This window comes from Magnolia sinica, chromosome 3, assembly GCF_029962835.1.
Source record: "Magnolia sinica isolate HGM2019 chromosome 3, MsV1, whole genome shotgun sequence".
Classification (NCBI taxonomy): domain Eukaryota; kingdom Viridiplantae; phylum Streptophyta; class Magnoliopsida; order Magnoliales; family Magnoliaceae; genus Magnolia; species Magnolia sinica.
The window spans coordinates 89,356,460-89,428,548 of NC_080575.1; the positions used below are offsets into that span (position 1 = coordinate 89,356,460).

The 72,089-nt window shown below is 40.9% G+C and overlaps 2 protein-coding genes across 6 annotated transcripts in view; one reads left to right on the top strand and one right to left on the bottom strand.

Moving 5' to 3' along the window:
- Positions 1-7,015, top strand: part of LOC131238968 (probable peroxidase 61) — an 8,633-nt gene extending 1,618 nt beyond the window's left edge. Inside the window, exons 2-4 of the mRNA XM_058236542.1 lie at positions 354-533; positions 3,634-3,793; positions 6,439-7,015. Of these exons, the coding sequence (XP_058092525.1) occupies positions 354-533; positions 3,634-3,793; positions 6,439-6,896 (798 nt within the window). The 3' untranslated portion in view covers positions 6,897-7,015. The remainder of the gene's footprint in view (positions 1-353; positions 534-3,633; positions 3,794-6,438) is intronic.
- A 5,051-nt stretch (positions 7,016-12,066) lies between these two features.
- On the bottom strand, positions 12,067-56,686 carry LOC131240186 (uncharacterized). Of its 5 annotated transcripts, XM_058238291.1 has the most exons (13): positions 56,533-56,686; positions 56,244-56,407; positions 40,166-40,264; positions 38,924-39,027; positions 21,391-22,139; positions 21,181-21,303; positions 19,809-19,897; positions 19,490-19,690; positions 17,703-18,104; positions 16,934-17,017; positions 16,455-16,585; positions 16,287-16,328; positions 12,067-12,413 (listed from the first exon to the last, which is right to left on the bottom strand). In XM_058238291.1, the coding sequence occupies exons 2-11, from the start codon at positions 56,364-56,366 to the stop codon at positions 16,544-16,546; spliced, it is 2,016 nt and encodes a 671-aa protein (XP_058094274.1). In that variant the 5' UTR covers positions 56,367-56,407; positions 56,533-56,686; the 3' UTR covers positions 12,067-12,413; positions 16,287-16,328; positions 16,455-16,543. The 5 variants fall into 5 exon arrangements, with proteins under 5 accessions (XP_058094274.1, XP_058094273.1, XP_058094278.1 ...); XM_058238290.1 differs by having other exon boundaries at positions 16,287-16,585; XM_058238295.1 differs by lacking the exons at positions 40,166-40,264; positions 56,244-56,407; positions 56,533-56,686 and adding an exon at positions 22,381-22,472 and having other exon boundaries at positions 16,287-16,585.
- Positions 56,687-72,089: the final 15,403 nt, after the last annotated feature.

Below are 72,089 nucleotides of genomic sequence, written 5' to 3' on the forward strand. Positions count from 1 at the left end.
GTTGGATTCTGGCCCACTGTGTTTGGACGGTGGGGGATAGATCTGTACCAAGTCCTTCGTGAATTTGGGTTAACAAAGTGGGGCCCACTTTTTTATTACAACCACTTAAGAATGGGGAGTTATCTGCTATTCTTGCAAAGTACGACGCATGCGTATCATCCACCACACTTTGACAGAGTATTAACGTTTTTCTCTTCCACTCCCATGTAAAGGGTAGACTGATGCTCTTCTCGCATATGAGCATGTACACTCCCACGTAAATGAGTGTGCATGCATTCATGCAAGTGCAACGCCACGAATTTACATCTAAATGTCCTCATCATGCTAACATTCTATGTATGGTATTAATCTAGGGCTGCGATGCATCGATACTGCTTGATGGACCTGATTCGGAGAAAAAAGCACCGCAGAATCTGGGCCTCAGGGCGTTCGTCCTGATCGACAAGATCAAGGAGGTTTTAGAAAAGAGGTGCCCACGAACGGTCTCCTGCGCTGACATCCTCAACCTCGCCACACGTGACGCGGCTCACCTGGTAATATAGACAAACAAGCATATATGCGTACCTACTGTTTAAATTATCGAATTATCTTTGATATTATCTTTATCTCCAGCACAGTGATATGGATAACACCGGTAGCAATATTGATAATGCAGGTAGTATTGGAAATTCTAAGTATTAGCAATACATAGTTAGGTGTTACCAACGTATCAATATCACTAATGTAATCATCACTATTTTTAACTATATAAATTCTAAGTGTCGCTTGTATTGCTAATGCATCAATATCGTCAATATTTTCAACTATGTAAATTCTTGGTAATGCTTATATCATAAGTGTATCGACGATATTTCAATAATATCCCAACCTATTGATATTATCAATTTTTTTAATTAGATTAAATTATATTTCAATTTTTTTCATAGGCATATGGTTGTATGCAATGTTCGAAATATCAGTATCGTGTTATGTATTGCACCTTTGGGATACAGATATGTATTGGTTATCACATGGGATATATCGGTTGTATTGCGTAATGTATCGTTGTTATTAGAAACATAGGAGAAATTTGTCGATTTTTTCAATGAAACTTCAATGATTGTTAAAAAATACATCAACGCATACTTATAAATTAAAATATTGCAAAAAATAGGTGTACATAATAGCTTTTTTTTTATATAAGGTCATAATCTATGCATTGTCTAACTGAATTGATGCAAGTATATTCACAGTTCATTCATATAATTTATAAATATAAGAAAATGTGTGGAAACACAACCAATACATTTAAAAGCAAAAGAAAAATCACTAAATTAAGTTACATACATGTTTGATTTTATGTTTGAACATAAAGATTGCAACCCATTTACGACCAAGTGAGAAATTTTAATTTTTTCAACTTTCCACAATTCAGTCCTTCTCCTCCAAATCTCAAAATTGAAGTTTCTAATCCATGTATTTGTAACAATTTAATGCTAAATTTAACATGATTTATTGAAAAAAAATCTCGAAAATAAAAAATGCTCACCGAATCGAACATGTAAGATATATCGCACTACTTGCAAGTTTCATATCGCACATGTGGGATATAAGATATATCGTAGGATATATCGGCCAATATCATCGATATTTAAAACACCGGTTGTATGTAGTGTTCAATTTATCATTGATAATATTAATAATATCTCAATATTATCGATATCACAACATGTGTGATATTGAAACCATGATATTTTGTTTCCTTTCTAATTGTTGATGATTTCTTGATAAAATATCATGTGTTGTTAATATTTTGTAATATCGATGGAAGTTTGGATGGAAAGTTGGATGGTTAGATTGATTTCTTACAACAGCACATGCTTTTAAGGCTTCATTAAATAGAACTTGTTATGTATGAATTCTTTTTGTAATTTTTTTATTTCTAAATATACAAATCCGTACATTTTAAGATCTCTAAAAATTTCGCTGAAAATTCTACCAGTTTTTCTATATTTCTCCACATTTTCATTTATTAACGATATTATCGGCAATATCAATATTGTTTCCATATCCCTTCCAGTGAAACTTGTAGCGATACCGATACTTCAAACACTGTGCATATCATTGTATGTGTGGAAAGAGCATCTAAAATGCACCATGGAGGGTGCTCAGGGTGTCAATGCATGGGTCAGGTTTGGGCTGTGCCAAGCTCTGTTCAAGTCTAGCTCACATTATTTATTGTAAGTAGAGGTGGGCATCGAGCCAAGTCGAGTAGAGGTGGGCTAAGCTCGGCACGGCTTGTCCATGATGTACTCGAGTTCGAGCTCGAGCTTGGCCTCGAGCTCAACATTAAATCTTGGCTTATTTGCCAAAGCTGTCGAGTCGAGCTAGTGGTTCAAGTCGAGTCGAGCTCGAGCTTGTTGGGTGAGAGAATAATGGATTCTGTTCTTGATCCTCCTCCATTGATGAAAAATTTAAAAATCTTAAGAGAATCAAAGCAAAATCCGATGAAAAAACCAAACAAAGCTTCGAATCGGATGAGGAAACTTGTAAGAACTGATCTGTTCTTGATCTTCTTCCACCAGCAGAAATTCAAGTATTAGAAAAGAAACAAAGCAGAACACAGATCAAAAATCCAAGTAAAGAGTTCTAGCTGTTCTTGATCTTCTTCCACCAGCAGAAATCCAAGTACTAGAAAAGAAACAAAGCAGAACACAAATCAGAAATCCAAGTAAAGAGCTCTAGCCAATCAGATCATTGAATTTCCTTGAAGCTCAAACAAACTTGAGAAGAACCCATCTTGGATTTCTTGGGTTTCTCGCCCAAGAAGTAGACCTCAGGAGATTGAAATCATACTATTGTGGAGCTGAAATGAAAACTGGTGGTGGCAGTCTAGGCAGGCGTGCGGCTGGCAGTGGGTAGAGAAAGAGAAGAAAGGGAAAGGGAAAGGGGGTGCGTGCGGTCGGGTAGAGACTCTAGGGTTTTTTTTTTTTTTTTTAATTTTAAAGTTAAAAGTTAAAACTTATATTAATATAATATATATATATATATATTAATATATTTAATATTTAATATTTAATATATTTATTAATCGAGCCGAGTCGAGCTTGAGTTTGAGCTTTGAGTCGAGTTGAGTCGAGTTGAAATGCCCCTTGGTCAAACTTGGCTTGAACTCAACTCAAGCTTCAAATAATTAGCTTGGCTCGGCTTGAATCGGCCATTCAAGCTGAGTCAATCTGAGCTGACTCGAGCCGAGTCTAGCAAGTTTTTCGAGCTAGCTTGACTCATGAACAGCCCTATTTGTAAGTGTAAAGCCGACCCGGGCCTTCCACAGGCCAAAATAGTCGAGCATGAAAATGGCCAGAATTTTGCATGGGCCTGAGCCCGAGCTTGATAACTAAAATAAGAGGGAAGAGAGAAAGTTCATTGGAACGGGATTTTTTCACTTCCTCTTATTCTTCAAGGCCCACTGCAACCCAACCCAACCAGACCCAAACTCGGGTTGAGTCACAAGTTGCAATCTAGGTCCAAATTCTTACCCCGTGATCAAATGAGTTGGATCCGGGCCTCTGCACCCGACCCGGCCTAAAAATGTATTCATTTCTGGGTTAAAATTACTGAAGGACTCCTGACCTTTTTTGGGCGTTTTCTCAGGCAGGTGCACCAGCCTATCCAGTTTTTACAGGGAGAAGGGACGGCTTCAAATCAAGTGCTAAATCCGTGGATCTTCCAGACCCGAATATATCATTGCAGGAAGGACTTGCTTACTTCAAATCCAAGGGTCTTGATGTGCTGGACCTCGGAACCCTCTTGGGTAAGTATCGGATCGATGACGTTAATTCCTCTACAGGCACACGTGCGTATCATCTGGGCCCAATCACTCCCTTGGCCAATCGGGAACCTTCCCTGGCCCATAAGTGAGGCCAATCCACTCATCCGACGGGCCACATTGAGTATGAAGGAGATGGACGGTTAAAAAGAAATCACTCTGGCCTAAATTCAACATACGCATGTGGCCCACCTGACAAGCGAACCGGCATAGGGAACGTTCACATTGAGAGCCCCCACCTGGTACACGGCTCGGATTTCACATACGTGTGCAACATTGGCACGTGCGTTCTGACGCGTGCGTTGGCATGGGGAATGATTACGCGGTTGGGTACTCCACCACAACAACTGTGTTCACTCGGTACACTTGGACATCGGATCAACCGATCTGGACCGTACATCAGTTATAGTATACATTTTCACGGCTACCAAGAAAAAATTGCACGAATCGGATGATCAAATCCATTCATGAGACGTAGCCGTGGATGTGGTGAGTAGGATGACCCGATGAAAGTGACATAAGCGGGTAATGATGCTCTGTTGAATCTGTAAGTATCAAATAATCTCGACCATTCATTTTATAGGCCCTTGATGGGATGTTGGATTATTCCGATGGATGCAATTTTTTCACGGTGGGCCATGAAATGTATGATGGACCAAGTGGACCATCTGGATCTTATGATTGGTTGCACAGGTGATGCCATTGAACTTAAACTTCACCACCGTTCAACTCAACAATACTCACACTGATACTGGTGCTTCCGCAACCTTTGTAGAATAAGCTTATTCTACAATGTTGTATGTAGGTCCCACATCCACATTCAGGTGGGTCACACCACAAGGTACGGTTGAGATGGCTATTCCCACAATTAAAACTTTCAAGATTGTGTGTGGGGCCCACTGTGATTTGAATATCCCATCCAATTCATTCTTAAGATGCATCCCTCGATTAGAAAAAATCGTACCATTTCAAAACTGCTGAGGGCCACTCTAAGTGATTTTAGAGGTTTAAGGTTTATTTTTACAAGGTGTGGCCCACCATAACGTTGGATCGGCTTGAATTTTGAGATTCAAATAGACCATGATGGGGCACACATGATGGACGGAGTGGATGTTATGAAAAAATAAATATGGGCCCACACACAACATTGTAGAATAAGTTTATGCTACAAACATAGTACAGGTGGTAGATCGGGTGAAAGATATCTCGTTTCAACACATGTCTCGGTATTGATTCCGGGGTGACTGCCAGTGAAGTATGAACTGACATTGGGTGTACTGACAAGCTATAGAGAGAGAGAGACATGCTCACATGCGCACCTACGCATGTGTGCTCCTTTGCACACGTGTCAGAGTTGTCTAATCTGAACGGTCCATGTGATGCGGAATCCCATGAAACCTAATGTGACAAATTTGCACCTTGATCTAAAAGTCTGGTGGGCCATAGAAAAGAGAAATGCAAATTAAGGGAGAAAACTGTTTTCATTTTTTATGGCCCATCAAAGTTTTAAATCAAAGTAAAACTTGGCCCCAAGGGGTTTCACCAGGTGTTGCTTCATATTAACGGTTCAGATTTTGGATCCACATCAAGTAGGATGGGTTCTCAAAAAAGTTGGCACCAGTTCTGCGCGAACTGGTGCGCAGGTGAGCATTTTCATATATATATATATATATATATATGTGTGTGTGTGGAAGTGCTCACATGGGAATCAGTTTGTACAGACTACATACGAACTTTTTTGAGAACTCGCCATATCTGATGAGTCTCGAAAATCCGAACGGTCCACATGAAGTAGAATCTCATGAAACCTCCTGGTATCATTTTTTACTTTGAACCAAAGCTTCGGTGGGCCATGAAAAATGCAAACAGTTTATTCTCTTGATTTGAATTTCTCTTTGTTATGGCCCACCAAAATCTTAGATCAGGGTGAAAACTCACTCTCTGAGGTTTCATGGGATTCCGCATCTTATGGACTGTTTGGATTTGAGACCCATGACACGTGTACAAAGGTGCGCACGTGTGTAGGTGCGTAGGATATATATATATAGTCATGCTCCCCTACGCACCTACGCACTTGTGCACCTTTGCACACGTGTCATGGGTGTCTAATTTGAACGGTCCATGTGATGCAGAATCCCCTGAAACTTTATGTGATAAATTTTCACCCTGATCTAAAATTCTAGTGGGCCATAGCAAAGAGAAATGCAATTCAAGGGAGGAAACTGTTTTCATTTTTCATGGGCCATCAAAGTTTTAGATCAAAGTAAAAGTTGGGCCTGTGGGGTTTCATGAGGTGCTGCTTCACATGAACGGTTCAGATTTTGGATCCACATCACATAGGATGGGTTCTCAAAAAAGTTCCTACGTAGTATGTATAGTATGTACGAACTGGTTCGCAGGTGAGCGTTTCCGCGTGTGTGTATATATATATATATATATATATATATATATATATATACACGGTACAAGAACCGGCCTCTACTTCCCAAATTCCGCTAGCAAGTCTTTTTCATATCCTAAATAAGCTTTAAAATTACCAAAATATCCGTATCTTCATATCTTCACAATGACCAAATTACCCCTCTTCCCATGCATGCACATATTCACGTACGTATCTTGTACCCCAACAGGTGCTCACACCGTCGGCTCTACGCATTGCCGCTACATCCGCGACCGGCTATACAATTACAAAGGTACCGGTAAGACCGACCCGAACATGAACTCGACGTTGGTGGCCGAGCTAAAGAAGGCATGCCCACAGAAGAAGACCGGCAAATCTGACCCGACCGTCTTCTTGAACCCCGAATCCGGTAATAGCTATAAATTCCGAAACACCTATTACTCGAGGGTGCTAACGAAGGAGGCCATACTCCAAATAGACCAGCAGCTCATCTTGGGCAGCGACACGTTAAAAATCACTCAGGAATTCGCAGCTGGTGCTCCTGGCATGCCTGGCTTTGAAGATTTCCGGCGGTCGTTCGCTCTGTCGATGAGTCGGATGGGGAATCTGGGCGTCTTGACTGGAAAACTGGGAGAAATAAGGCAGAACTGCCGGTTCACGAACAAGGACAATCCGCACTTGAAGTAGTGTGGAGGAGAATATGCATGATGATGGTAGGGGCATTTTGGTCATTGTAAAGATGAAAGGCATTCATGCATGGCTCTTTGTTTTCTTCGGGTGTGGAGATAGTTATTTGAATAAAGATATACAATTTATAATGAATTTATTACATGTTTTTATTTTTTTCTTTGGGGATCAGATGGTCACTATTAAACTGTCCATTATATAAAGATGAGAAATGTATTTGTCCGATCAGATAATAACTTCCAATCTTTTATGTGTGAGCAACATCCAAGACGTTTAGTAGGTTGGCACAATCAATGGGGTTGAAAATCAGGTACATATACTCAATGAGCGGACCACGAGCTGTATTATTTTATTTATCAATGGCTAAATATTGTTTTTAATGGCTTGCCTAAATAGTGGATGGGTATTTTTGTTGTTGTTCAATCAAATATGAGGTCATGCATATTAACGAAGTTCTCGTATTCAGTTAAATGCGTGCAATTAGATAGTGCCGGCGTGTCAAAGTTATACTGAACTCAAGTTTGATTGAACACTTGCGATCTATGTGTTAAATCAGTCGTATGATCAGACCTATAAAAGTTAACCTGACTACGTGAGATAGCTTGCCGAATGTATTTGGACACATGTCTTTATAAGCTTGTCGAGCATGCTGCTTCAACCATATGTGTGTCTCGTCTGTAAGCGTGCGGCTCTAAGCCATTCTACTTTTAGTAAGTGACATGTGATCGAAGGATTTAAAGCGAAAGATATCTTTGATGCATAAGTAGGATTTCATCCATCATTTGTAACTAGTACTAACATGTGGCGAAAGTTCATTTGTCCACATGAACGCACCAGGACAAGCATAAACAGGAATTGCACAAGGTGATTAGAAGTGCCGAACCTATTGAGGCTCGCTTTCCCGATTGCCTTTTTAAGCGCTGCGCTCTGCGCTCGGGCATCTCTCTCTGGGAAGCCCTACGCTTCGCTTTTCAGAAGGTCGTTCATTAGTCAGTTTTCAATAGTGCTTTCTTCCTTGCTTTTAGTCGGAAGGCGGGGAAGGCTAGTCCTACTAAAGCTGCCTTTGCCAATCAAAGTTGTTGCACCCCTACTAATCAAATGCCCCTATCCTAAGGTGGGTTGGGTACCAGTGCTCAAAGACGATAGTCTAAAGACAAAACAGCCTACCACAAAACTCAAGTGGGCCACAACATGAGGAAGAATGGGGAGCAATTGGGTGAGAGACACCCACCATACAAATTTCTATATTGTATAGGGCAAACGTACTGTTCATATGGCATCTAATCCAATCATCATACTGCAGGCCCCACCAAGATGTAGGGACACGCCATAAGTTGGCCCATTTAATAGCTCATGTGGGCTACAAAATGTTGAGATAGAGAATTTGGGTGTGATTTTACACTATTTCCTATGGCGAGCCCCACCTGGGTTTTGGATTGGGCTGATTTTTTAAATGTAGGGTGAAGATGAGATGGTGCTGCATGGCCTGGATTCACACACAGACCAATGTGCTCCTGAGAAGCTCAAACAACCGTGTGAGAACTCATGTTCCAAAGCAAGTGATCAGACCCATGTGTACGTATGTATACTTATGTGCACTCGGATCAGGTGGTGTTGCTCACACCAACCCCAACGGTGGTGTGGTGATTTTATGGGCGTTGTGGGCCCACCCTGATATGTGTTTTTATATTCAAGCCGTCCATTCATTTTGCTGGTTCATTTTTGAGAATAAACTCAAAAAAAAAATAAAAAAAATGAAGCATATCTAAAGCTCAAGTGGACCACACCTAAGGAAGTTGTGGTGATTGAATGCCCACCATTAAAATCTTCTTGGTGTTGTTGTTCAATCTACACATGGTCACACATGTAATGATTGGTTTGATTTCAATTGAACTTGTATAAATATATTAAATATTGGGCAGGCCAGAGTCATATTCGACTCAAATTACATGGATTAGAATCATATAGGTGAACATTAACTAAACTATTTAGCCACTAATTGTTAAAACAATTGGGCAATATATGATGGAGAGGGTTAGTCTTTCTTATGTATCCTTTTGCCTTGAAAATAAGGACTTTTCTTATAGCAGCGATAGTTTAGGTTATGTTAGCTCAATAAAATTGATAAAAAATAGAAAAGCTAATAAAAGGCTTGATGATCTAATTAATCTAAATATGAATATAGTATGATCGGCAAAAGGAAAGTAACTAGGCAGAAGAGATTAATGTGGCGGTATGTGTTGGCGAAATGGTTGTGGTCTTGATAGTACACTCCAGACTTGAATGGCAGTGAGACAATCGTGGTGTATGGTTCACAGGTCATGGCCAGAAAATTATCAAGCAAGAACTCAACAATTTGGTGAATCCAAAGACAAGTTCATTGATATTTATAATATTAAACTAGCCAGCGCTTACTGCGGCGGTGCATTGGACAATAATAAAAATTAAGCTAAAAAACTAGAGACTTCAAACTTGTTGCAGCATGGTGCTTGACAAAAGTAGAGGAAACTATGATTAAAACTAACAGAGATATGCATCCTATCCCTAGATTGAATGAGCATCATAGAGATTAAAGTTTTATATGTAATTATATTGGCACGAGGCTTGGTGATCTTTTTTTTGCGCTACTTTTATAGACTTAAGAGGCAATGGTTGGGAGATCTCGTGCAACCTTCCTTGATACTCCACATAAGTGTAACCTATAGCATTCGGCTACGTGTACAAAATAGATCACATGATTGTGTAGCTCTCATCTTACTATTTTGGTCTTGTAGTGTACATTGAAAGCTTTACTGGAGAGTCTTTACATTGTTGAACTCTTGCTTCAATAGAGAGTTGCTTTTGTGGAGATTTGCATTTAATGCTTCTACTAAATATTTGCTCTTGCTGGAGATTTATATTTAATGCTTTCTAATACAAACACATCTCGACTTCAACAATCATCTTCATCACGTGGTGTATATAACTGCCACGCGGCATTTTCTGGCCATCTAATATAATCCCGATAAGCTAGGTGTAAACACTTGGGAGCCACAAAATTTTTTGATCAACATGGTATTTATGTTTTCCTGTCATCCGAGTCTCTATGATATTATCAACAGGTTGGATGCAAATAAACATTACAGTGGGCTGTAAGAAGGTTGCCACCGTAGGTGTCATTATCCCCACTATTTCATATAGTGTGGTCCACTTAAGCTTTAAATTTTCTTCTTAGTTGGGCCCATTTCCTAAAATGAGCTCTGGAAAAACAGATGGATAATGTGTGTGCGCGCGCGCGCGCATGTGTGTGTGTGTGTGTGTGTGTGTGAGAGAGAGAGAGAGAGAGAGAGAGAGAGAGAGGGATAGGCATGAAGAATCATCAAAGATTTCCCTTGTATTATGCATATTGGGGGTGTGACACTTGCAACACACATGGAGAGAGAAAATGAATAGATTTAGTGGGGTTTGAAAGAGAAGAAGAGAGAAGCGGAGAGAAAGGTGGGGGCTTAAGCAGGTATGTTCTACATGGAGAGAGGGAAACGGGGGGTGACCCATCCTAATTGTCTTTTTGTGGCCTGCTTCTCCCCGATCAGCCTAATTTTTTCGGTCAACGTTGTAATCTAAGCCAACACAATAGATGTACGCACACACTCACACAGTCATCAGGTGGGCACCATAGCGCCTTTGTCATATGGTCTCCATAATTAAATGTTTCATGTGAGCTACAAGCAAAGAAGAGAAGTCAAGTGCAGGGTACACATTAAAAGAAATGAAAGAAAGCAGGTGCAATCTATGCCATTCCTTGTGCCGTGAAATCTCAACTCTTCCCTGCCAAGTGCCTACATCTTTATGACAAATTTACCTTCTCTTAACCAACGTTGTGAATACCGATTATAAGGGTAAAACTGTCCAAAGCTATTGTCATTATATATTGTAGAGATGTAACTCTAAAAATTCATGTTCTCCATTGAAATATACCAGTGCTTTCGGGTCCTTACTCATGCCTCGGTGGTAGAATCACAAGAGTTTCAACACGAGGTCATGTGTTCGAGTACCCATTCTGGTGAAATCCCACTATGGCGTGAGTGTGTGACTGCATGTGTAAAAAAATTATATATATATATATATATATATAAATATATATATATAGTGGTGGTTTAAATCATCAATAGATGGGCCTCTCAGGTACAGCTTGTTGGTCGGGCAAATGCTCCATTGAACATTGTCTATTTCCCCCTCAGATAAATGAGAACATAGCCCACCCCAGCAACAAGGAGGTGATGATGACAACAATGATGAACTGCAGATTTATTTATTGAGATGGACATACATCAAGAAGGGATCACACCCCAAAGCATAGACCCTAGAAGCAACGTAAGGAGATGGAGTGAAGCAAGATCTTGAATCCTATAAAACATGAAATGATGTTTGTTGGAGAAAGATGTGAAGAAGTTCCACAAATACTCCTAAGAGCTGTAACTTTCTGCTTGGGTCATGCCGCCTGGTTGGTTTGCAAAAAGCAATCCAAGAAATACTTCATCCTATCTAAAGAACAAACCCAACCCAAAGGACCCATTTTACCACAACTGGATCTATCAAGATTCAGTCTCTGAGATGCAGGTGGTGGACCACTTCAACTTCATCTTCTCTCCTGCTTCCTGTTTCAATGGCTGGTTACCAATCCCTATATACAACACTATGAATGCTTGCAACTCGTTTGACGTGCCTTCTTTGTTCTTTTAACAGTCAAGAACAACTTCATTCAGAAAAGCAGCAAAAGTTCATGCGAAGAAAAAAAAAATCTAAAAAAGAGGTGTACCAACAACAGGAGACCCTCTCTTCAGTTACTTGATCAAAAGCTCAGACGAGACTAGGAGTCCATTTGGACCCTTTTTGAGGCCCAAACTCCTTTTTGAGCCAAATTGCAGTTCGTTTGATGCGTTTAAATGCCATTTGCAAACCATGGCTTACTCCCCCACTTGACAAAATAGACCCCAAAGACTCATTGAAAACCAATCAACAAGTAGACCGAAAAAGGAGGCTTGAAAACCCCTATAGGGAAAACCCCCCGTTGTGGAAGTGCGTCCAAACAGGCCCTAAAGAATTCACACCTAATTTTGTTCATTCTGTCTTGATCCTTGCAAATAATTTGCATGGTTAAGGAAGTGACTCAAGAAAGAACACATACAAATGGAAGAAATATACCTCAGCCAACCATATCTAACACAGGAGACTACATTTGGACAGTCTTGAGTTGTTCTTTTCTTTTCCTTTCTTTTCCTCCAATAAATAGATTCCAATGTTCACAGATACAGAGGAAAGCAAGCCAATTGATCCAGCACTCTTTTTTCTGGATACAGCAATTTTCGAAGCTAAAAAAAATGGTAATGTATGGGTCTCACTCGCTTACCGACCAGTAGTGTCCATGAGACAGCAGCAGCCAGATGATGCTTCAAGTCTGATCTCCAGGCAGCTAACAGAAAACTACCACTCCATTTTTATACAATTCAGCAAGCTTGAAGCAATTGTTTGAAGAACCTGTGCAAAATATAGTAAAACAGAATTTGAACCCAGTAGTCTGCCATCTAAACTTGGAACATACTGCATTTTAAATTAAGGTTTGCTTGAATACATCCTGATGAATTACAATAAGATGTCAGGACTGGAGCAGTTGGATTTGAGACTTTTTCAATGTACCACTTTTATGATAGGGCTTCCCCTTGCATGGGGGATGCCCAAAAAAGCTCTCGGATTGAATATTTCAACCCACTGATTATGCAAAGGTTATGGTGTGACCGTTCATGTTGAAAGCAAGCAAAAGAGCCAAGTTATCAAAGGATTGAAATGATCCAATTGAGAGCTTCCAGTTGTCGTCTTTTCACCAAAGGAAGTGACACTTGTCATATAAACGATTTGGATCATTGGAAGATTACCCATATTCAAAGGCCGCATATTGCAATACATCGGGATGTATTCAAGCAAACCTCCCTAAAAAAAGGACATTTGAACAGGATGCATCTATTGGAAAAGGGAAAGTTACAGAATGACTTGGAAGAACCTAACGACAGTTCATTTCATTAAAATTATTTATAAATAAATAAAGATGGCAAACATTCTGCTAATTTCTTGAGTGATTTGAAATAATTTCAAAACATGTTTTATCTCAGAAATCAAGTTTCTTCAGGTCTCTGAGTTTGACACAATCAAGCCAATAAAAGACTTGAGGATGTTATAAAATATCAGACTGCCTAATTTAATCTTTTTTTATAAAATATGAGAATGGGCATGGCTGCTTAAGAATGATGAAATCGAGCTCAGTTAGTCACTGGGCTTTTGAACATTTGATCAGAGTACATTATTCATGAAAGAAACACAGAATGCATCCATAAGGTATAACTAAGTTTTTAAGAGGTGAGAACACTTCAAGGGCTCGAAGAAATTTCAGCAGCTCCCAGGAGGCTTTTCAAGGAAATTACTTTACTGCCAATAGTTGTACAACCTATGTATTTCTGATAGTCTACAACCTATGTATTTGGACATGGACGTGTAATAGTAAGAGGTGAACGAGTATCCGATCATTACAGGTGGCAACCATCAGGCTTGGATTTCATTTAGACCTGACTTTTTGAACTGCATGGCCCAGGCCTATTCAAAATTCAAACTTATGAGTTTGCAGGGAGCAGGTCTGGCCCATTGCCAGCCCAAGATACCACAACGGGTTAAAAGCCCAACAGTGAGCTTCACTGAGCCTGTATGTCACGCCACGCACACATGTAGCCCACAATATAATAATTTGCCTATGCTACACACTACATAGACTACACAACACGCTACGTAGCTTACATTACAAGTTATTTTTCAGAACAACATTAAGATCAATTAATGTTTTCAATAATTGGTCACATTTTTCTATTTTCAATAAAAATTAGTTAATCCTTTCGATGCTTGTAGTAAAATAATATAAGTAACAATATTAAATCAATGTCGTTGCTCTTTCTTTACCTTGATATTTAATCATTGCCCTTCCTATTACTTTAGGTTACATTTGGTTGCACCAAATATCATGAAATTTTGTTAAATTTAGTATTAATCAGTCTAATTTGGTGCAGAATATCATGAATTGGTGCAAATAAGTGCAACCTTAATTAAAAATCTAGGAGTAGCATGTAGCTTACACTACACACTAGGTAGCTTACTCCTCACACTTCAGAGAGGCGAATGCTACACTTCATGCTATTCACTATTTAAAAGACTGCTTCATTGTTCCAATCAGTGTTCCAAATATCAAAATTTGCCAAAAATTACTTCATTGTCCATAATATCTGATATTATTGATAATATCGCTGATATTATCAATATTACCATATCAGAGATATTAAAGCTGCTGGATGTTTAAAATTTTCCAAATATCACCGATATTTTTATAATATTAGTGATATATGGCGATATTAGCAATGTTGAGAAGAATCCCTTGTAAAAGTTCCCATATCTAATATTAGTGATATATGGCAATATTAGTGATATATTACCATATCTAATATTAGTGATATATGGCGATAGTATCGGTGATAGCATCGATAATATCACCAATAACAGGGAAACATCCATAAATAGGCGAAATTTTTCAGAAAATAGGAAAAAAAAATTTCCAAAAATCTCCATTTTTGGGTGTTTTGAAATTATTATTTTTTCTATAGGTGATTTCAATCACTCTTATTTTTTATTTTCATAGTTTGGATTTGGGGAGAAATCTCAAGTCAAACAAAGATGGGCTAGAACTCAAAGATTACAAAAAATCCATAAAAACTTTTTTATTCAAACGTTAGCATGGATTGCAATGGAAATCCATGTCTATACATAATTCGCATGCATTGACATGGATTTGTGTCAAAAATATTAATATTTAAATGAAAAATGAGAGAAATTGGCGACATCCTAATTTTCCCATTTTCTATTGGAAAATATGTGTTTTTCACTGTCAGTTAATATGGAAATTTTATATATTAATGACTGTTGGCCGATCTATTGATTGGCAACAATTTTTATATATTTATGTTACACTGATTTTTTCAATAACATATGGTTAGGCCCCTATAAAATGGAAATTTATTATTTATAGTTATTTGTTGCAACATTTTGATTCCTACATGTGTAAACATGCATCTTTTAACATCTCCTGAAGTTTCACTAAAGAATTCCACCTTTTCCCCAACGTTTCCCAAATGTTTCCCTCAAACGATGATATTTTTCTGAGTATCAGCAATAATGTCAGCGATACCGTTACATGTTTCTATATCTCTAGTCTTCAATACATGTAACAATATCAATACTCTAAACACTAGTTCCAATTTTTGGGCCAGGTCATCTATATGGTGGGGCCTAACTGACGGATGGTTCAAATGCATGTAACTGCATGAAGAGGTGCACGTGGGCTAGTGGAAATCTACACTTTATTATGTGCGTGATGAGTTTCAAAGATGTATTTTTATACTAGGGATTAGAATTCTCAAAAATCAAGCCGATCCAGTCATCGAATGGGCCACACCATATAAAACAATGTACACATGTGGCCTGCCTTCTGATTGTTTTGTGTCATCTAATCATCATCGTCTAGTGCATCTCTTGGACAAGTTCGATGTCATATGCACATCAAGTTGGCACCACAATGCTTGGCCCCGATTTTATTGGGAAAAAAGGACAAAGGACATCTTGGTCATTTCACCCTCCATGTTGGACTTTAGAAAGTAAAGGCCTGCTTTGAGAAAATAAAAAAATCTTAGGCAGATATATAATACACTAAAACAATAAAAGGTAGAAGCCAACTTTTATGGCCAGGCTTGGGCCTGCAAAATCGGAACTTTGAATAGGCCCAGCCCGATGGGCCAGCCCAAAACAGTTCAAAATCCAGGCCAAGACCAACCCCAGGCCTGGCTCGTCGACAGCCCTACCAACTTTTTCCTAATAACCACGTCTTCGTAGAGAGGAAACTTTTCAAAATTTTAAAAATAATAATAATAAAAAGAAGAAAAAGGAAAAAGAAAAAATGAGTGCCCTAGAAGCATATACCATGACCATGACTTCTGAAGAGATTGTGAGAGTAACCACATTTTTAAGCAACAGTACGATTCCCTGGACAAAACATCTTTTATTAACCTCAAGAAAATTTGCAATCACCACGTTAAATTGATATTCCTTTTCAGGTTTTAGTACATGATATGGTAACCATTCCCTTGAAACCAGTTTTGACTTTTGAGGGAAAAAAACAAATTGAATTTGCATTTGAAACTTTCTGCAAGCTCATGTATAGTTAGAAGATTTCAAGAAAAACCAAGTGCGATCCTTAACTTTCCCTCATATCTGGTTATCTGACTCTAATATGCAGCTGAAGCACTAATAAATGGAGCAACTTACCTTACACAAGTGCTGAAAGAATGGAATGGAAGCTGCAGATAACTGGATTTTCGAACAGGCTAAGAATCAGTTCCTGTTCTAAACTCCCTCCAAATAAAAGTCAGAAACGACAGAATTGATTGTATCGACCCGAAAATTTGTATTATCAATGCCCGATAAATGCGCCACCTTCACAAATGAGTGAAATCCAAGGAACTGTCTGAACTTTATCCCATGACAGCAATGAGGAATTGTGAATCTCTACATCTTTGTGGTAGTCACTGCTCTGAGCTCCCTCCACTCGTGTGCTGCTTGATGAGCTGGTCCAAAAATGATAGGATTTCAAAACAGGCTTCTCCAGAAAAAGTCACAGAACATTAAACAGACATACAGCAATAGGGGAACAAAATAGTCAGACTGGCAACAAGCAAGACATCATAAAAATAGCATGATTGGTGCATGAAAATGCACCCCAGGCAGCAAGTCAGCAGTTTTGTTTTCTTTTGGGCCAGTGAGCTGCATCTGTGACATGTCTAACACTATTGTGTCTGACTATATCACTCTCCAGAGAATAAGATCCATCTCAAAATGATAGAAGGGAAAATGCATAATATGCAGTAAAAATGACAGGAGCCATTCTGGAATGATTAGGAAGCCATGCACTCCACCTTGTAGTAGTATTTCTTCCGGAGTTTGATAGCCATCCTTATGCACCTTTTCACCTTTATTTTTAGTATCTTATCATTGAACATCTGCAAAAGGTTATGAAAATGGAAGCAGCATGTTATCTCCAAGACAACCATAAAAGACTTGAATTTATGCAAGAGAACTGTTCTTCTCAGATGTCAAAACTAATGTAGATTCCAGACTTCAATTTCCTATGCCAAGGGAGCTCCTGGCAGCTGATGTTTGATGTAAAAGGAGAAGCATTGGATAAGGACTATAACCAAATCCAACAAGATAGCCTCCTAATTTCATTTCAACTGAACATGATGCATGACACATGCAAGCTAGCCTCTAATTTTGTTCAACAGAAGATCTCTGAGGGATGCATGACGAGGATACTCCATGGAAATGCTAGCAACCAAATTTAACCTAACCTGCACATATGATGTATATTTCCCAGATGTAAAACCCCAATTCAAAAGACATGATCCTCGAATCCATGCAATAAAAAAGGGACATTGTGCCAAGAGACGGAGCTCTCTAAAGAAAATAATTATTTCCAAGAAGTTGAAAAAGGGCTTCATGCACATGTCGAACTTATGCCATGCAGAATAAAAATTGATAAAAGCTGAAATTTGACCTTCCAGAAAATCTTATCCTTAAAAAAAAAAAAAAAAAAAAAAAAAAAAAAAAAAAACAACAACAACACTCCTATTTGGTAAATTTTCTCAGAGGCTATGAGTCACAGACAGACCAGGGAAATGAAGCTACCTTTATCAGATCATCAATTGAGTGGGTTTTTTTCATAACTTTTTGGCGGTGGATGATGATAACTGCTGCTACACAGAAGACAGGTAATTCATCATCCCCATTTCTCGTTGATGAAGTAATGGTACAAATCTGCATGTGGTCATGTCTTGTGCGGAAACTAACCCCAGTCAAGCCACAAAAGGGATATCTTAAACCCGATCTCATTCCATTATTATCAGATGCAGAATTTTCTACACTGCCATGTGCTGATTGTGAGCCCTTCAAATCTCTTTTACCATTCTCCAGGCTTTCGACTATTGGTCCTGCATCTGAATCCCTTGGAAGCTGTAAAACCAATGGTTCAAGACAATTCTCCTCTAATTCCCGGGCAACAGCTTCATCAAAATCAGCAGCCCACATCATCTGAAGAGAAGAACAGAGAGTTATAAACAATAACATGCCACCTTTGACAGAAGAATGACACGAAACAGCAGAATCTACTTCGTTGTTTAAAACCCATGGCAGTTCATTTCCTGTTTTCTGAAAAAGATAAGAAACTTAAGCGAGAATTTATCAGTGGCAAAAACAACATAACAAAGTATTTGGGCTTTGGAAATATGCCATTCAGAAATTCTCATCAACTTTCATGTCTTCCATGGGCAGCTTGGTGTTAACATTGTTGGCCAAATTACACCATAGAACCTCCCTAAGTACGAAGTCCCAATTGGTTAAATCCATGTTCAAATAATGAGCTAATAAACCACAAGGTCCCATGGCTTTGCTCCAGGACATGGTTCAAATTTTCATTTGTCATGATACTTGTCAATGCATATCACCAATAGTATGAAAGTTTATTCCCAGTGCTACATAGGACTTGTGTGGTTACAGGCAATACCATGGGCATATCATCAGATGTTTCTTGATGCGCAGTCTAAAGCAATGTTCCAAATATCACCAATGCGATATCACCAGTCTCACTGACCCGTGTGATGTATCATGTATGTATGTAGTGAGGACAGAGATGACAACTTCAAGCCACCTTGTAACTCAATGTGGGTTTGAGGCAAAGGTATGTTTTTTCATTCTCTTTAATTTGTGGATTTATTGCTTAGGTTTTATCAATTGCTTTGTATGGTATTTGAATTATATGAACTCATTTTGGTTATAATTGCACTGCTTTTTAACAACAACGCATGGTTTAGGCCCCTACAAAATGGAAACCCATTGTGTATAGTTGTTTCTTGCAATATTTTGATTCTTATGTGTAAACAAGTGGCTTCTAACATCTTTTGAAGTTTCACTGAAAAAATCCACCTTTTTCCAAATATTGCCGACATTTTTTCCAAATATCGATGATATCAATACATGTTTTCTGTATTCCCGGTCATCAGTACATGTAATGATACTGGTACTTTGAACATTGTTCTCAAGAACCATCAGATGCTCTGGTCTCAAGATGCCAAACAATGCTCCAGAGCCCCTTTACCAAATTTTAAAGTTTCTTTCAGGGGTCATTTATAAGAAGACTGAAACTGTTCCTAAATCATTTGTAAGAAGACTCAAACTTAAAAACTTTACAATAAATTATGAGAGGCAGTTTAGCATATGCACAAATTATAGTTTGCAGTGACATTGTCCCCAATTAGCTGATGAAATAGGGACCGTGCACACAAGACCAGGTCCCATCACTTGTTAGGTGACGACCTTACCTTCTTATATCAGGGGCAGTATGAGGGCTACAATTCTTGTGCACTACCAATTTGTTTCTATTGTATTATACCTTCCAACGATAACTAAGGAATACAAACCTCCCACATACAAAGGGCCTCATCAAAGGACAACTCCCGACGGAAAAGCACCAGCAGCATTCGGAAAGCAAAATGCAGACTTTCAGCACCTATAAGTGACAAATGCCTGAACATTTCAGCATCTGTTAGTTCCAATATCTTCCATAATGCTTGCAACTGCTTCATTACTCCTGTTGGCCCTTCCATCTGGAAATTATCACGCTGGAAAATATGTCAAAGAATATGTCACTATGAGGCAGAAAACACAGTCACCCAGTCCTGGATAACTGAGTGTACAAAACAAATCAATGTAATGTGTTTCAAGCAAGTGTGGGAGTACCATTCTCCGTAGAAGCATCTCAAAGCACCAAAATGCATCTGCGTTATCCTCATAGAGGACAACAAAAGGAGACAGCAAATCACTCATACCTAAAATGAAATTTCCAATTATAAAACAGCTTAAAAGGCACTAAAAGCTGATATCACATAGGAGCGAAACCTTAGGGGTATTATGTTAGAAAATGTATAGTTTGCTGAATTGCAGGGTTTTGATCCAAACTGTAGATCTGTTGGCACCAGCCATGTCTATGTGATGTCCCAGAAATCTTCTAGATTGAAAGATTTTAACTGTTTCATATGGTGTCACATAATATGAGAGAAACAAAGCAACAGGCCACATTAAGTGGATAAAAGTCAAATGCTGAAGTGTTAGGATCTTCCAGTCTAGGAGATTTACTAGAAATCCCCATTGAAAAAATAAGCCACATATAACAGATAGTTCAGATCACCAAACTTGAGCCCACGTGTATTGAATTATGTGCGTCAGCAAATGTCAGCAAACTATACATTTGCAAATAAGCAGGACCCTTTAACTCCTCGAAACTTAAATTGCACACAGCACACCAATTTCCTTATCTGGTGCACACAAAACTTATCAAGGATGTGAAAACAGAGGTCTCCTGATCCAGGTTGTTCAATGGATGGGTCCCACAGTGAACCGGCCAGAGTAGAAAATTCTCACTGATGAGAATCTTAGTTGCCAGAACAATGACCTACAATGGCCAGTCGGAAAGAATAGCCAGTGGCCAGCATTAAGTGAAAATGGTCTGCCAATTAGATAGATGAGGTTTATCTAGTCCATGCAAGTTGCAGATGGTGACTCATCCACTGTGGGACCCTCCTGATGAATGATCAGGATTCAGTACCAGGAATCATTATGCCACAAGCCCACTTGAGTGCAGTGAACCAGAATGTGGAATTGGGGTGCTGTGCTCCCACTAGAATTCCCCTTTCATAAATTGATTGCATCCAGCCCTACGAAGAACTCAATGAGCAACCAATAATACAGACACAGACACAGACACAGACACAGACACACAGACACACACACACACACACACACACAGAGTATGTATGTATATACATCATGGTGTTCCGTAAAGGTGATGGTGGCAACCATCACACGTTATGGGGTCGTAAAGACCATTACAGAAAAAATGACCTGTAAAGACCGTTACAGCCCCCGTAACGGCCCATCCCATTACAGGTTTTCAAGTTTTTTTTTTTTTTTTTTTTCAATAAAAAAGAGACCATAACGGCCGTTACACTCAATATCGTAAAGGTAACGGTTATGGCCATAACATCCATCATTACCATTACGAAATACCTTGATATACATACATGATGTTGAACAGCGAAGACAAAGGAACAACCTTGGCAGTATCCAGTAGCAGGATCAACCCATGCATAAACAGCAAGAATATCTGACATTCGAGCCATGTTTTTAGCATCCTCGTAAAATTCAAGATGGCTGTCCGTTCTCACCACATCAACAACTGAAATGGCATACATAGTGTCATGGTGGAAAACTAATAAAATAAACAGATTAAACCATCAGATAATTTTCGCATTTATTTAGTTACCAATTCTGTGAAGTGTCCAAAGCCATTCAGAAACTCTTTCTTCACTGGCCCTCACTCCATTAGATGTAGTTGCATTTATCATGGCTGCTTCAGGAACATCTGATATTCTCAGTCTGTTTACTATTTCAGTTTTGAATTCCAAGTCTGCTTGTCCTTGGACATCTGAACTAAACATCTCAATCTCACTGTTTCTTGAATGCAAGACACTACCTAAAGGTAAAGCCTTCGATTCCATAATTAGATCTACATTATTATTAATTTGAAAACTATGCATGGATTCATCCTTTAATCTAAATGATTGGTCTGCAGATAGCCCATCATCATGTGCCCCGCATCCTATCTCATCTTCATCATTCTTTTGGAACAAATCCGTGACAGGTAGAGGGGGGAAATCAAAATAGTTCTCAGTTACATATTCTTTAGAAGATGGCACTGCACATGAAGAATCATAGGCTGCACTATCAGTGCTTCCCCTAACACTGACAAGGTCGACTGAATCACTTGAACTTTCTCTTTGCCATGCATATGATGTATTCGTACAACCATTATTCAAATCATGGTCTGCCTCTAATGTGTTAGCGCCATCTTGAGAAGCTTGTCCACTTTTGACGTCTGCTTCCCCGTTGCCATTATCTCTAGACATGGTTCTCACATCCATCACTTTGGAGCCAACAACATAGGCAAGGGTACCAGTGCCAACGCTTGAATGCATCATCTGACACTGCTTGATTAAATCCTCGTACCGCTTCCTGCATAAAAAGATCTCATAAGGCTCTTCTCAGCTATCAATTGGAAAAAACTAGAAAATAATATAATGTTTATCAGGAAACCATATGGCCCACAATAAGTTGTTCTGGCAGAAAGGATCTGAAAGTTATAGCAGTGTCAATTTGTAGAAAAACCGAGGATATAGGTGACAGCTATACGTCTAAGATTCTGCAACCTTTCACTGTGTGTGTGTGAATAAAATCCAAAAAAAAAAAGGATTACCAGTGTAATCAGCAGCCAAGCATCAACCAAGGGTTGTGTATGAACTGTGGGACAGGAAAATAGTTGGACAAGCAGTAATGGATCTTCCAAATCTGATTCAGAAGTGGCACCACAAAACTCAAGAAACTCTTTCCAGGAATCAAAGATAGTATAGAGACTAAATAATATTTGAAGAAAGAATTGAAGAGTAATCACACCAAAACAATCGTCCAAGGCGGGGCAGTCAATAAGCTAGGCATGGGCCAAGCAAAATAGAAATTTTGAATAGGCCCGGCGCAAACAGTTCAAAATCCAGGCCGAAGCCAATCCCATGCCCCACCTGTTGACAGCCCTAGGTCAAGGTGGCATCGCTCGTTGAAGAGTCTCACTTCAACGGTCCAATCACAGGATGTGAACATCCTTCAAAAAAAATCACGGGATGTAAAAAGTAACAGAAGCTTTTTCTCATCAATAATTGTTGACCCATTTCACAATTGCATTAACATATAATATGCATCTCTATTATATATCGCAAGCAGCCAAGGGAAATATTTTCCACTCAATTAGTTTTTCAAGCAGCTAAGAGCCTATTTGGTGGTGGCCACTTAAAAGTGAGTACATCTCAAATGGGGAACACCAAATATAACCCGAAAAGAGAAATTGATTACAAACATCAATGGACTTTGAACAGGAAGCCCAATGCACTACTTCCTACTTCTCAGCATCTCTAGCACCGTCCCACTTAAATTTTGGAAACAACGGTTGGTCCTCTCCCCCCAAAGAGCCCATAACACTGCCATAGGAACCAGCTGCCACACCAACCTTTCTTATCAACCCTGCCCCCATGCCAAGCCCAAAGAAGATATTCAATTGACCCTAGATTACCCATGGAGTTTTGAATGCCTCAAGGAAGTTGTCCTGCACTTTTTTAGCGAAGTTGCAGTGAATGAAGAGGTAGTTAACTATCTCCACACTATTCATGCACATCAATCACACGTTGGGTAGCACCATCAATCTCATTTGGAGATCATCCACTGTAAGCACCCTTTTCCTACCTGCCAATACAAATGCCGCCACCTTGAAGGAGCCCTATAGAACCAAGTATAGGAAGTTTGGTCACTAGCCTCTCCCATCAGAGCACCTCTGAGCATCTTGTAGAAGGAACGAACCAAGAAGCTTCCTGACTTTTCGCTACTCCACACCATTGCATCCCTTTCCCCGACTGAGGGCTGACAACTGTGAAGACAATCCAATAGCCTTTCAAATTCCTCCACCTCATCTAACAAGTTTCTGTAGCAAGGGGGAGACCACATCACTACATTACCACAAATAGAAAAGCATTGAGCCACCGAAATGTTCTTTTCCATTGCAAGCTGAGCAATTACTAAGAATTCCAGTAGGAGAGGTCTTTCACAAATCCACTAATCCTCCCATAATCGAATCTGCTGGCCATCACTGAGAGAGAAAGAAACCTCCATTCCCACCAAGGGGGGACCTTGGAAACCACTCTTCACATAATCGAAGTCTTGTAAAGAGAAGAAAGGGTCTTTAACCCACCATCACCCTTCTCGGACCCCAAACTAGCAGGCAATGACCTCCCTCTACAAGTTCTCTTCTTCCACGCCAAACCTCCACACCCATTTCCTAGCAACGCCTTGTTCATAATGTCCAAGTCTCTTTATACCCGCAACTCTTTCTTTGTTCTTTTTCTTTTCTTTTTTTTCTTTTTTTGAGAAATACCTGCATCTCGTTTGGCTAAAGGCTTGCATACGTCTTCCCATTCCAGGAGATGAAATTTATGGTTCTTCGGCTCCCCTCCACAAAACATTCCTTCTCAATCTCCCCAACCGTTCCAACAATAGATTTTGGGCACCAGAAGAGAGATGAAATAGAGTTGCGATTTAGATAAGGATTAATAAGAGTTAACCACCCATTCAAAGAGAGGAACTGACTCTTCCAGTCGGATAGCTTCCTCTCAAACATTTCAATCACTATATCCATGAGATGCTTCGCCAGTTCCCAATGCATAGAGGGAGGCCAAGATATGTTGATGGAAAAGATCCTGTGCCACACCCAAACACTTCTACCAACCATGTTACCTCTTCCTCGGACAAACAAGCACCTAGTATCTCGCTCTTGAGAATAGTTACTTCCAAACCCGACACAACTTCACCATTTTACTTAAGTCATCTACCATGACTTCATCGACCTCACAGAATAAAATGGTATCATCCGCAAACTGCAAGTGGGAGATTTGCATCTCCACCTCCACACACTAAACCCGCTGAATAAACTGGTCACTTCACCCTTTTTCCAACATCTTGCTAAAAGCCTTTGCAGTCACACGGAACAAAAGGGGGGAGAAAGGGTCACTTTCCCTGATATTGTGCGATGCTTTGAAAAGAAACTTTTGGAGACTCGTTAACCATAACAGAGAATCTTGCCAACCCGACGCACTCTTGCATGCATCTCCTCTACTTCTACCCACAACCCAAGCTTCCCAACATATAGTAAAGAAAATCCCGGTCCACATGATCATAAGACTTCCCCATGTCCACTTTGCATATTGTGCCCTTCTTGCCATCCTTATGCCGAAAATCTATACACTCATGAGCTATGAGTGCACTATCCAGAATTTGTTAAACCATGGAACTTGGAGATCACATTTGGAAGAACCCCCTAGAAGTTGGAAGACAAGATTTTAGCTAAAATCTTGAGAATATTTACGTTCAAACCCGACAAATGCAAAACACTTCAAACACTTCACTATCTTCCTCATGTCATCTACCATGGCTTCATCAGTCTCATAGGATAAAATGGTATCTCCGCAAATTGCAAGTGAGAAATTCACATCCCCACCATCACGCTAAACCCGCTAAATAAACTAGCCGCTTCACCCTTTTCCAACATATTGTTGGAAGCCTCCGCAATCATTAGGAACAAAAGGGGGGAGAGAGGATCGCCTTGCCTGGTGTCATATGATGCTTTGCAAAAAAAAAAAAAAAAAAACTATTGGAGACTTGTTAACCATAACGGTGAATCTTGCTGACCCAACACACTCTTGGATCCATCCCCTCTACTTCTACGTTATGGTAACCCAACCTTCCTAACATAATAGTCGAGAAAATTCTAGTCTGCATGATCATAAGCATTCTCCACGTCCAACTTGCATATTATGCCCTTCTTGCCTTATGGTGCATTATCGAAAATTTGTTTGCCCGCTATGAATGCACTTTGGGACTTGAAGCCCCTTGCTATGAATGTACTTTGGGACTTCAAGATGATCCATCCCCCATACACGCACCCCCCCCCCCCCTACCAAAAAAAAAAAAAATGGAGAGACTTATAGGCCTAAAATCTTTCAAGCTATCTCCTTCAACTTTAGGAATAATAGTAATAAAAGATGCTCCTAGCTTCGCCAACAACCATCCTCTATCGAAGAATTCAAACACGAAATCGACCAAGCCGCACTTCACAACTTCCCAAAACTTGGAAAAAGACATAGGGAAGCCATCAAAGCCCGAGGTCTTATCCCTCCTCAACGAGTCCACCACACCTTTGATCTCCTCCACTATAAACAGCTTCTCCAGGGTTATCACTTCCTTCATAGAAATGAGATTAAAAACCAAGTTGTCCAGGAGAGGCCACTTCCAACCTTCACTATAAAGTAAGTCTTGGTAAAATCTCACAATATGATCATAAGCTAGGGATTTCTCCTCAACTCTCCTCCATCGACCACCACACTATGGATCCAATTGTTCCTCGCTCAAGCATTGGTGACACTGTGGAAAAAGCACGTATTCCGGTTCCTCGCTCCAGTCAGAGGACTTTATTGAACAAAGTAATGAACAACTAATATGCAAACTAAAGAAATCCATATATGGACTTAAACAAGCTTTCAGACAGTGGTATCTCAAGTTTAACCACATAATTGTTGCCTTCGATTTTCAAGAAAAAACTGCAGATAGGTGTATTTATTTGAAGGTCAGTGGAAGTAAGTTTATCTTTCTAGTCCTATATGTAGATGATATTTTGCTTGCTAGTAATGATTTGGGCATGTTGTGTGAAACTAAAGATTCTCTTCAACAATTTTGAAATGAAAGATATAGGTGCAACCACTTTCGTAATCGGCATTGAGATATATCGAGATAGATCGCGCCAACTACTTGGACTATCTCAGAGAGCCTACATTGATAAGATTCTTGAAAGGTACAATATGAAGAACTGTAGGGCCGGTGATGCACCTATTGTTAAAGGAGACAAATTCAACGAGGATCAATGCCCAAAGAACGATGTAGAGAGAGCACAAATGAAAGACAAACCATATGTTTTTGTGGTCGGAAGCCTTATGTATGTGCAAATTTCCACTCGGGCCGAAATCAGCTTTGTTGTAGGAACGTTGGGCAGAGATCAAAGTGACCATATATTGGATCACTGGAAAGTTGCTAAGAAAGTCATGTGCTACCTACAAGGAACCAAGGATTACATGCTCACATATACAAGATCCGATCATTTAGAAGTGATTGGATATTCTAACTTTGATTATGTCGGATGCACTGATAGCAGAAAGTTGACATCTGGTTATGTCTTCCTACTTGGTGGCGGGGCCATTTCGTGGAAAGTGTTAAACAGATTTGCGTCTCTACTTCTACAATGGAAGTGGAGTTTGTGGCGTGCTTTGAGGCCACTACCCAAGCAATATGGTTACAGAACTTCATCTCAAGGCTTCAGTTTGTCGACTCTTAGGGTCCTTACTCTTGCTCCGATGGTAGACTCACAGGAGTTTCAACACTTAGTCAAGGGTTCGAGTACCCATAGGTGGTGAAATACCACTACGACGTGAGTGTGGGGGGTATGTGTGCATGTGTTAAAAAAAATAATAAATAAATAAATAAAAGGCTTTAGTTTGTCGACACCAATTCGAAATCGATGAGAATTTATTGTGATAATGCCGCAAAAGTATGTTACTCTAACAATGACAAGCATTCTAATCAAGCGAAGCATATTGGGGTTAAATACAATTTTGTCAAAGAAAATGTTCATAATCGTCTATTGTCTATTGAACATATAAGGACAAACCAAATGATTGCAGATCCAATGCCCAAAGGTTTAACACCAAATACCTATAAGGGCTATGTAGCTAAAATGGACCTAGTTAAGATATGTACTTTGGTCATTAACTTGATGTAATAGACACTATCTATATGTGACCACATTTTCATTATGCATTCTTACTTATCCTTGTGTATATACATTTAAGATGGATATAAGTGAGATATAATCATTGGACCATTCTGCTTAACAGGCCTTACACTTAGCTTGTTAGTCTCCTCATTAATCATGTGGTTAGATGGAGTTACCAGTGTTGTAATACTTGGAAGGGAGTATATCGTTAAATGATGTATGACCACCATGATTCACATTAGTAATTTCATTTAATCAAGGTCTAATGTCCAATTAGAAATGTTCAATGGGTAAATTGTTTTCTAGTGTGGCGCCATAGGAAGTGTCTTTTTTCAATGTTTGAATCCAAAAGAAGCCTGTTTTGTAAAATCAATGTTTTCAAAAAAATTCAAATTTGAATCAAGGGAAAAGTCCTCGTGTTGTGATCATATAGGCCAAGTGGAAGAATGTTGAAATCTATAGAGAGTGGCGCACATGACCACACTCTTCATATTCCAAAGCGACTTCTCAAATTCTACCCTTTTTGTATTCTGAAGATAACTCCTCGTATAAAGAGGGCGTCTTTTCATATTCCGATGGATGTCTCTTAAAATTCCAAGAATGTCTTTTCACATTCTAAAGAGATGACTTTTCCTACTCCAAAATATTCATTTTTAAGTCTAAAAACTCTTGGAATTTCGTAATACCATTAAATACTCTGATTAATTGGAGGAGACAGAGAGTCATGTAATTAATTGGTTCTTTTGATGGGTTGGAACCAAATCATCTATAAATTCAAGGCTTTGGTCCCTCTCTCCAACTCAACATTGCAATTGATCTCCCATCTCCATTCACACATCATAGTAAGTTGAAGAGGAGAAAAGATTAGAGCTATTTGACCTTTGTTGTTCTTCAAGGTTAGAGGTGTCAGTTAAAGAAGATCTAGACTGTTGAAAGTATGAAAGCAATAGCTCGAATATCAAGCTACTTCATCGTCCAATTCTATGGCACAAGGTATGCCCTCTAATTTGTGCGACACTTTAGTTTTCGTTGAATGCATCATGTCAAAATTCTACTGGTTTTATATTATTGTAAAACTACATAATCAACAACAGAAAGGACTAAACATATTGAAGTCGACTATCACTTTATACATGAGGTCTCCAGTTGTGAAATCTCTACACCATATATCTAATCTCAGGATCGACCTACTAATGTATTCACCAAAGCCCTACCTCACAGTCAGTTTACATGCATATTCTCCAAGCTTGGCATCGACAACATCTATACTCCAGCTCGACTAGGAGTGTTGACGCATGAGGATATGGGCCCGCTTAATGGACGTGGATGTGGTACAACCCACCTAGCTTTTTTTCTTTTATACTTAGTGTTTATATTAATTAGAACTTGTTTGAAATATGAACATTATTAGTGAGGGTATTTTTGTACTTTTTTGGTTTTTATTATTAATATAGAGGGGGGCCCAACTCCTTTTCCCCTCCTCTCTCTTTTCTCCTATTTTATTCTTCTCTCTTTAATCTATGATTCTACACTCTCCAACAAATGAAAAGAATTAGTTAAAATCATCTTAGCAACATAATCCTCACAAAATCTCTGAAAAAAGAAAAAACATAATCTTAACAAAAGTTTTTGAGGAAAATCAGTTTTTTGTGGACTTTTGGCGAATTGACAAGTTGATATCATTCATATGTACGATACATATCGATGATATTTGGGAACTTATAACAGTGATATTTTTACAATATCGCAAATCATCTATATATATATATATATATATATCGACCGATACTGGGAACTTCCCAACTACAACTTAGTTTCATATTGGCAGTTGGCACCATGCGATATCGATAGTATCGACCAATATACATACATATATATATATGGGTAAACCAAATGACATTAAAATCCCCACCGAAACAACACAACAACAAAAACCTATCTTGGATTGAGTTGAGTTCAGCCCACAATATATGCCTCAACGATGCATGGTTCGAGCCATATATCATAGTAACCACCTAAATCTTGATGCCTTCCCCCTCATAATCACTAAAACTAACAACAATAATTTAAATATTGTCAATATCGGCCGATAATATTGGCCGATACTATCGATATTGCATGTGACCGATACGATACATAGAGGGAGTTATTGAATTCATCTGTATCATACAAACATCTCAATATATGGCTGATATATTGAGATACATCCATACATTGGAGATTATGCCAAAACCCATCATAAAATTCTCCGGTACCATTGATATATTGTGATACATTGTAATATGTATCGGAGATGCATTTCAATACATTCCCCTATCGAAAATTCAAAAAGAATCTCAAAAAAAGACCCATAGAAATCCATTTTCTCTTAAATTTATTTGGGAAATCTATTTTCATATTTATATTGTATGATTTATTATGTATATGAACTCATTTTGGATATAATTGCACACATAGTTTAGGACTATATACAAAGGAAACTTGTTGTGCATACTTTTTTGTGGTTTTTATATTTATGTTGTGCATAGTTTAGGACTGTATAATAGGAAACTTGAAGTAGAATGATTTGCACCTTGGCCCTGTGGCAAACGTCTTTGATCTCTGGACTCCTGTTTGCCCAAACCTCGAACTTACTAGGAAAGGATCTTCATTAAGTAACTATCTTACCCCTCTCCCCTTCTTGCCATTCCTTGAGCAAGCCCCCAAGTAATGGTTCATAGAAAACTCAAGGTTTGCCAACTCTGGTGCCCTTTCGGAGACTTCATGGCCTTCCCTTTCTAAGCATTCTAGGTCTTCACACTCCTCCATGAACAAAAAGAGCGCAATGTAATCTTCATCGCAATCTCCAAATGTCACACCCACCATCTTGCCCACTTGCCCCATTGCCTCCTTTATCCATCTCATACCCCTAGCCATGGGGATGAAATTCCATTTCATCCCTTTGGAGGGCCCCTTCAAACTCCCCGGGGAGTTAAGACTAAGACTTTACCTATTTCCCACTGCCTCAAGAAGCTTGAAGCGGTATCACCTCTAACATATCCTGGACGGGGATGTATTGAGATGCTCTCCCCACACGGCTATAGCCTCCCAATCAGATCCCCCACAGACTTTTGTTATATGCAGCAGCTCCTCCAACGCCCGATGTTCTTCCTCGGCAAAGCCTATAAAGCAACGAACCATCGCTTCCACTTGAAACGTATTTACCTCCTTGGCCACCAGAGTTGAAGACCCTACATCTCCCAAACATGAAGGAACCTAACTCATACTTGAGGCGAGAAGGCCATGGCCACCTCCCACCTAGATCTCCCATCCCATTTTCCTTTGCTTTTCCCCACGCAAGAGGCTCAACTTCCATCACTGCTAGATAGGCAAGGACCTCTCCAGTTCTTCAACTAAAGAGCTCGCCACATGAGCGTGGTTATCCAGAGCCCCAGCATGCATAATAGTGCATGCGTGCAAGGTAGCTCCACCTCAAGCCTCTTCCGTGTGCTATGTGTAGGCCCCATTGCGTCCTCTCTTATCCTGCCTTGTTTATATTGAGCATTGGATTACATCTAGAAGCAATCTCTCCTCAAAAGAGCCAACGCTGCCAAAAAAACATGCACATGTCACCATAAAACTCTTCTTCTTCCACCTACTTCGACCTCTTCCCTGGCAACTGTACGCTTTCCGAACCACCTACACACCACCACCTAACCCTTCTCTCAAACCCAGCTTGGGAGACAAGACTGTCATCGACCTGATAGTTGGTCAAAGCTCCCACTACTCTCCATCGTTTAAATTATCTCGGATATTATCATTATCTCTAGCTTGGCGATACTGATAACACTGGTAACGATACCGATAACACCGGTAGTATTAGAAATTACAAGCATCAGCAATGTCTAGCTAAGTATCACCAACATATCGATATCGCCAATATTTTCAACTGTGTAAATTCCAGGCATCGCTTGTATTGTTGATGTATCAATATCTTCATTGTATCGCCAATATGTTCGATTGTGTAAATTCTAGGTGACGCCATGACGCTTGTATCACAAGTGGACCAATGATATTTCAATAATATCATCAACGTAGAGATGTCATGGAAAGTTTGAGATATTATTGTTACGCAACATATGCGATATCGAGACCACAATCTTTCGTTTCCTTTTCAGTTGTCAATGATTTCTTGGCAAAATATCATGAGTTGTTGATATTCTACAATACCAATGGATTTTTGCATGGATGATTGGATGGTTAGATGGGATAGATGGGATGGTTAGACTGTTTCTTACAGCAACACATGCTTTTAAGCCTCCATGAAATGGGAACTTATTATGTATACATTCTTTTTACAATTTTTTTATTCCTAAATATGCAAATATGTGTATTTTAGCATCTCCTAAAGTTTCACTGAAAATTCTACCATTTTTCCCATGTTTTCTCACATTTCCAGTTATTAGCGATACTATCGGTGATATCGATATTGTTTCCATATTCCCCAAACAATGAAACTTGTAGCGATACCGATACTTCGAACACCGCTGCTCTCCCACGACAATCAAGACACGTGTCACCAAGAGGGGCCTCTCCCATCCACCTATTGCTTGTTGACCATTCCCATGCTCCCAAGTAGCACCCTCCCCTTCCGTGCTCTACAAGACCACTGAAATCGAACACCTTCATCTCCCTCTTTTGCCAAAGTTTGTCGTCCGTTCATTTCCCGCCACAATCAAAATATTCTCGGGTTAGCAGTCATCTTCTTCTTTCGAACACAAATCCATGCCTCCTATAGCTCCTCTCCACCCTCCGTCACCAAGTCAATGGCCGTCACTTCCCTAATGCCAGAGCCGACTACTATAAAGACTTCCTTGAACCACAACTCCAACAGGAGCCCCTGCACTGCACCAGGAACCACGCCTCTTCGAGGCCAAAGGCCGATCTCTCTGACAACCGGCAAATCAACTCAACCAACCTGTCATTATGCAAGGAATTGGTTAGGATGATGTGATCCCAATTCTCATTTGGCTTCAAGGAGATCCAAAACTCTCTCACACCTAAAGGCTTAAGGACCATATCAACCTTCTTCAACCCACGGTTCTCATCCAACCACCCACTCACCTCAGCTTCTGACACTCCTCCCTCACCTTTTCCACTAAGAAAACACTTCCTAACACCATTTTTTCTTCCCCAAACCTGCTTCACCACCCCTTTTGTAGATTCTCTACCCCCCACAAGCTTCGAGCCAGATCAGCTAGCCGTAACCACATCCCTGTAAGATTATCTACCCTATTCTTTAATTGTCCCCTATTGCTACTACCTAAGATTTCTTTTCTAATAGTGGTTAAAATAATCCAGATAACCAACAGTTTATATAACTCATCTTCAAGTGGATACCAAATAGGCCCCAAAACTTTGCATTATTAAAGGACATTGGAAGGGTTTTTAGGCAAAAGAAAAGGGCATTTAGGTGATTAGGTGAAGTTGGCCACCTGCTAACCATATCTCCACCAAACCACTTCCCCTCTCCTCGATGTCGCAACTTACAAAACTCTCCTTTCCTCACAGATGACACTCATGTACGGTCATCTACACCATCTAAATTCGAGGGTGCATTATGGATGGAGCATCCAATTGATTGATATTAAAATGGATCATTGATTAGAAGTAAAATAATGATAATAATAATAATCAGCAATCAAAAATCAAAAATCCTAACCATCCAATTGATTGATATAAAATGGATCATTAATTAGAAGTGAGAGGTCCAAATTCCAAAGGCAAAATCAGATGGTAAATATCATGTTCCTATTGTAGTTTTTAGGCTATGCTCCATCCACAACTAGTTTGCTGATTCGGTAGGTCTGGATTGGCTTACAACTATCCCACGTGTGTGGTTGAAGAGTTGGCACCATTTTTAAAATGGGGGTGAAATATCGTAGGAATCTAGCACACCAAAATAAACCTACTTTACTAACAGTTTCCCCTCCCCTCTCTTCACAATTTGCAAGACTCCTCTCCATGCGCATTGCACTTGCCACTTTTCTAGGGCGCGTGCGTGTGCGTGCACATGCGTGCACATGCATTATAAAAGCAGGACAATAGTTTCACGAAGTCTGAAACAAGGCAGCAACAAAAATAGGGTGCAGGAGTGGGAAGTGTTTGTTTCAAGATGTTGGTGGGTATAAACGGTTAGGAAGGAGTGCAAGCATGAGCTTGAAGCACGATTCAAAGAGGGAGCATAAATTGGTTAGAAGGATCGTGCAACTAAGACGAAGACGTGCATGCGCACTAAGAATTTAAGGACTGCCACTATTTAACACTTTCCTAAAACACATAAGCTACAAGGTGCAGTGGTTTGTCCCAAGTTAGGTCTACTTGCTAATTAAGACAAACTTAAAATCCCAAGTAGTTAACTTTGGCTTCAATTAAATTCTTAGTTTCCAAAACTTGCGCCATCGACACATTAACAGTGCAAGAAAAACACAGAATATAAATAAAATAAAATGCAACTCCTCACCAATCAGTCCTTCAGCTGCTCAAAGAATAGCTAACAATGTTTCCTTCATATGCACTCAGGGAAAAAGGGGGGGGTGGGGGGGTTGTGAGATGCTAGCAGATCATGATTTCAGTAAGTCATGACCATCCACTTCCTACTGTTGGCTTTAAGAAATAGTCACACCAATCTTCAATTCGAAGGGTCAATAGAAAAATAATTACTCCTCGAAATGCAAATGGCAATTAATATTTATTTCCATCCAACAGACAAGCAAAAAAACAGTACCTGGTAAAGTCTTGTGAATTCATGGTCCCTCGTCATTCCCTCTAGCTCAAGAGTGTGGGGATAATAAATAATGTGGGTTTGCTTATTGTTTTGGGTGGTCATCTGCTTTTATATCTTTGAAGTCATCCACCAAAAAAAAAAAAAAAATCCCTCTCTGCAGCTTCAAACAGTCTTCTTGATCTCGTCTTGCCCTCTCCCCCTTTTGCTGCATCTTGCCTATACAGAAGTCACAGATTTCCCAGCTTGGCAACTGAGCCTTCTCTCATCGTTGGCGGCTATATCTTCAACAGACAATCAGTCAATTTGGCATGATTTGGGGGTGGGAAATGGCGACTTGTTCTGTAGGATGGGAAGACGATGAAGGTGAGAGGTAGGTTAATGGCCAGAATCCGCAATACGGTGCTTTCCACAAATATGTTTGGGTGGGAAATGAGATGATACTTTGGCCATAGCATTCCCTTGCCTATTTCGTTGAATAAAGGGTGACTTTGTTAAAGACTTTGATGAACTATTCTGCAACCAGTGTGGAATCTTACCTTTCATTGAAATCTTAAAGATGATGGAATTCTGTGCTTCAGACGTTGATGCTTTTAATGGAAGTATTTGCTAATCCTTGGGAACTAGAGATCTCTAAATAGGCAATATGCTTGGATGATTCTCTTCTAAATCATTCTTTAATTGTTTTGGGGATGGTGAAAATCAGGCTTCCTCTTTTGGGGGTGTGGGGAAGAAAATCTGAAGAAAAAAAACTTAGTTCATGCAATATATATATATATATATATATATATATATATATCATGGGTTGGGACTTGGGATAACAAGGAAGCTGTTGACCACTTATTTATACATTGTCCTTTGGTGAGAGAGTTGTGGGTTCGTTTTTGTATCTTGTCTGGCGTTGAAATGGTGTTGTACCTATCTGGAGCACATAATCAGCAATTGGTCTTAGGGGGCTCTCCCTATTAAAGGAATACTCGGAGGAAAATAGTGCCTTATGCTATCATGTGGAATTTATGGAAAGAAATGGGAGGATTTTATTTTTATTTTTATTTTTATTGAAAAGTCATAACACTTATATTAAGGAAAAAAAGAGAATACAGAGAGGACATGGCCGCAGAGGAAGAGGACCAAACTACGCTCCAAGAAAAAGAAAATTACATTCCTTAAGATTATCTACATGTGTAACCCACTCTACCATTATAATGCAGGGACATGTGATAACCTAATCCTAGATGCATGTATAATCAAGTTAAAGAATGTTCAAATAAATACATCAATTAACTAACCGTTTCCAGTTAAAGGGATTAGGTAAACTTCAAAACAAAGATGAGGTCATTCCGTCAGGATCATGCGCCTTAGCATAAAATGGCGTAAACAGTAAAAAGGGAGGACTTAGGGATATGAGCATATCCCAGATCTAGCATAAGTCAGTCCACAATCAAGTTTGGATCTGATTCTACTGACTAACCATCCCCCTTTTCCATTCAAACTAGAAAAGAGATATCCAGAGAGGAATGAAAAGGGTGAAGAATGAAGGGTTCGAGATGAAGAAAGTACAGGTCTTTTTGTCGTCAAAAGAAAAGGAGGAGGATGATTCTTACCTTTTCATACACCTCGAAGATCTAAAAAGAAGGAAACCTAAAATCAGGGTGGAATCCTCAACACCCAAGGGCCAATCCTGAAACCCGAATCTTTTGAATAAAGAGGAAGAAAAGAAACGAATTTCTATTCATTCAATAATAATGAAAATAGGGTTTCTCACAATGTATATATAAGCTATGGAAAAAGCAAAAGTGCACAAAAGCCCCTGAAAACAAGAAAAATAACAAAAAAAAAAAAAAACGAAAAGTAAAGAAAGTGCAATAAAGCCTCGACATAAAGAAAAGAACAAAAACGCCTAAAACTAAAACACCCGTGTGGTAGGGTGTGAAATTCGAACCATGGATCTATGGTCAGGGTGCGGTCATGCCGCTCCTACACTCGTAGCGTGTCAGAAAATGGGTCTGATAGACCCAACGTCCATCCACATCAATTCCTCCACTCGGGTACTTTGTCGGCGACGCCTCCTCCTCTGGTACACTTTAAATGGTGCAACACTGATGTCCACATCACATTAACTGTTTGACTCTACGAACTATAGACTCCACCAAGTTGGAGGTACCATTGAAGCATTGCCCATTCCTTTCTTCCCACACAAACCACCACACCGCCAGAAGAGCTAGTCTCCATAACATCATCCTATATTTACCCAATCTAACCCCATGCCAAGCCTTAAGAAGCCGACCTGCCGAGTCTGAATGAGACCACTTAATACCGAAAGGATTCAAAATACCTGGCCAGATTTGGTTGATAAAGGAGCAGTGAACAAAGAGATGATCCACCGACTCTTCATCTGCCATGCAGCATAGGCATACATTTGTAATAATCATCCCCCTTTTCCTTAGATTGTCAACTGTGAGAACTTTCTTCTTTCCAACCAACCATCCAAAAGCTGCAATCTTAGGAGGGGCTGAGTATCTCCAAAGCTGGTTTGTCAATGTCTCTTCTTTGGGGGAGGGATCCCTGAAATCTTAGGATTTATTTTAAAACATAACAGCTTGAATTGGAAGTACCAAAATAACAATTACATCTACAATTGCAGAGTAGCCCATGGGAAGATCAGAGTTAGGGATGCCTCTAGGATGAATTCATTCCACCTCGGAAAGGTGTCATCATAGGTGGAAGCAAGCTTGATTTAGATCGAAGTTAAAGCTTGATGGTCGCCTCTGCCTTTGGCTCATCTTAAGCTTAATTTCAGTGGTGCTATACTGCTATGTACTATGTAAGACATAAGGGTCAAATTGGGGAGGGAGGCATGGTTCAAAAGGAGAAGGGTCAGATCCTCTTAGCATTCTTTGGCCAGGGTGGAGCTCTGAACTCAAATTGAAGCAGAAGTCTTGGCTCATCGGATGGTTTGCACATTGTTTCAGCATGGAGTGATGGTCCTTTAATGATTAAACATTTTCAACTGGATGTCTTCTGAGTTGCAGGCCCATAGAAGCTGCAGCCTTCTATAATTGTTGCAACCATAAGGCGATACAACCTGGACAATCAAAGATCTGGACAGTCCAACCATTCACATTGTCTTGATTGATGATCTGGGCCAAATCCATGGTCTGATGATAAATCTGACATGATCAATAATCAGATTACATTGTGGGGGCCCATGGGATCAATACACAGTCATCAAGTTCATAGAATTTATTGATTTTAATTAGTTGTTAAATCAGAGCGAGTGACAACGTATTCGATAAGTTTCCCTTTTTGTATTTTCGTCACTTTTTGGTAGGCCACTTTTTGGGCATTGAATGATGTCATAACGATGCAAAATTAGTCAAAATCAAGCAATTTTGATACCATTGGAGTTATGGCCAATTTACAACATGCCTATATGGTTTTGACGGGATTCAAGGGAACTCCGGTCATGAGAACTGATCACATACAAGCAACAGTAAGTTGGGAACACAAAGTTGTTGTGTTGTACCATCTTTCCTGCTAGCATACCATTAGTGTAGGACATCATCAATACCATGAAAATGGTAGGCCCCACCAAGAAGATCACCCTTCTTGAAAATCATGTTGATCCGCCCACTAGGTAGGCCACACATGTATGTTGAGTCAGTCTGTCGACTGTCATTGATTCCAATGGTGGGGCGCACCTGGTGAGCGAAACAGCCTGATTTTTGTTTCAGGTGATCTTCATGGCGGGGCCTACCATTTCCATTATTTTCTGAATTTTCTTAAGTTTATTATTATTATTATTATTATGCATCAGCTAGGCGAATCATCCAATTTCAAACAAGTCAGGCCAATTTCTGGGATCCATACTAGAACTGGACAAGTCACATTTGGAAACCGATATTTAAACCCTTGGCATGGAGATAGTTGTTTCTTGTTTTCGGTTATCCAGTGGGATGCTAATTAGATAGTTGATTCTCTTGCGAAAGGGGGAGTGGTAAGAGGGTCACTCGCTATCGACACATTGATGCCACTCAAAATCGCATTGTTTTTCTCCTTTTGCTCTTAATAGATTTGGAGTCAGCATTTCAGAGAGAATAAAAGATGAAAAAATAATATGGTCCAAAAAAACCCAAAAAAAAAAAAAAAAAAAGGCACAAAAACCTACAATGATTCGATGAAGTAGAAAGGGTTTAAACTTTTCAAGGCAAATGACCCAGTTGATTCCTTGGGATTGTGTTTCAACTTTCAAGGCTTATTATTTGCATTGAAGACACATTACACACTGAAGGCATGGTTTTCTTGATTTAGCTATGGTATCTTTTGGTTCTTTCTGATTAGTGATATTAATATAAAAGGGGAAAAAATGAGTACAGAAGTGTTAATATTCATATTTTTTACCAGAAATTTTGTGCAGAGAAGTTTTAATATTAATATAGTTGACCAGAAATATTGCCACTATGAGATATTCACATGCTATGCATGATGAATTGGATACGATCAGTTTCATCTGAAAGCAGAGAAAAAGGGAGGCAATAATTTAGTAAACAGAATTGCTTCTTCATATAGCATGATCATCAGATGAAACAAGATAAAAAGAAAATACAGCGCACAGACCGGCGGGCTATCCTCAGTTGCGTTCGATACTCGGCTGTGCTGCCCAGCGTATAACAACCAAGAAGAAATTCCCAAACTTCTGCCCTTATAGATGGATCCACACCCTAAGCACACAGGCAATAAGTGGATACAATGAGAAATGGTCAGATGGTCTTTCCTGAAGAAGTCCATTTAACAATATCATTGATGAAAGTAAATCACTGCAATTGATTACTAAAGGTGCTCTTGGAATTGAATGAAGTAGTTTCCATGCAGAATACTGAATGAAGAAAAGGATTTTCGAAGGATGAGCACACAAATGAAAAGAAAAAATAACCATCTTTTATGAAACAATAAGAACAGTTTTCAAGAATATTAGATTTTATTTTACAATAACTGGTAAAGATGACAACACAAAATTGCAACTACAATCATTTTTCGCCTCAGAAAACACTTGGCTGTCAGAGTCCAGGTGTAACAGCACTCATGCATAAGGGATCAATCTTTAAAACCCTCTCCCAACGACTCACTGAGAACACAGAACAATTAAGCCTTTCCTAATGTCAAAAGAGCTGGTATAGCCTTCCCTTCAAGGTCTAAATAGCACTGATCTCTAATGTCTATGACCTATACAATGATTCTGTTCTAGTCACCCATCTTTGGATCTCAATGTACAACAGATGCATGAAGCTCTACAAGCAAGGAAGGAAACATAGGGAGCAACGAAGTTCCTCCCCAGGAACCACAAACTGATCTAGTAAACTCACTTACCAGATCCAATAGTTTCTCTCTTACTTGCATGGTGAATTAACTAACCCCAATGGTGAGTTTTCCAACAAGCTTTACAAGGAGCTCTAGGAACTCCGAATAGTTGTTTGAACAGCGAGTTACATTAATTCTATCATTGTATTCATTTTCTTTTTTCTTTAATGATTTATTTAGGCACAGGTATTTTTCATTTCTTAGTTGTATACCAAGTGGAGGGGCTTATTTGGCCTCTTCTTTTTATGTACTTTTATGATGGGACTAAAGCCATTCCTTAGACTGGCCTTCCAATAGTAACAAGTTATGTTCTCATAGTATTATCATAATTAATCCTAATTTTTATGATGCATGAAAGATGCACACAACCATCATCATCAGTGCAGACAAAAGCAATTATGTGAAATGCTACTGCATGCATACGAACCAGTTTCAAGATTTCAAAACACATGAATGAACTGAAGGAATCAGGGAGGCGAGAATGTGATGTAAACCACTTACCCCCAAAACAATTAACTTGAGTGCTTTTTTAAAACCAAAAACCTTTCCATCACTATCAAAAGAGGCTTGCCACTTCTCTGGCTTGAGCATTTTGCTTCCCTGCACCATTACGGAAAAGACAAGAGGTAAGCAATCAAACCTAACAAGAGGTAAGCACTCAAAACTAACTTCTATTAGCTGCGCCAACTGAGAAAAGATGGTGAATTGCCAATAATATTTCAATGATATAATAGGATCAGATAAACATCAAAGAAAAAAAAAAAAATTTATCCCAACAACATTCAGAATGATAGCTGAATGGAAATAAAAGGAAAAGCCTGGCATTGGTCGACAAGGTAATTTACTTAAGCAATCTCTGGTAGGCATTGTTACTTAAAAGTACTATGTATGTCCCTACTGAAGCAACTAAATTGAAAGATAAGGATTCTAATTCAGCTATGTGCAATGGCATGTGTTGCTAGGGAATGATAGCTGAATGGAAACAAAAGGAAAAGCCTGGCATTGGTCGACAAGGTAATTTACTTAAGCAATCTCTGATGTATGTCCCTACTGAAGCAACTAAATTGAAAGATAAGGATTCTAATTCAGCTATGTGCATTGATATGTGTCGCTAGGGAAAAAGCAACACATGCCAGTAAGCAAAACATATGTCAACAGAAGGGAGAAAAAACACCCATTCAATTGTTCACAATTCCATGTGGGATGGCTTCTTTTACAGCCATTGAGTGCATACCGAAACTTAATGCTAAAAAACCAACAGAGAAACCCCACTGGTTACATGCTTAAAGAGAAAAACATAAAAGATATCCAATTGGTCTAGACTTCCCTAAATGCACTTTAGAATAAGCTTAAAAAAGGAGAAACAAATATGGAGTTGAACGAGAGAGATCGGTGGCTAGAGATAGAAGGCAAACTGCAAGAAGACGATAGAGTTCTTCTGAAAGGCCCTAATGGAGAAAGTATGGTGGTTGCAGAACGATGGAGGAGTTTGGGGGTCATTGGAGCATGGTGCTTCAAAAGGAGCCAGCTTCTAAGGACTCCCAATCCAATAATAGGTTTATCCTAGAGAGTCTTGCGATCGTGGAGAGACCTCAAGACACTGGTACTATAATCGTGGAAAGGCTAAATGAAGGAGGTTTGTGGATAATGCAACTTGCATCAGGGGCTCCTTCCAGGAAAGGCACTGGATCTTTGAGAGGATATCATGGGGATATCCCATCTCATCATTCCAGAAGGTCTACTGGGGTGGGGGATAGTGGGGCTGAGGACTCCTCTACTCTCAATCTTGTCTCCATGGGAAATAGGGATGAAGAGCAAAAAGAAGGGGTTGCGGTTTCCGGTATGGCAGCCAACTGTGAAGCAAATGGAGTTGAAAAAGGGGGCGTTTGGATTCTGGCGGGGAGACAAAGAAAAAGAGGGAAACCACTATCAGGGGCGAGTTTGAGAGTGTCTAACCTTGTTCGTTGACTGTTTTGCGGAGTGGACAGAATTTAATTTCCAAAGGGTTTTCAGCAATTACGAGAAGATTATGGAGGTGATTATCCTGGGGGTTAAAGGCCCGTCCACCAGAAAGGGTTGATGACCTTTTAAGGGCAATCAAAGGGGCTTCGGGGAAAAGATTCAACAGAAAAAAGCTACAGGTGCGGAAGGCTCAATATGGTCCTTCTGAGGTGAATAGGGGACAGAGAAGGGGGAGAGGGAGGCAAAGCAAGGATGGACGGTGGCAAGAAGCCAGTCGTAGCTGAGAGTAGAAAAAATACATCCCTGGAGAAGTCGAAGGCAGATGCAATCATCCGGAAAGAGGAATCGATCTCATTCAACGGAGCACTAATGGGAGATGCTTCAATGGCAACAAGGTCAAAAGCTTCCATTCATATCCCTCCAAAGGTATGTCCATCTTCTTCCCCTAAGGCAGTCGGTGTTTGTCATGCAAAGCCTATCTCGGTCTCAGGTTCATAGTGTCGAATCATCCTAGCATCCTAGATAAGACCATTTCCAGCCTCTAGTGCAGGTGCAGCCTTGTTGCTAATCCATGTTCTAGTTCAATTTGTTTGACCTTACTTTTCAGTAGTGTTCGAGATGTGATCTTAGGGTCCAGGATTTCCACATTTGACCTATCGACAATTCAATCTTTTAGATGTCTTTGCGTCCTTCTGAGAATGTGGAGAGAGTTGTCTTTGCAAGACAGATCCATTGCAATGGACCAGTCTCGTCTCTCACCAGATGGGATGAATGGTCCGTGTTTGGGAAGACGGATATCTAGGTCCACCTTCTCCCATTGGAACTCTGGACCAAGGTGTTCCAAAACGGTAACGGTGGCCATAACGGCCACCACCGTTACCATTATGATACAGGCAGTAACGGCTGTTACGGGGGCCGTAACGGCCGTTACAGCCCTTTTTTGTTTTTTGAAAAAACTGTTACAGGATCGTTACGGTCCATTACAGGGCCGTTATAGGACGATTACGGCCTGTTTTTCTGTAACGGCCGTTACGACTTGTTTTTAAGTTACGGCCGTTTCGACCCTGTAACATGTAACGGTTATGACCATTACCGTTACGTAATGGCTGTTATGGCCGTTTCATAGCCGATTTTGAATACCTTGTTCTAGACTGAGGAGGTTCTTTTGGCGATTGGGTCTTGTCTGGATGAATTTCATTTGATAGATGAGGTAACTATTAAGTGAGAATACCTTCGATAGGCTAGGAAATGTATCCACTAGAAAATTTTTAAGCCCTTTCCTGACTTTATCACAATGATGGTGGGGGGAGACTATTTCAATATAAAAATTCGACATGAAAATCCCCTAGTCAAACTTGGGAGCGTCATCTCTTCCACCATAAGAGAAGGTTGGTCGGAGGAGCTACTAGGAGAGGAGGGGAGGCCGTCTGGAGAAGAAGTTGCACCGCATCCCTGCTCCGGCAGAGCACTGGGATCGAAAGGTTTGAGGGTGGTAACATGTCTCCAGGTAGTGCCACATGCGATAGATGCATTTCATGCCTCCTCATCCTGCACTCATGTGACGGGGTAAAGACAGTTGTCTCCACCAAGGTCTGCAATGGCTTCTCCTGGTGTAGTTCAAGAAGGAAGAGAATCAGGGGTGGGGTCCATATGGTTAGATGGTTGAGATAAACTCTCTACGAAGGGAGTTAAAGTCCAATTGATAGAATTGCTTTTGAGAGATGATGATGTTGAGCCATCCTCTCTGGCTGACAATGGCTTAATGCATACGACAGGTGTCAAAAGGGTATTCTCCCCTGTTCCATCATCAAATCCTACTTTTAAGTCTCCCTACCAATCCCTGTCCATTTTTCAAATCTCTAATAAAGGAGGGGACATGTGTCCTCAAGAGAATAACTTTCAAAAGCCTTTGGGATATGAGTTTCTCTCTGTGACGTGTGTTTCATATGGTAACATAGATCGAGAAAATATTTATGAGCAATCACCCTCAATAATTAATTTCCATACGTCATTACAAGAAAAAGGTTCACAAAAAGAGGATTCGTCATATATCATCAAAAAAAATATATTACTACCATTGATATCCATCGAACGGTTGAGTCTGACTGGGCTCCCATCGTTGATCCTCTCATTGACACATGGCCCTCCCCATCTGTTGTTGAGATGGGTGGGTCTCCAGATTTGGTCCTGACTCCTGAAGGCTTTGATTTTGCTCTCTCCAACGTTAGTAGTTCCTTCTTCTTACTTGGGTCCTTTTTCCTATTCTTGAAGAAAACCAGTCAGGGGAGGAAATTGTCCTTCTGGTGCTTCTCATCATGAGTATTTTTTAACACCTACAGTTGCGTCGCCTAATCCAAGTCTATTGGATGCATGTCTTGGGGGGATTGCATTAGAAGGTCTACCTTTCATTTCTAAGCCTATGGGGCCTTTAGTTTTTGTTCCATTCTCTACTCCTATTACGAGTAGCGTCTTTGACTTATCTACTGGGGTCATCATTCCCATTCTCTCGGAAGAGGCTCTTGTGGTGTCTCCCCTTCAAGCTACTCGAGGAGAAGAGACGGATTGTCCCTTTGCCAGTTTGATTGATTCCTCGGCTCTCTCTGGAGAAAAGTTTAAAGACATCGATTGATACTGTGAGATGGGTGGGTCTGACTAGGCTCCCATCGTTGATCCTCTCGTTGACACATGGCCCTCCCCATCTGTTGTTGAGATGGGTGGGTCTCCAGATTTGGTCCTGACTCCTAAAGGCTTTGATTTTGCTCTCTCTCCAACGTTAGTTGTTCCTTCTTCTTACTTGGGTCCTTTTCCTATTCTTGAAGAAAACCAGTCAGGGGAGGAAATTGTCCTTCTGTTGCTTCTCATCATGAGTATTTTTTAACACCTACAATTGCGTCGCCTAATCCAAGTCTATTGGATGCATGTCTTGGGGGGATTGCATTAGAAGGTCTACCTTTCATTTCTAAGCGTATGGGGCCTTTAGTTGTTGTTCCATTCTCTACTCCTACTACAAGTAGCGGCTTTGACTTATCTACTGGGGTCGTCATTCCCATTCTCTCGGAAGAGGCTCTTGTGGTGTCTCCCCTTCAAGCTACTCGAGGAGAAGAGACGGATCGTCCCTTTGCCAGTTTGATTGATTCCTCGGCTCTCTCTGGAGAAAAGCTTAAAGACGTCGATTGATACTGTGAGGGGCAAAAGATGGGTGAGGGATGAGCTTTGTCATGTGGGTTGCCTTCTTGAGGTAGTGTTTGAAAACAAAAAGAAAAAATTGCATGGCCTTATTTAAGATGATGGGGGAAAAGGGGATTCACGTATTACATTTGGGCAGTCTCAACCGTTCTCTTTCTTTTACTAGAAGGTGCAGGGAGTTGACGAACCTAGGAGTCAGGGTAGAAGGAGAGAGAAGCCCTTCCTCCAGGAGCCAGAAGGGGAAGAGGGACGAATTTGGTTACTCAATGAAGAATCTATCTTGGAATGTTTGTGGGTTATGATGGCCCCAGAAACGCATTCTTGTTAAAGATGTTTGCAAGCGATCAAAGGCAATTATTAGTGTTTTTCAAGAGTCAAAATTCAGTCAATGTCTAGGAGTTTAGTTGAGTCAATTTGGAGTAAAAGTGTCAATTGGTTTGCTTTGGACTCTATTGGGGCTTCGGGTGGGATTATAATGTGTTAGAATCCTGCACTTTGGTGTTCCTCCCCCCCCCCCCCCCCCCGTTCTCAATTTTAGGAGGAGCTCTTGTCTATTTACGACTAATGGCACCTCCCATGGTGTTTAGGAGGCGACTTTAATGTGGTTTGCTTCCATAATGAGATGCTTAATGCGTCCAAAGTGTCCAACAGTATGCGGGGGTTCCCCGAATGGGTCCATAAACATCAGTTGGTCGATCTTCCTATGGGTGGAATCAAATATTTGTGGTCTAATGGTCAAACTTCCCTTGCCATGTCACTTCTAGATAGGTCTTTTATGTCTCTCGGGTGGGGTGCATTGTTTCCCATTTTTGTGCAAACAACGGCTTCCGAGGCCTATCTCGGATCATTGCCCCATTTTGCTGGAAGTCAACAAGCTAAATTGGGGGCCTTGCCCCCTTCAGATTTGAGATAGCTTGGCTAGAGGTTGAAGGGTTTCACGAGCTAGTAGCCGAATGGTGGAAGTCTTTTGTGGTCTCAGGCAATGTAGGTTTTGTTCTCTACAAGAAGTTGAAGTTGTTGAAGGAGGAGCAATTCCTAGAGGCGAGAGGTGAGAAGGTGAAATGGAGTCCATGCTTATCAAAATCCAGACCATCCAGACCCTGGACCTTAGGGAGCAAAGCAGTGTTCCATCCAATTCTAAATCAAACCTCAGAGTGAAGTTACTTTCCAATTATGTTGCTAGGGTAAAAGAGTTGGAAGTCAAATTGCATCAACGTTCGAGGGTTGTGTAGTTGGTTGAGGCCTAAGGGAGATAAAAATACCTAATTCTTTGACGTCATCACTAGTGCTCGGCCAATTGTATTTCTTCTCTTTTGGTTGATGGTTCAAAATCGCGAGTAAGGACGAAATTTGTGATGCTATGATCAGTTTTTATTCTAAGTTATTTTCAAATGATGGGTACGTTAGACCCAATGTTGATGATTTGGCTTTCGAGTCTCTCTCTCTCTCTCTCCTGTGGAGGCTAAGAGGCTGGAAGAGCCTTTTACAATTGAGGAGCTTAAGGAGGCAGTTTGGGATTTGGGTAGGGATCCCTGATGGGCTCCCAATCTCTGTTTTCCAATCTTTTTGGGATTTGATCAGTTCGGATCTGTTGGCTTTTCTGGTGGGCATCGCTGCCTCGACAAAGCTAGCCCCTAAATTAGGGTGTACATTTTTTGCTCTTATTCCAAAAATGCAAGGTGTTGATGAGCTGAAGAACTTTAGGCCCATTAGTTTAGTAGGTAGTCGTAGTCCTTATAAGATCTTGTCAAAAATTCTCAGCCAAAGGTTGCGACTTGCGAGGTGTGTTGTCCACGGTGATCTCGCCTTATCAGAGTGCTTTTGTCTCAGGTCGGCAAATCTTGGGTAGTGTTCTAATTGCTCATGAGTGCATCGATTCCTATTTTAAAGGAGGATCGAGTGGTGTCATGTGCATACTTGACACGGAAAAAGCATATGATCATGTCGATTGGTATTACTACTTACTAGGCAAAATGGGTTTTCGCATTGTTTAGAGAAAATGGATTTCTTGTTGTATCTCCTTAGTTAAGTATTTGGTGTTGTTAAATGGCTCTTCATTTGGCTTTTTTAAGTCTGCTCATGGTTTGCGCTAAGTAGAGTTATACACGAGTCAAGTTAGCTCGGTTAGCTCGCTCGATTCAACTCTGAAAAGCTCGCCTCAGCTCGAAATTGGATTCAGACCGAGTCGAGCTAGTTTTTGGAGCTCGAAAAAATTTCGAGCCGAGTTCAAGCTTGCCCGAGCTTGACTCGACTCGAATCAAACCTCAACTCGAACCGACTCGAATCGAATCAGCTCGGTGACTCGGTTATTTTGATATGAATGCTGCTTGCCGAGTGTTCGATGAAATGACTCAACGAAGTGTTGGTGAGGAAGGAATGGATATGTCGGTTGTTTGATTTTGATGTTGCTTGCCTAGGTGTTTGATTTTAAAGCTGCTCGCCCGGGTGTTTGATTTTGATGCTACTCTCTAGGTGTTTGATGAAATACCTGTGAAATATTGTTACTGTTTTACATATTGTGAGAAATTGAAGATGCATTCTACCGGTTTGAGAAAATGTCGAACAGGCTTGAACTCGGCTCGAACTGGCCTGAGCTGCTAACCGAACTGAGCCGAGATAGCAAGACAGGCTCGAGGACTGAGCCGAGTTGAGTTCGAGCTGGGGTTAGCTACTAGCCAAGCCGAGCAGAGTTGTGCCAAGCTCGACTCGTATACAGCACTAGCACTTAGGAGCCCCTCTTTCTCCCCTTTCTATTTGTTATTATTTCAAAAGCTTTAAGTAGACTGCTATGTAAAGGTCAATCCGCTGGTTTATTCAAAGACTTTTCTGTTAAAAAATTTCTACATCTGATAATTCATCTCCAATTTTTCAATGATACTATCTTGTTTTATGAAGCTGACACCTCTATAATGGCTAATTTGAGGCTTATAATGGGCTAGTTCAAGTTCATTACCAGGTTGAAAGTGAATTTGTCAAAAACAAAAATTCTAGGAATCCATAATTCCCAAGAAACCCTATCGGCCTTAGCCCAAATATCTTAATGCCAAACTAGTTCATTTCTTTCTTCCTATTTGGGACTTCCCCTTTGTTTAGGGAAGTCCCCGAAGCATCATTGGGACAAAGTTATCATACGCATGAAGAGTAAACTCAATTCGTGGAAAAGCATGTTACTATCCCTTGGGGATAGATTATCTCTTATCAAATCGTCACTCTAAGTATGGGAAGGTGGGTCAGCTAATGGTAAATTCCATCTGCTCAATTGGGCAGAGAGGTCTGTTGGTCGTTCGCTGAAGGGGAGTTGGACTTTGCAATCTAGGCCATGTCAACACATCCCTTCTAGGTAAATGGGTTTGGAGATTCGGGGTGGAAGATCACCCCTTGTGGAGGAAGATCATAGTTGCTAAGTATGGTCCCACTCTTTTGGGTTGAACCAAAGAGTCATCTGTTTATTGTGCCTCTTTTATTTGGAAAGGGTAGCAAATGTGGCCCCTATGGTGAGGGAGGGGATAAGATTTCAGGTGGAAGATAATCAATCTAGAGTGAGATTCTAGGAGGATGTTTGGTGTGAAGACTCTTCACTTCAGACCTCCTTTTCAAACCTCGCCATTTTATGCCATATCAATAATATTCCAATGGCCAGTTGTATGTCATATTAGAGGGGGTTTGGGTCCCTCCATGCTATAGGAATTTGAGTGATGCCAAATTCGATGATTTGGTACATTTGTTCTCTTTTGCAGGATGTAGAGCTAGCTCAAGCCAAAAACGACTCTTTGGCTTGGAGGTTCGATAAGTCCAACAAGTTTCCGGTGAAGTCATTGTATCAATGTCTTTCTCTTAACGAGAAGCTTCCAGCCTCTACACAAACTACTTTCAATTGATCTTATGGAGCCACTCCAAAAGTGGCAGTGTTTGCTTGGTTAGTTAAGAAAAACAAGATATTGGCAATCGATAGCCTTCGCAAACACAATGTGTTGGAAACCGCAGAAACACTCAAAGACGAATCAAGCAAAGTACACGCAATCACACAATCAAGTCCAAATAAGAACAATCTTAATTTTACATGGAAAAACACTTGTGGGAAAAAACCACAGCACAAAGCGATGAGTAATGGCACTATGAAAGCAGAAATTAAAAGAAATGGTAGCTTACTGATTCGAACAAGCCACGAATCTCTTTTCACAATCCCTACCTATGCCCTTGAACCCTTAGGAACGAATTAGAAAGCCCTAATACATCTCTCTATCTCACAAAACCCGATTTACACTTGATATATATATATATATATATATATATATAGAGAGAGAGAGAGAGAGAGAGTGTTACAACCAGAATAGGAAACAACTTACGCAATTTTAAGTGCATCTTCGATGGGACCTTCAATGGCATCGACACCCCATCGAGGATCTGTCGACGGCATCGAACTCCTTCGATGCCATCAAGTAGCAACACTAAAATGTTCTAGCAACCAACGTGGATTTTCTGGATTTTCTTGATGGGATCAAGTAGCTGTCGATGGCATCGACATCTGCTCAATGGCATCGAATGGTCTGTCGATAGCATTGACAAACCCTTGTTACTGACAGATTTAAGACATCAACAATAATCTCCACCATGTCTTCAATCTTCATTCATCATAGCTCATTATCAATAACCATCTCTAATTTTGCCTTCCATCATAACTCCAACATCGCTTCTCTTGCACACTGTCTTCCATTTACGCCTACACCAAGCCCAAAGAAGTTGCACAAAACTTAAACTTCTTTGTGGGAACCACCTTCATAAGCATGTCAGCCGGATTCACGCTTGTGTGAATCTTCTCTTAAGTCATGCCTCATTCCTCAAGCACATGTCGGATAAAATGATGACGCACATCAATATGTTTAGTACGTAAGTGATAAACAGAATTCTTAGCCAAATTGATCGCTCTTTCCCCGTCACAATTGATTGGCATAGCCTCCTGCTAAAGGTCCAACTAATTTATCATCCCCCACAATCAAATACCTTCCTTGAATGCTTCTGTCATCGTCATATACTCAGCTTTGGTTGTGAAAAGAGCTACCACAGACTGAAGCTTCGACATCCAACTGATCGCTCCACCCGCTAACACAAATGAGTAACTGGAAGTCGACCTTTTATTATCCACACCGCCCGCATAATCTAAATTCACATAGCCTACTAACTTGTCTCCTAATTTTTTAAATGTTAAAACGTAGTCCTACGTACCTCAAATATATCGAACTAGCCATTTCACTGCCTCCCAGTGTTGTTTGGCAAGGTTAGACATGTATTTGTTAACAACACTTACTGCATGTGAAATATTTGGTCTTGTACTGACCATGGCATACATCAAGCAGCCAACTACACTCGAATAAGGCACACAAGACATAACATGTTTTTCTTCATCTGTTTTATGACATTATTCGGAAGATAGCTTAAAATGTGTCGCGTGGGGAATGCCGACCAGCTTTGTCTTGTCCATCTCATACTTCATCCATACCTTCTCAAAATATTCAACCTAATATAACCATAACCTGCTCATCTTCTTGTCCCTTTGTATGTTAATGCCGAGAACTTTCTTTGCAACCTCCAGATCTTTTATCATGAATGTCCCTGATAATTAAGTCTTCAGTATGTCGATCTCAAACATGATATGACTAGCGATAAGCACGTCATTAACATACAATACCAAGATAATGAACTTCTCATCACTCAGTGTCTTGTAATAGACACAATGATCATACTCACTCATGGTAAACCTCTAACTCATCATAAAAGAATCACCACTGCCTATGCGACTATTTCAGGTCGTACAACAACATCTTCAACCTACAAACATTGTTCTATGCTCCTTGTATTTCGAAACTTTCTGGTTGCTTCATGTAAATCTTCTCTTCTAATTCCCCTTGCAGGAAGGCAGTCTTCACATCCATCTGTTCCAAGCTTCCAGCTCAAGATTGTATTAGGCAACCAGCGCCAATACGAATCTAATAGATACTTGCTTTACTACCGGGGCGAATATCTCAGTGAAGTCCACACATTTTCTCTAAGCATATTCTTTCGCTACCAACATTACATTGTACCTATCATGTTTCTTCTTGAATATCTACTTGCACCTAATTGCTTTACGGCCGATGGGAAGCTCCACCAGCTCTCATGTCTCATTCTTGTACAATGAGTTCATCCCTTCATTTATCATTACTTTCCACTTTTCGGCATCTGGCTCATCGAAAGCCTCTTGAAAAGTAGACGGATCCCCCTCATCTGTAATGAAGGCAAATGCGACATTTGAGACATCCATGTGTCTTACCTATAACCTAAGATCCCGCTCACACGTGGTTGCTTCACTTGCTCTTGTACCTGTGTCTGCGTCTTAATATCAGCCTGTGTCTCATCTATCCAACTGAATGTCCACAACCAACTTTTCGGCTTCCTTGTGCTTATCCTTACAGAACAAAGATTCTTCGTCGAATTTGACGTTGCGACTAAGGATGATTTTGTGTGATCCGGTCGTATAACCTATACCCCTTCACACCATTACCATAGCTGACAAAGACGTACTTTTTAGCCCTTTGGTCCAGCTTATCTCTCTCAACTGACGGTACATGAGAGTAAGCCTCACGACCAAATACTCGGAGCCCTAAGTAGTCTACCTGCTGACCACTCCATACTTCTTTTAAAATTTTACAATCAATAGCCGTAGAACGGGACCGATTCTCCAAGTAACAAGTTGTGTTAATAGTGTTAGTCCACATTTCCTTGCCCAACCCAGCATTACTGATCATGCATCAAGCCCTCTCCAAGAGAATCTGATGCATCCACCTTGACTACTCAGCCACACCGTTCTGCTCTGGAGTATGGCGCATTGTGTTGTGCCTCACGATCCCTTCATCTTTACAATACCGATTGAATTCCCCAAAAGTGAATTTCCCATCATTATATATCCTCAACACTTTCACCTTTCGCCCTGACTGTTTTTCCATCATCGCCTTCTACTATTTGAAGTTGGTGAAAACATCGGATTTATTTTTCATAAAATAAACCCACACTTTTCTAAAATAGTCGTCAATGAACGTGACAAACTATGACGACCCTCGACCAAAAACCACGGGCGACGACCCCCATACATCAGAATGCACATAATCTATAACCCACTTACAAACGTGTTTCTCAGATTTAAAAGACAACCTTGACTATTTACCATATATACAGTGCTCGCATATACTAAAATCGATACTTTTAAAAAATAGAATTAAACAACGGTCAGACAATACCTTCATGCCCAACTTGCTCATGTGGCCCAAGTGCGCATGCCACATATATGTAGACATGGAATTTGCTACAGACGTTGCAGCTCCACTAGATGAAGTACTTCCAATCAACCTGTAAAGGTTTTCATTCCTCTGTGCCTTCATGACTATGAGTGCCCCTTTTAAAATTTAAGGACAAGACAAACCCGGTGAATTTGCATCCAAGTGCCTCGAGTGCTCCTAGAGATATCGGACTCTTCCTCAAATCAAGAACATGTCTCACTTCGGTCAAGATACGCTCCATGTCATCAAACATCTTAATGTGCGCCGATCCAACGCCTACCACTTTACAGGCATTATCATTGTCCATAAACACCTGGCCACCATTGCACTCACTATAATTGGTGAACCAACTCCAATGAGGGGTCATGTGGTTCGAAGCCCCCGTATCCAAAATCCACTCATTGTTACATTCATCGTATAAGTATCCGACCTTGGAAACTGACAACATATCACAACCACTCGTACTTACATCAGATTCCACAGTGTTGGCCTCTATGGAAGAACCCTCTGATCTCTCCTTTCTCAACTTAAGATTTTAACAATTCTTCTTCATGTGCCTGACATGCCACAATTCTAGCACTTCAACTTGCCTTTGCCCTTGCTATTGAATTTAGACCTCGATTACGAAGATCCACTATCTCGCTCAGAATTTCTTCCCCTCGTAACCAATGCATCTATAGAAGCACTTACGTCATCGTTTTTCTTTCTCATCGCTTTCGACTGAAGAGCTGAGATAACGGTCTCAACACTAATGGTCATTCTACCGATGCACAAAGAGTCCTTGAATAACTCATACGAAGCTGGGAGATAATTCAGCAGTATACATGCCTAATCCTCATCTTTCATCGCCTCTTCCACATCCAAAAATTTGCAAATCAACCTATTGAAGTTACTAATGTGGGCCTCAACATCAACCCCTTCTGCCATCTTCAAATTGAACAATTATAGCTTCTAGTACAAGCGATTCTCAAGAGATTTCTTCACATAGATATTCTCTAATTTCGCCCATTTACTTGCTGCAGTTTTCTCTCTCACGATATTATAAAGGATCTCATCCGTTAAGCATAATTTGATAGAGGTTCTAGCTTTCTTATCCATCTTCCTCCATTCTTCTTCTATTATAGATTCCGGTCGCTTTTCAAGGAGAGCTTTGTCTAATCCTTGTTGAACTAGGATACCGTTCATCTTAATTTTCCATAGTTCAAAAAAAAATTTACCAGAATATTTGTCTACATCGAACCTCATGTTATATGTCATTGATCCTTACTTTTAGATTCGATATGCTTCCCAACGCTATCTCTGATACTACTTGTTCGAAACTGTGGAAACACTCAGAGACGAATCAAGCAAAGTACATGCAATCGCACAACCAAGTCCAAACAAGAACAATCTGAATTTTACATGAAAAGAGCCTTACAGGAAAAAACCACAGCACAAAGCGACGAGTAATGCACTATAAAAGCAGAAATTACAAGAGATAGTAGCTTACTGATTCGAACAGGCCTCAAATCTCTTTTCACAAGCCCTAGCTATGCCCCTGAACTCTTAGGAATGAATTAAAAAGCCCTAATGCACCTCTCTATCTCCCAAAACCCGATTACACTTGATATATATAGTCTTACAACCTGAATAGGAAACAACTTACGCACTTACGCAATTTTGTGCGCATCTTCGATGGGACCTTCGATGGCATCGACACCCCATTGAGGATCTGTTGATGGCATCGAACTCCTTCGATGCCATCGAGTAGCAACACTAAAACGTTCCAGCAATCAACATGGATTTTTTGGATTTTCTCGATGGGATCAAGCATCTGTCAATAGAATCGACATCTGCTCAATGGCATCAACAGACCCCTGTTAGTGACATATTTAAGACATCAACAACAATATGGTGTTGCCTAAAGTGTGAATTCTTTGCTTGGAGGCAAAGGAGACGGTGGATCATCTGTTTATTCACTGTGTTTCCACTAGGATAGTGTGGTCCAATATTTTTAGTGAGATGTCAATTTGTTGAGCTATGCCAAGTACGATAGAACACTTGTTCAGGGCCTGGCAAGGGGAAAGCATGGGTTCTTTGGGCAAACACAGATGGAGGATTGTGATGCTGGCTTTTCTATGGACAATATGGTTAGAGCAAAATAACCAGACTTTTATAAATGAAAAGCATCCTACCTCGATTATCCTTAGTTGAGTCTTGTTTTGTATTTCAAAATGGGTGTCATTAAGATCAATGTAAGGGTTTTGGGTGTTCCGTTTCTTTGAGTGGGTAGTTTTGTTTCTATTGTGGGTCGGGTTTGAGATATCGTATAGTTTTCTTTTCTTTCTTGTTTTCTATTTCTGGCTTTTGCCTTAATAAAGTTCATTTCATCTTTCAAAAAATAAGCTAAAAAAGTACCAAAAAGTCCAAACCTCTATAAACCATGTGTCGCCTTATTACACAAAAGCATGTGTATTTTGGGGGTGTATAATTCGTCCAAAACCTTTTCAATCCATAAATTTGCAAAAGAGTCAAACCTGATTAGATTTCCTTAATTTTTTGCACATAGGGTCTTCAATTCATGCATAGGTTACATAGTCGAGGTATCCAAGCCCAAAATTCGCACATGGTTGGTATTTATACACATTTCATGCACTAGGGATCCTAAATCCCTCTATCTATCATTGTAGGAAAAGATTTTCAACCAACGAATGAAAGAGGAAGTATGGTTGTGTAAAAACCTAATTAGATCAACCAGCTGATGCATTGATCCTGAGATCTCTATCCAATGGGACCTGGCAGACCTCAAAATCCACTGGAGTCCAGCATTAACGAGTATGTCAAATGTGGGGTTTCCACGCAAGATGCATGGCTTAGAAGCATCCTGCATGTGTCACCTAAGTTTGTTAAATTGGAGGGGCCAACAGCAAGGAGAATAGCCACATTTTTGGACAAAGTCCATGAGATTGTTGGGATTTTCTACTCAGTAGCAGTTCACAGTTAAGTTTATAGTTCATAAATTTCTGGGTGAATCCGCTTCTTTTTTTTTTTCTTTTTTTTCTTTTTTTTGGGGGGGGGGGAGGGGAGTCCAGTTTGCAATTAGTTCATTCTCTCTTCTTCTTTTTTCTTTCCTTTTCCTTCCTTTTTTTACGTGATGAATCAGTTTATTCATTTTGGGTCATCAATTTGCTACTTTCGCAAATCCAATCAGTTTAGTTCATGAATCTGATGATTTAGTCCACTGACCTGATTTAAATCTCATAACAGCTACCATGTTGAAGCCTTCATGAGCCCTATTTTCAATCGATCCAGTGAACTTAAATAATGCAGGGCCCAAGTTAACTAGCGACTTTCAGCAGATTTAAGGATCCAGAGGTTCCAAACCAACACACAAACTTAGAAGAATTCAGGAGAAAGGAATCTTCATTTCAATTTGCTTGATTCATGGAAAATGGAAAATTGGTTTGCAATGAACTGTTACCCAATTCAATTAACTCTATTCTGAACATCAAACCTGTTCTTTTTTCCATAATCTCTATTCCATTACCGGCAATCCGACCAGCAATAAATCCATCCACATGCCCCAACCCCATTTCTATCATTTTGGAAAAAAAAAATGATCCTATTATAATGCTAGGTGTGTTTGGATGTCCAAGATGTACCCGAGAGAGCAGAATGCTTTCCTTCAATAACTAGTATCCATTACATTCAAGTAGGATACGAACAAAATTAATACTGAATCATGATGGAAAAGGCCGAAAAACAAATGCCCATCTAGTGAGGTTTCTGTCTTCAAATGCCTCAAACGCACGAGGTGAGATGGAGGATGATCCATTTCACTGTCAATCTTCAACTAAATTGTGATTTGGGGTACATCCAAACAGTACCCAACATGTAAGAAACTACCCAAAAAATCCCTCGATGTAATAAACACAAAAACTGAGGATCTCTTATAACTGAATGCAAAGTTACTCAAATTCATCTAAAAACAAGACCCATTATTTTCTCATAGAAATTAAGATCGAAATCCAATTTCGAAAACTCCAACCTGAACGCATCAGATTCAATCGCAGAACAGAAACGCCACAGAATACCAAATCTCAAATGCAAATAGAACAGAATTTTCTAGTACTTCCACTGACCCTCGTAGGCGACTGATGAAGACAAGGCTCCCGGATATCGCGAACGATCGAACTGACGAGGTTCAGATTCACCGAAGCAGCCCGCCCACAGACACATAGCTTATCATCACCGTCGAAAGACATGAGCAATCCGTTTCTCTCTCTCTCCCTCTCTCTCTCACTTTCTGAAACAGGATTCAATCAATCGATCCAAATACTGAATTACTGACTGAACTCGAGCGATGATCGACGGTTGGGATCGAATCTGATGCTAGATTCAAAAAGATTCGTCGGACGGAAACGATCTTACCTGGAAATGGGAGAGATTTGAAGAGGGGGCTTGAAGATCTGCGTCGCCATTGACGATGAATGAAAAAACGGCTTTTTATTCAAATGATCTTTTTTTAATTATTGTGGAGTGTTTTGTGCTGGGGAAGAAATGAAAATCTGGAAGATGTTCGAGTCAGGCCTTTCTCTCTCATCTTATTTATGATTTTGTGCTGGTGTTATTACAGTTCGCACGGTGCGCAGTACGCATGCCCTGTGCTCGTGTGTGCACGTGGGACACGTGTGGACAAGGCACGGATGTACGGCGTCCTGGCCTCGACAGGAGAGGCGCGAGTTTTTCCTGGAACACATGTTAAAGCGGACATCCCCCGATGACCCGACTATGTGGGGCCCACCGTGATGTATGCGTTTCATCCACGCCGTCCATCCGTTTTTCCAGCACATTTCATGGCATGAGCCCCAAATTGAGAAGGATCCAAAGCTCAAATGGACCACACCACAAGAAAAAGTTGGAATAGCGAAACCCACCATTGAAACCTTCCTGGGCCACCATGGTGTTTATTCGGGATCGAACCTGTTCATAAGGTTGATCCAAGACTTCTTTAGCCCCAGCTTTCAACGGTGGGCATTCAATCCCATCTATTTCCTATAAATGTGGTCCACTTGAGCTTTGCATCTGCCTCATTTTCTAGCTCATGACCTAAAATGATGCGGCAAATCGGATGAACGGCGTGTTGACACATTCATCACAGTGGGCCCACAGAATCAGGTCACCACTATGTCCCATGGTCCTCATGTGGGGCCCACCTGGATGACCGTATGAAATCCACTCTGTCCATCTGTCTTTTCCAGCTTATAATAAGATGAGAGCCTAAATTCAATGCAGATGCAAGCCTCAACGCGACCACGACCGAAGAAACGCTAGAGATTGAATGTCCACCGTTGATACCTTCTTAGGCTTAAAGAAGTTCTGGATTATGTAGATATTTGTGTTTTCCCTTAGTTGTGGTGGGAATTATCTTATGAACGGGTTAGATAGCATATAAACATCACAGCGGGCCCCAGGTAGGTTTCAATGGCAGGCATTTCCATCAATTTCCTTTGAGGTAGCGCACTTTAGCCTTGGATCTGCATCATTTTTGGGCTTCTACGCTAACATGAGACGGTGAAATTGATGAACGGAGTGGATTTCACACATGGATTGCAGTGGGCTCTGCAGTGCTTTGGATGACAGGAACTCCCGAGGTGGGACGCCAACCACTCTGACCGTCCTGGAATTGAAGAACCGGGGCGGGATCGCTTGCACGTGGGTCCTATTCATTGACGTGGACGGTTGATCTGATGGGTTCCTTTGGGGATTAGGAAGATCTTGGGAGATTTCCCCATATGGAACTAATCTAACTCTGTAGGTTATTTTTTCGTTGAATTTGGACTGCTGATGTATCTTCAAGTCTTTCGTATTCTAATCAGAAGGTCGGGTGATCCGTCATTCAGTGGGACCCACCAGAAGAACAGTGGTCTTGATGGATGGTTGAGAAAAGAAGGCTCAAATTCTCAGTCAAAATAGCCCCATCGGTCAGATTGCTTCCACGGTGGGTCCCACCTGGTGAACGGTCAATATCAGTTATAAGGCTTCACGTGTGCGGTGCGTGTACGTGGGCATCTTTTTGCACACTATTTCCCTTCTTTCTTTGTTCTGTTTTTTTTGAAGCGGATTGAGTACTATGTAACTCAGTAAACTGATAGTACTAAGTAAACTCCGTAGGCACAACTGTCATTCATGCATTTTATCTACTCTGTATACCTATTTCATTAGATACTTTTATGGATTTACAAATGTAGTGTATGCAATCCTTAAGTGGAGCACACCACCAGAAATGGTGTGAATTGAACATCTACTGTTGAAAACTTACTGGGAGCTGATATTTGTGTTTTTCCTTCAAACATGTCTTTCTGATCTTACGAAAATGTTGGATGACAAATAAACATCATTGGTGACTTAGAAAGTTTTCAACGGTGAAAATCAATGCTTCTACTTTTTCCCGTGGTGTGGTACACTTGAGCTTTTCATATGTATAAGTTTTGGGTTCAACCCTTAAAATGATCTGAAAAAACGAATGGACGGCGTGGATGAACTAGATGCATTCATGGTGGGGCCAATAGAGTTTACTCAGTACGATAAGAGCGTACTGAGTTAATCCGATTTCCTTTTTCTCTTCGTGAAATCTGGCAACGGTTACGTTAGAACTTACAATCGGATGGGAGCACTGCGCACAGATGCGCACTGTAGCGTCCAGATTTTCGTCGTATCATGATGCGGTCTGGTAAGCCCAGTCGCAGGTAGTGCCCTGCACATCAACACGCATAGATCTTGCAGTAAATATGGCATACATGTGTGAGATCTGAGATCTCAAAAATGTCGGACACACTTATTAGATCTTCTATTTCAGAATTCAAGCTGTTTCACTATTTAAGTGGGCCACAATATAAGAAACAAACGGACGGCTAGAGATATTTTCTTCTAGCCATCAATTTTTTATGAACACTGTCGCCCATCTGTGAAGCATAACTGTTTTCCTTTTAGATTGGAATATGTAAACAGTATGGATCGTTTGATGGAAAGCTCAGATCTTCTGCACGTGTGCCATACCCACATGTGTGCTCGCGTGTAGATCTGAAGGGCTCTGTAGGCATGTTAGCCTTGAGAAATCTCCTTTAATGATATCTTTCTTATGGGAAAAGATTGCGCCATCAGCATAACAGTCAAACCAATTTCATGACACAAAAAGATAGGAGAGACCGAAATGATTGTTGCCACTTTATAAATCTTAAATTATCATGAATCGTTTCATCCTAACCGATCATCTCGTGGGCCCCACCTTTGATGGGACATGTGATATAAAGGTTCACACGGATCGGATAATCTCAGCCCTGGGATTGGGGGGCTTCCTATCTAGAAATGGATGGTCAAAGGAAATATGGTTGACTTCTTTTACGGCTGGGATGGTTACAGTGAGGGGCGATTTGTGGGTTTGGCCCATTTAAAGTATAGCAGTACCTGATGAAAAGTTAGCATTTGGTCCACCTTTGCCACTAGTGAAAAATCAAGCAAGAAAGTGCTAGTGTCAATGGTCACCTGGACGTATGATGGAGGTGACCCCATGATGGAGTGGATGGACCATCTACAGGTCTAGGTCCCACCCTTTTGAGTTCATCTTTGGGCATCCAAGTTGAACCCGGTAAAATTTGGGTTCAGCTGACTAATATTTGTCGTCCTTTTTATTTTTTTAAAGCAATTTCAGGAAAGCTAATAAGTAGATGGCACGTGGCATCCTATGAGGAATAGGATGTGGATAAGAAGATATTTAAAGATTAGAAGTGTTATTTGCCGACTACAATTAGCATAAGTTGAATTACATGCCATATGCAGGCATAAGCTAAGTTTTACATGTCAGTTGGTGGTCGACTAAATATTGTGATCGGTGTGCAGGAAGCATGATCGAGTTGTTTAAAATATAAAAGGTGACCAAAACCGAGTGCAACCAAAACAAACCTTTGACTGACAAAAGTATAGTAAGCGGCTGAGAGGTGTTTGGAAGAGTAATAGCCACAAAAGGTAAACATAACCATAAAAGGTTTTAGTGAGAGGTTTTTTGACTACTGAAACCGGTACAACAATGGAAGAAGAATCTAAAAAAATAAGTTACCACAGAACTCTATAAATAGTATAGGAAATCAACAAAACAAGGAATCTCACACCAACCAAACTAATCAAACTTATGTTATCAATTTACTTTATCTTAGTTTATCCTAAGAGTTGTTGCAATAATCAAGTATTGGTAATTCTTAGCTATAACCTTTAATTGTAATTCAAGTCTACACTCATATATTGGATTTGTTCTTTATTCAATATCAAGTAATTCTTTTAAGAGATTCCTTTTTTTTTAAAACCACATGTATACCCCACACACTCACGCTAGTGGAATTTCATCACTTATGGATACTCGAACCCTTAACCGGGTGTTGCAAGTCCTAAGAGTCTACCACCCATGCAAGAGTAAGGATCCAATTCTTTTAAGAGACACATTCTTATAAATGATCCTAGGGACTGATTCTAAGTTTTTTCCTTTTGTTTGATTTGCACTAGTATTATAGTCATTTATTGTGGAAGGCACGAAGTAACCCATCTTCAGAGGAAGAACCTCACCATTTGATTATCGTCTGGTTGTTATCAAATATGTAAGTAGATGAATAAGCGACCGATCTTCTCAAAATCTAGTCATATATGTTTATATTTGACGTATTTGCTTATTTTGATGCTCGGAGTTAAAGCTGATCACTTTGGATCGCGTTGCTGAATCGATTCTAACACACCCGCATAATTAAAAACAAACCGTGCAGCCAACAATATTCATAATATTATTATATAAATGAAAATGCTAGCATCCCCACTTTAAAGGCATCCCCTAAGCATTCAAATGATATCTGGGATGTCAGCTTGTAACGCCCCGGAAAAATTCATATAAAGACCCGAGTACCACCTTCGGTAGAAATCACTAAGGACCAAATCTTTTAGAAATTAAACGAGAATTAACTAAGTGTTAAACTAGATTATCTGTGAAATTAGCACCATTCACTTTAAATACGAATTGCAAGACCCAAAACGTATAGAATCATTAACACTACATTACCTAAAAACCTAGGATCAATCTCAAAACTCGATTGCTCTAGGGAGCACACCGAAACTCCATATCAAACTTATACTGCACGTCGAAAGTCTGAATACTATGAAACCATATGGTTATGACCACCTTGCTAGGCTTGACTACCATCTCGGAAATCAAGTCTAGATAGTGTCCCGAAATACACAACTTGAGACCGGAGCGAAGTGTGTGAGAAACGTGAATACCTTTAGAAAGTGAACTGAAACTTAAGTGAATTAAGTCGTTCACTTGCAGGCCAAATCTAAGGACTCAAACCATTGAAATCTGACCCAATTACACCATCGGATCAAGGAAAAATTTTCAACACAGGTCAGTACCCTTGTGACCCTGATCGAGTATCGGTGACCGTTGAAGTAGAACTGGTCCCCAGCGGCCGATCCACTGATCTGATCGGACCAAAAACTTAACTCGACCCAGATCCAATGTCAGGAAGCTTAAGTCCGACCGTATGCAGAAAAGGGGCCTTTAGATGTGCCTCGTTGAGTTGAAACAACCGACTTTTGGCTATAACTTAAGTATACTATGGCCCTGGGGCCACTCCCATCACTTCTGGGCCTATATGAGGGTCTTAAACCCTCTCTCTCCCTTCACATACGAATTTCTAACCTTAGGTGAGAGTAGAGAAAAGAAAGAGAAAAAGTGAGAGAGAGAGGTGACGTTTGTTCCTGGGATTCAATCCCATCACTCCACATGCTTAACCACCACACCTGTATCGCTTTTCTGATGATTCCAACTCCATACTTGAGTAAGAAAATTCAACCCTAATCTGTTTAAGGATTTCCAATAGTGTAAATGTTGAAATAGCTAACATATTTTATGTTATAGGTTGCCGGTGTGCCGTAGACAAAGACTTAGTGTTTAAACTGAGTTCATTTCGAGTCTACCGGTGAAAGGTACGAACTATAAATGTTTAGGTTATGGTTTTCAAAGCTTTCAATGTCAGTTAATGATTTATGACTGACTTGAATGCTATCATATGCTTAGATACGATGTTTCTCGCGCTTTACACATATATATGAACTATATTAAATATAGTGTATTCGATGTATTTGTTGGTATGATTGAATGAGTATGGAATTTGGATTCGTACTTGCCATGATTATTCGTTGTGAATGTATAGCTGTTATGCGGGTGACAACTCCTTAGTAAAAGGATTTGCCCTAACACCTGTTATCGCTAACATACGTTACGTATGTTGAAGTGTGTAGTCTAAGTGCCGGTAAAAATGTCTGAATGAGTATATGCTTGTTTAAAGGTATGATATAAGGGCATCGAGACAGGATTCTCAACCCCCTTATCTATACTTATGGTTTCCTTTATATAACGTATCATACTATTACGTGATTTGTGATGAAATGCCTATGTATGTTAACATGTACACTGGGTGTTTGTTAAAATGCTCAAATAAGATCTCTATATGGATTGATTGTTACATGTTGTTCTTGACTATCACATGTGAAATAAATTGTTTTGGAGTGTGTTTGGGACTATGGTATAGTCTAGGCAATCGGTAACAGGTCTTAGATTGGTGGCTGAGGTTGTTTCACCACACCTGACCTGTTCGATGAATTCGAGTCGTACTTGGGTTGTCGACAGTGGTTAGGCCACACAGAGTACTTACGCACTTCATGTCGATCAACTCGACGTGCGTTCGTACCAGTCGAGCTCGTCAAGTAACCCGATTGGCCCGATCTATGTTCACCATGTATGGACGCTACTGCTCGAACCTAAGGTACCAAACTCACTAGTAGAAACCCCGTTAACCTTGGTACCTCGATCCGCTAAGACTCATGAGCCGGACATGGTGGTATGGGACACCGTGGTCGAGTTGTCGGCCTACGCTGGGGTGACAAGCCTCCCGTAGTGACCAATGAGTAACACCGCCTCGTGAGCCGAATATGGTGGTATGGGGCACTATATTCGAGCTGTCGGCCTACACTAATCAGGTGACGAGCCCTTTGTAGTGACCTCGAGCATACTCTGAGACTACGTTGAGGCGACAAGTCTTTCCGTAGCAACTAGAGTATAAACTAGGCTACCTTGGCGCAGCCTGCCTGTGGTCCCCAGTCGGGTTGGTGACGAGCTTTCGAAAATAGACTGTCAGTTGGTAGGGTTTTAGTGGTAGTGACCTAAACTTGCCTATCGTATGTGACTGCTAGGATTGACGACTCTAGAATGGATCATTGTTTGGGAATTGATATAAGGGAGGTACCTTAGCTTCTCAATCCTGCTGTATGAAAAGATCTAATAAGAACTCGGTAATTATGTTCATGCACCGCATCGCATGTGCCTTTGGCGTTGGAATTAAGCACTATGGAAGAGATGCATGCCGCGACCGTGAGATGAAGTTCGCAGAGGGAGTGCAGGCGAGGGCATGTATCATTAATACACATCATATTTGCATTAACCAGAGTACTTAGGGATGCTTGATTGTATTATTTTATCATTACTGCTTGACTGAATTGATAACATGTTAACATTTGCTTTATAGCTCCATTGAGTTGATTACTCACTCCCACGTTACGGGACGGTATTTTAAACACCAACCAAACCCTATTTTAGTTTCAGATGATGGCGATGCTTACGAAGTGGAGCCGGACTTTTATGATGATGAAGAGGGTTTCTCCAATATGCAACTATCAGACTGGTCTGTGTAGACCATGTTCTGATCGACAAGGTTACAGGGATGTTGATTGGACGTCATTACACTTGTTATTTTACACTTTTGGAACACCCATGTATATTCATTTTGTTCATTTTTGGAGTATACATGTATATATTTAACCTGGTAACATGTTCACACTCTGAAGACTTACAACAGTTTATATATTTTATATATCTATCACAGTCTTCCGCTTGCGTAATTTAAATGTCTCTGGAGTATGATATGTGATTTGGTATAATCTCATTCATGTTTAATGCACTAATATGGACAACATTCAATCATCATTACCTATGTTGCATAAGTGATGCGTTGGAACTCGAGAGCTGAGCTTCTGCTTGACCCCCGATTTTCAGGGTGTCAGCCAAAGCGGACAATATCTTACCGTTGGGACCGAGGTGTTACACAGCTCATTGGCTAGACATGTTTAACACCTTTGTAATTGAAATGCATTGGAATTTAATTCACAACTACATTAACATCTTTACATGGGTTGGATATGTGGTTGGAATTTTGTGATTGGAATACACTAGACTTCTTATCTGTAGATTGACAGGTGTACCACACACCATCGACCTTGGCGGTGTGTTGACGTCACGAAGTTTTGTGGGGCCCACCATGTAACGTCTCGAAAAAATCCGTACAAAGACCCGAGTACCACCTCAGGCAGAAATCACCCAGGACCAAAACCTTTAGAAATTAAGTTAATATTAGCAAGTGCTAAACTAGAGTACTTGTGAAATTAGTACTAATCACTTTAAATATGATCTATAAGACCCAAACTGTGCAGTATCATTGACGCTACATTACCCTGAAATCTAGAATTCATCCATAAATCCGGTTGCCCTCGGGAGCACACCGAAACTCCGTATCGGACCTAGACCGCACGTTGAAAGTCCGATAACCGCAAAACTATACAGTTATGACCGCATTATTGGACTTGACAACCCCCTCGAAAATCAAGTCTTAATTGTGTTTAGAAATGCACAACTTGAGCCCGAAGCAAAGTGTATGAGAAACGTGAATATCTTTAGAAATGAAATTCGAATTTAAGTAATCTGAATCGTGTCACTTGCGGGCCAAATATAAGGATTCATACAGTCAGAATCTAACCCAAATACACCCTCGGATTAGGGAAAATGTCCCATACATGGCCATGTACTTGTGGCCCTGATCGAGTGACCCTGACCATTGAAATGAAACTGGTCCGCCACGGTCGATCTGCAAACCCGATCAGAGTGAAAACTCAGCCTGACCTATATCCAATATCAGGGAGCTTAAGTCTGATCGCACGGAGAAAAGGGGCCACCAGAAGTGCTCCGTTGGGCTGAAACAGACGCCCTTTGGATATAACTTAAGTATACCTTGGCCCTAGGGCCATTCCCATCAGTTCTGGGCCTATATAAGGGCCTTAAACTCTCTCTCTCTCTCTCATACTCCATACGAATTCTAAAACCCTAAGAAAAAGAGTAGAGGAAAAGGAAAGGAAAGATAGAGAAAGTGAGTGAGTGAGTTGGAGATTCCTCCTGGGATTCGATCCCATTGCTCCTCGGGTTTAACTACCGCTTCTAATCGCTATTCCAGTGATTTCGACTCTATACTTAGGTAAGAAAACCTAATCCTAACCTATTATAGGGTTTCAAACACTGTAAGTAATGGAATAGCTAACTTATGTCATACTGTAGGTTGCCAATCCGCCGTTGGCAAAGGCTAAGTGTCTAAAACGAATCCGTTACGTGTTTACCGGCGTAAGGTGCGAACTATAAAAGTTTAGGTTATGGTTTTCAAGGCTTCAATGTCAGTTAATGATTTATGACTGACTTGAATTGCTATCACATGCTTAGACACGATGTTTCTCGCACTTTACACATATATATGAACTATGTTGAATATAGTACATTCTTGTGTTTATTGATATGATTGAATGAGTATGGAATTTGGATTCGCGCTTGCCATGATTATCCGTCGTAGATATATGGTTGTTGTAAGTGCGACAACTCCGTGGTGAAAGGGCTTGCCCTAATACCTGTTATAACCAACATACGTCATGTATGTTGAAGTGTATAGACTAAGTGTTTGTTTAAATGTCTAAATGAATATGGAATTATGATTAGTACCTGTTATGATGGATGTTTGGTAATACATGATCGTTGTATGTGTTGCAACTCCTATGTGAAAGGATTTGCTATAATATACGTTTTAAGTAAATTAATCTATGTAAGTGATATGTGCAGAGCAAGTGTTTGATAAAATGCCTGTATGAGGAAATACTTGTTTAAATGTTTGAAATGAGAATGTTGAGATAGGATTCTCAATCCCCTTCTCTATAACTATAGTTTCCTTTATGTAACCTATCTTCCTACTATGTGATTTATAGAAGTAATGCCTAGGTAAGATAACATGTGTACTATGTGTTTCATGAAATGATAAATGCTTGAAATGGTTGATCTGTTGTGTAATGTTGTTATGCATATCATATGTGATATATAAACTGTAACTGAGTGTAATTAGGACTATGACTTAGTCCAGGCAATCAGTAACAGATCTCGATTAGGTGGCTGAGGTCGTTTTCACCACACAAGGCGCGTTCGGTGAACCCGAGTCATACTTTAGTTGTTGGCAGTGTTTAGGTCACACGAAGTGCTTACGCCCTTCATGTCGATCAACTTGAGGTGCGCTCGTACTAGTCGAGCTCCTCAAGTAACCCGATTGACCTGATGTATGTTCACCATGTATGGACGCTACTGCTTGAATTTAAGGTACCAAACTCACCAGTGAAAATCCCTTTAACCTTGGTACCTCGATCCGTTAAGACTCATGAGCCGGACATGGTGGTAGGGGACACCGTGGTCAAGCTGTCGGCCTACGCTGGGGTGACGAGCCTCCCCGTAGTGTCCAGTGAGCAACACAGCCTCGTGAGCCGAATACGGTGGTATGAGACACTGTATTCGAGCTGTCGGCCTACACTGATAAGGTGACGAGCCCTTTGTAGTGACCTCGAGCGTACGCTAAGACTGCGTAGAGGCGACGAGCCCTTACATAGCAACAAGAGTACATACTAGGCCTGCACTGATAAGGTGACAAGCCCTTTGCGGTGACCTAGAACCATAACATCGTATGAGATTTACTAGGATTAATGGCCCTAGAATGGATCACCATTTGGGAATTGATATAAGGGAGGTACCTTAGCTTCCCAATCCTGCTGTATGAAAAGGACTAATAAGAACTTGGTAATCACGCTCATGCACTACACTACATGTGCCGTTTGACGTTGGGCAGAGCACTGAGGAAGTGACTGACATGCGCGACCGTTAGATGAAGATCGCAGAGGGAGTGTAGGCGAGGGCATGCATCATTTATTCATACCATTCTTGCATTAATCAGAGTACATAGGGATGTTTGATTGTATTATTTTATCATTACTGTTTGACTGAATTGAGAACATGTTAACTTTGCTTTATTGTTCCACTGAGTTGATCACTCACTCCCACGTTACAGGATGGTATTTTAAACACCAACCAGACTCTGTCTTAATTACAAATGGAGACCCGATTGATGAGGCAGAGGCGGACTTCGCAGACGATGAGGATGTTTTCTCATACATGCAGTACTCAGGCAGGTTTACATAATCCGTTCTGATCGGCGAGGCTTCAGGGTTATATTTTTAGTGGACCAATACATTTTTATCATTTTTTATTTTAAAATAATACATGTAATTATTGACTTGGCAATGTATACATACTTTGGGGACCTATACTGATTTATAAAGTTATACTTATTTGAGTCAGTCTTCCACTTGCGTATTCAACTGTCCCTGTATTATGTTTTGCTGATTTGGCTTAATCTTATTCATATTTTATGCACTAATACAGACAACATTTAATCATCATCAAATATGTTGCATAAGTGATGCGTTGGAACTCGGGAGTTGGACATCTGCTCGACTCCCAATTTTCAGGGCGTTACAAGTTTGTATCAAAGCATGATTTGGATTAAACCGGACATAGGTTATGCTCACATGACGTATGCTCACGCATTTAGACCTAGGAGGGTACGAGAAAAATGTAGAGACAAACTTAAGATTTTCAGTTTCGCCAATTGGCGAAATTAACCGAAAACGATCGCTGAGATCAGGTCTGTACACATCCGTGATCGCTTGAGACGACCCCGAATCACCCCTAGACCATCAATTGATGGGTTTAGACCATGATTTACCCCATCCCAGCCTTCAACGATTGATAAATGTGAATGTACATAAAAAAGTACTCGAAATGACCCGGAACGACTCAAGAGGGAGTCGGGGGCCAAAGTGGATACTTTCAGAGGGACTCAGGATGGGACCCACACACTTTTAGAGTCCAGGGGGCAGGAGGACCTTGCTCCACTGGTGAGCCATTGCCGATTTATCCAGTGGTCGGCGAGGCCTCACCGGCTGACGGGCCTGACCGGGCGGGCTGGTTCGAGCCGACACCTCTAGGGCATTGTATGGCCCATTGATGTAGAGTGGGTCAGTTTTAACCCCTCCTAACACGCCCCCTCTTCATAACCTACCCCTCCAAGCTCTCCTTTTTCTTCAAAAACCTTTGTTTCTCTCTCAAATCTCCCCTCCATTAACCTATTTCCTCATTTTCCTTCAACATACACACCCCTCCACTGTTTCCCATCAAAACCCTCTCTTATCTCTCTCTTTTCCTTCGATTTGAGTGCACAAACCTCTCATTTGTGTCTCACATACCTTCAAGTTCAACAACCCATCCTATTTCCACCTATCATTCCACTCCAATGGATCTATTCGAGCTTGTGACGGCCATGTTCTCGATTTTCAAGCTTCTTTCTCTCATGGGGAAGAAGAGGACTCCTACGGATCAGGCCAGGCCTAGTCGCCCTACTCGTTCAAGGAGGCCTAGAGGCGCCACCACTAGTGCAAGTGTCGATCGGGAGATAAGGACCAAGCGAGAGCGTGATCCCCAGGCTCCCCTCGAAAGGGCCCAACTGGCGGATCTATCTCATGGGAGATTTCATGGTCGCGGGGTCTTTTTTGAAGTTCATGTGGATGAGAGGATCTTTGGACAATATCTGGTGATGGACCGCCTGGTCGAGGCCAGGTGGGGTCCTGTATTGGAGGGTCAGTACCGCGTAAATCTGGGCACAGTCCGAGCCTTCTACGCCCACATTCGAGAGCCTACGCTGAAGCCCTTGCAGTTCAAGATCCCAGTGGGTAAAGATTGGGAGGCCACAATTGATGCTGGCTTAATAGCCCGACTCATGAAAATGCCGCTTGGCGAAGTGCATGCAAGTGAGAAGAATTTAAAGAGTGCACGTGAAAGGAATCTCGCACGCGATTCCTTTGTGGACAACTGGCCCACTGGAATCCAAACAACAACCTCCTAGCAACCAATATGATGGACGACTTTCGCCTACTCCACCACATCTTCACGTACAACGTGTACCCCAGGTGGAGCAACCGCAGCGAGTGCACCCGTCTGATGGTAGATTTCTTGTACGAAGTGGGGCAAGGAGGGAAGTTGTGCCTGCTAACGTATGTTCTGCGACAAATAGTTCTTACCGCACACTCCACTAGAGGGTCTGATTCGCTCCCATTCGGCAGACTCATATGCAAGATTACACGTGAGTTTGGCTATAGACTGGGGGCGAAAATGCCGCTGTCGACCCATTACATCAATGAAACTACTCTCAATCAGATAAAAATTGGGCCATGACAGTGACAAGCTTGACTTGATGAGAGTGAGGACGAGACGGCTAGTGAGGAGTATGAAAGTGAGAGGAGGAAAGCAGAGAAGAGATAGATGAAGAACAAGAAGAAGAAGTGGAGGCTCAAAACACGGATAAGAGCTCTCCTCCTACAGTAACGAAGCATGATACTAATCGGGCTGCTAGGGAAGCCTGTTTAGTTCGACTTGAGGAGGGTCAGGCTGCCCTGCAACAGGAGATTATCAATACCTGGGCCCTCGTGAAGCACAAGTTTAAGAAGGTGACTCGCACCTTGAAAGTTATCCTGTGCTGCCTGCAGGATAAGGGCGCCCCTCCTCCATCACCAGACTCAGATGTCTAGTCATCCATGTCGTTGCCCGATAGTTTATTTCATTGCTGTCTTAGAATATCTGTGTTTTAATGTTTAAGTGCTTAGTAGTATTGTACGTAAAAAGTATGTTTGCGCTTGATAGTTGTCTTAATGTTTGCAGCTTTACGTGTAATGGCTCATATGCGTTTCTTGTCATGATTCATGTAATGTGTATTTCATGTATTGTGACAATTTGGGTAAATACAATGCATAAAGTTTCTTTAAGCTGTGTGTAAATGCTGTGTGGTTGAGGTTGTGGGCATGCTGAATCTGACCTAGGTTGCACCCTATGTTGTATATAGGGAATGCCACCTAAGGCCACACGGAGTACGACACGGCTCACTCTTGGCGATTCGTTTGACGGGGCACCTCCCTTAAGCGATAGCCATATGGACCCCAGTTTGGGCCCGTCTCCCTCTGACACCATGTCAGACTCTGAGTCGGCCACTGGCCCCACCAATGGGCCTACACCTGTTGTGCCACCAGTTCTAGAGTAGAACCGTGCGTCCTCTTCGACGCCATTTGTACCTCAGTCAGCTTCCCCTAATGATAGGTTGGAGCAGATGATGTTGTTGATGCAGCAGCAGCAGACACAGCAGCAATTTCTGACTACCATGGCGGGGATTTTTGCCCAGAGCATGGGTGTGGCTCCGCCTGCTCCATTTACACCCCCTACTGAAAATGCAGGTGCCAGCAGCCACTTTGAGCGATTCTAGTGCTTATGGCCGCCTACCTTTGCGGGTACTCACAGACCCGAGGAGGCCGAGTATTGGCTTGACCGCGTCTCTAAGATGCTAAAATCGCTGCACTGCACAGAGCCCGAGCAGGTGGAGTTGGTCACCTTCATGTTTAAGAAGGAGGTCAGCTTATGGTGGGATGGTGTCCTCCTTATTGTTGTGGTTGGACACGTATGAACGTGGGTAGATTTTGAAACCCGCTTCCACGAGAAATACTATCCCGTCACCTATCGCCATGAGAAGGAGAGTGAGTTCCTTCGCCTTCGAAAGGGAGAGATGTCAGTGGCAGAGTATGAGAACAGGTTCATGGAGTTGGGCAGGTACGTCCCGTTGATTCTGGCAGATGAGCCGATGCGTATGCGGCATTTTTCTGAGGGCCTGCGACTAGATATTCGCTCGAAGATGTGCTGCGCTAGCATACCTAGCTATTCTGAGTTAGTGAGCATGTCCATGAGGGCTGAGCAGGACGGGGATAGGCAGTCCCGTATGCGAGCACCGATAGCTCCTAGGCCGCGATTAGAGATTCCAAGCAACCATTCCTTGGAAAGAGGCCGCGCATAGACTCACCATCGAGGCTGATGACTCCACCTACCCCAGTGAGGCGACCTGATGTGTGGTGTGCCTACTACAAGAGGCCTGGTCACACGAAGGTGAACTGCTTCACCAGGATGAGTGATAGCGGCTTCTCACCACCCTAGAGGATCAACCACCAGCATCCTCAGGTTATATCAGCACCACCTCTAAGGTCAGCACCATCTCATCCATCATTCTGGACACCGACACCTCGATCTAGGTCGTCTCAGTGACCTATGGCTCCTTAGCCCAACCGATCTTAGCAGGCGCGCGTCCATGCACTCACAGCGAAAGCGCCTGATTCTATAACTACCGTACCTTTGGCCTTCGAGCTCACCGCCCAGGTTGAAGGTACCCCTATATTTCTGTTGGTGGATACGGGATCCACTATATCCATGATATCATGTTCTACAGTCCAGCGCTTAGGGCTGAATACGACTCCAATGGTTGGGGGCAAGTTATCGCAGCACTAGGGACTTTTACAGATGCCACCAAAATGTGTGCGGGTTGTTTGATAGATTTAGGGAGCAAGACGATATGCATTGACTTGATTGTCACCACGATATACCATCACTATGATGTCATTCTCGGTATGGATTAGCTCACTGAGATGAAGGCAAAGATCGACTGTGATACTAGAGTGGTGACAGCCTGTGGACCAGAGAGCATAACCTTTACATTCCCAGTGCAGGTCAGTTGGCCCTATCGCATTAGTTGTTACACTTCCATGCTGGAGGATGTTCATGGTCCAACGCTTGAGGACACTCCTGTAGTCCAAGAATTCTCAGATGTGTTTAGGAA

What these genes read in the sequence shown, in the direction of transcription:
- LOC131240186 (XM_058238291.1), bottom strand. Translation starts at nt 56,366, where the DNA reads ATGTCTTTCGACGGTGATGATAAGCTATGTGTCTGTGGGCGGGCTGCT. An exon ending in TCAAGTTAATTGTTTTGGGG is followed by an intron (nt 39,028 to 40,165) that starts GTAAGTGGTTTA and finishes CTGTGTGCTTAG; the next exon opens with GGTGTGGATCCATCTATAAG. An exon ending in AGATGCTTCTACGGAGAATG is followed by an intron (nt 19,691 to 19,808) that starts GTACTCCCACAC and finishes CATATTTTCCAG; the next exon opens with CGTGATAATTTCCAGATGGA.